This window comes from Phocoena sinus, chromosome 3 (assembly GCF_008692025.1).
Source record: "Phocoena sinus isolate mPhoSin1 chromosome 3, mPhoSin1.pri, whole genome shotgun sequence".
NCBI classification, from domain to species: domain Eukaryota; kingdom Metazoa; phylum Chordata; class Mammalia; order Artiodactyla; family Phocoenidae; genus Phocoena; species Phocoena sinus.
This window is the reverse complement of record NC_045765.1, coordinates 112490370-112562458: the sequence shown is the minus strand read 5'-3', so window position 1 is coordinate 112562458 and position 72089 is coordinate 112490370. Positions and strand designations below refer to the sequence as shown.

At 38.4% G+C, this 72089-nt stretch overlaps 1 protein-coding gene across 1 annotated transcript; it reads left to right on the top strand.

Annotated features, from left to right (window-relative positions):
- Positions 1-17442: 17442 nt before the first annotated feature.
- On the top strand, positions 17443-66595 carry AGGF1 (angiogenic factor with G-patch and FHA domains 1). Its single transcript, XM_032627989.1, has 14 exons — positions 17443-18031; positions 20554-20656; positions 21667-21869; positions 22713-22877; positions 25178-25366; positions 39407-39737; positions 40706-40817; positions 41645-41696; positions 54606-54707; positions 56166-56331; positions 57446-57528; positions 60563-60690; positions 62809-62908; positions 64158-66595. Exons 1-14 carry the CDS (start codon positions 17822-17824, stop codon positions 64356-64358), a joined length of 2145 nt encoding a protein of 714 aa, XP_032483880.1. The 5' UTR covers positions 17443-17821; the 3' UTR covers positions 64359-66595.
- The last annotated feature ends 5494 nt before the right edge of the window (positions 66596-72089 follow it).

Genomic DNA, 72089 nt, shown 5'->3' with positions numbered 1-72089 from the left:
GTTTTCTGCCTAGAGAAGTTCCTTTAGCATTTGTTGTAAACCTGGTTTGGTGGTGCTGAATTCTCTTAACTTTTTCTTGTCTGTAAAGGTTTTAATTTCTCCATCAAATCTGAATTAGATCCTTGCTGGGTAGAGTAATCTTGTTTGTAGATTTTCCCCTTTCATCAGTTTAAATATGTCCTGCCACTCCCATCTGCCTTGCAGAATTTCTTCTGAAAGGTCAGCTGTTAACCTTATTGGGATTACCTTGTATGTTATTTGTTGCTTTTCCCTTGCTGCTTTTAATATTTTTTCTTTGTATTTAATTTTTGATAGTTTGATTAATATGTGTTTTGCCATGTTTCTCTTTGGGTTTATCCTGTATGGGGCTCTCTGTGCTTCCTGGACTTATTTCCTTTCCCATGTTAGGGAAGTTTTGACTATAACCTCTTCAAATATTTTCTCACATCCTTTCTTTTTGTCTTCTTCTTTTGGGACCCCTATAGTTCGATTGTTCGTGTGCCTAATGTTGTCCCAGAGGTCTCTGAGACTGTCCTCAATTCTTTTCATTCTTTTTTCTTTATTATGCTCTGTGGTAGTTATTTCCACTATTTTATCTTCCAGGTCACTTATGCGTTCTACTGCCTCAGTTATTCTGCTATTAATTCCTTCTAGAGAATTTTTAATTTCATTTATTGTGTTGTTCATCATTGTTTGTTTCCTCTTTAGTTCTTCTAGGTCCTTGTTAAACATTTCTTGTACTTCCTCCATGCTATTTCCAAGATTCTGGATCATCTTTACTATCATTATCTGAATTCTTTTCCAGGTAGACTGACTGTTTCCTCTTCATTTGTTTGTTCTGGTGGGTTTTTACCTTGCTACTTCATCTGCTGCATATTTCTCTGTCTTCTCATTTTGTTTAGCTTACTGTGTTTGGGGTCTCCTTTTCACAGGCTGTAGGTTCGTAGTTCCCATTGTTTTTGGTGTCTGCCCCAGTGGGTGAGGTTGGTTCAGTGGCTTGTGTGGGTTTCCTGGTGGAGGGGACTGGTGCCTGTGTTCTGGTGGATGAGGCTGGATCTTTTCTTTCTGCTGGGCAGGACTGCATCCCGTGGTGTGTTTTGGGGTGTCTGTGAACTTAGTATGATATTAGGCAGCCTCTCTGCTAATGGGTGGGGTTGTGTTCCTGTCTTGCTAGTTGTTTGGTGTGGGGCATCCAGCACTGGAGCTCGCTGGCCTTTGGGTGGAGCTGGGTCTTAGCATTGAGACGGAGATCTCCAGGAGAGCTCTGGCCAATTGATATTACGTGGGGCTGGGAGGTCTCTGGTGGGCCATAGTCCTGAACTCGGCTCTCCCCTCTCAGAGGCTCAGGCCTGACACCAGGCCAGAGCACCAAGACCCTGTCAGCCACCCAGCAGACATCTGCCCTGGAGGATGCCACATAAGCTGCTCACAGGAGGTATCTCACCACAGGCACTGCCCCCCGCCAACAAAACTGCCTTTAAAAGGGTGGTGGGGGAGCTGCTGGGTGCTACTGACTACTGTTTACTGCAGGAGCCAGGCACTGGAAAGGCTGCATATGCTGCAGGAGGCTGCCTGTGTCTCCTGTACTAACTTTTTAGTGTGCTGCCATTTAACTCTCAAGCACTGCAGTGTAATTGGATTTATTTACATTTTTTCAGACCATATTGGGACCTAGAAAATTCTATGGATAAGAGGAATCACCATTTTTTCTAAAGATTATCTCTGTTGAAGGGAGGTTGATAGTGCATTGGCTGTGGGTCAGAATCACACACTCTCTTACTTACTAACTGAATGACCTTAGAAAGGTTAGTTAACCTCTCCAAGTCTCTGTTTCCTCATGTATAAAATGGACGTAATAGTAGTATTGGCCTCACAGGACTTGTAACATTTTAATTGAAATAATTGTAGGTTCACAAAAAGTTGCAAGAATAGTACTGTGAGGTCTCTTGTATATATCACCTAGCTTATCCCAGTGTTGACATCTTATTTAAATAGTGTATTATCATAACCAGGAAATTGATTGGCACAATACAATTAACTAGCCATTCTTACTCAAGTTTCACAAGTTTTCGCATGCATTCTTTTTGTTGTTGTTGCTAGGGCTTTGTGTATAAATCTATGGTATTTTATCACATGTAAAGATTTGTATAATTACCACTATAATCAATATACAAATGTGTGGATTAAATACAATTACACATTTAAAGTGCTTAGCACGAGACGTATCATATAGAAGGAACTAATTAAATGTTATTATGATTATTAGAGGAAATCAGATGATCTTGCTGATCAATGCTTTCTCATTTGATGAGGTAATTGGGTGGTTGACATAAATGGTATTTTAGAAGCTAGAAGCAAGGCACTTTCCATTAATCATGCTTTAAAGTTTTTTCTGTATTTTATAATGCTTTGACATCTTAGGGCCTTGAGGACCTAGGGATGTGGTGCTTTTCCCAGGATTAGCTAATTCCTAGAGATAGCAAACAACTTACCTGTGAGGTTGTCTTTGAATAAAAGCCATCCACCCATCTGCCCCTTTTCACCAGACTTCTGATGTAATTTTCCATCCATTCCCCCGCCCCCAACTCCAACACCTATTCCTTGGCTATAAATCCCTCCTTGTTCTTGTATTTGGAGTTGACTCCCATTTCTTGTCCGTACTGCAGTAGTCTTGGCAGCTACACCTATAGCAATAGTCCTGAGTAAAGTCTTTCTTACAAGTGTCAGAATAATTTTTTCTTTGACAGCCCCCAGGCTCAGACTATTCTAGACAACACTAATATGCACTTTCCAGAATTAAGGGACCCTTGTCAAGGTCTGCTTCATTGCCTGGGGTAAACAATGAGGGGACCAAATTAAAGGGTATCCAATTTCTCCTAGTTTATCTTTGCTGTTCCTTAGATGAAGAAGAGAAAAAAACACATTCTTAGAGGCAGTAATATTGGTACATGGAAAAACTTCATCAAAGAGTTAAAATAATGACCATAATACCCCAGTAATCATTTTCACTTATGCAGTAAAGTTAACTTAAATGCGGATTCTAAGATGGGGTCATACTTTTCAGATAGATGACCTGCCCCCAGAGCCCTGTGCTTTTCCAATGGTAGCACTTATGCACTATGTTCCCATCACCTCTTGTCTGAGCCTGGGATCCTCCAGGGCAGGGATGGGGTGGTGAGGAGTAGCCCATAGAATATGGATGATCAGAACCTAGAGAATATTTTGGCTCCTTGAATATACAACACCTACCAGAAGTTAGTTCTTGCTCCTGGAACCTTTTGAAAGTATCAATGCTTTATTGCCACCTTCTGGTCAAAATGTGTCTTATGTTATTTCTGCAAGTCATTAGGTTTCAGTAAAAAGGATTTGACAGAAGTTAAGTCCCTGTCAGATCAGCAATCCCACGGTGGCAACCAATATGGACAGAATATTATACAACTGTTGAGAAAATTTCCAAGGATGTGCATACATATATATGTTTATTTATATCACACACACAAATGAATACTATTCTGAATCTGTAAGGATATAAAGGCAAATAATTATAACTTAAATTTCTACAAGTGTTTTTTTGTTTGTTTAAGTTTACAAGGTGCTTTTGCATTTGGTCATTTTATTAACCTGAGAAGCAAGTAGGAAAGGAATGATTTTTAAAGCAATCCCATAAGCAGATAGGGAATTATTAATGCGTCCTTAAATTTCCTTGCAAATATTTGTCTTACTAATCTTTTTAACTTTTCTAGAATGATTCCATGTATACTTTTTAAATGTAATTTTAAAAAAATTAATTAATTTTTGTCTGTGTTGGGTCTTCGTTGCTGCGCATGAGCTTTCTCTAGTTGCGGCCAGCGGGGGGCTACTCTTTGTTGCGGTGTGCGCCGTCTTCTCACTGTGGTGGCTCCTCTTGTTGCGGAGCACTGACTCTAGGCTCGTGAGCTTCAGTAGCTGTGGCACACAGGCTCAGTAGTTGTGGCTTGTGGGCTCAGAGCGCAGGCTCTGTACTTGTGGCGCACGGGCTTAGTTGCTCCACGGCATGTGGGATCTTCCTGGACCAGGGCTTGAACCTGTGTCCCCTGCATTGTCCGGTGGATTCTTAACCACTGATCCACCAGGGAAGTCCCTCCATGTGTACTTTTTCATTACCAAGCTCACTTTTGCACTTAAAATATAATTCTGTTTTTTAAAGTGACATGAATTTTATGAAAACATCTGTTGGATAGAAAAGAACTTTAATAATCAGCTAACAAATGTATATATGTTAATGTCTTATGTGTCACCTTCAATTGACGATGATGCAAACATGTGGATAACAGATGGCATACGGTTAAGAGCACTGCCTCTAAAAGCAGATGGTCTGAATTTGAATCCTGGCTCTGACTGTTACTGGCTGTTATCTTTAAACAAGTTACTTAATCTCTGGCCTTTGATTTCCTTATCTGTAAAATGGAGGTGATGTCATCCATAATAGTACCTATCCCACAGGATTGTGATGACAATTAAACTACTTAGTATCTGCACAGTGCTTAAAATAGTGCCTAGTACATAAATGAATTATTTTTGTAAAGCAATTAGAACAGTGTCTGGTACATAGCAAGCACTATGTAAGTATTAACTAAATAAAACAATAATAGAAAATGATTAATATTCACTCCAGACTTACCACGTGCCAGGTTCTAAATTTAGCACTTGGCACACATGACTGTTTTTCATCCTCCTACCATCCTATGTGAAGGATTCTATTATTTAGTTTCCGTTCTACATGGAAACTGAAACACAGAGTGCTTAAGAAACTTGCCGAAAGTCACCCAGCAAGTATGTAGCAGAGCTGAGGTTTAGTTAACCTGTTTCCATCTAAACATTGTTATTTTACTACCCCACTTATGTCTCCATTGCATTTAAACCTTTTCACTAATTTATCAAGTTAATTCTATACTATTTGTCCTCTGGAACCCAAATGGGCTCCTTAAGCACCCAATTTTGTCTTTCTCTTCTAGGTTTTTGGCATATATTCAAATGAGCCTTAATTAGTTCATAACTGTTTTATATCTAGATATAATTAATGCCAAACAGAATACCATGGCTATGTTTAATAAAATCTGATGATAGTGACAAGATTGTTAGGCTCACAAACATTCTGTCCTTTCTCTTCAGGAGACTGTTTCAACAAATTAATACAATTACGTTGGTGATTAAATATTTATTCATTGTGGTCTCACATTAAATCCTCATGAACTAAAGCAAGGTGAGAAGTAGATATATTTCAATAAAAATGATAGGATCGTGGACAGGCCCTTCTCTGAAACAGCAAGAGGGCAAATATGTATTCCTGTCATTCTAATGTTTCCTTCCGTTAATTTTAATTTCCTTGTTTATACTCTTAAATAGTTTTAATTATTACAAGAGAATTGTCAATAACTATTACTCTATCTTGGGGAAAAAAAGGCAGGGAGAGAAGGTGAAGTCTCCTCCAGCATCAAGATGGATTCATTCAAACCCCCACCCAAGTATAAGTGTAAGATGTTCCCCATACTCACTCCACTGGGGGTCTAGTGCAGACCCCATCAGTCCTCTTCTTCTTTGTGTTCATGAGTTCAACGGTGTCTCGGAGGTGTGGTATGCATTGGGCAGCAAATAGGGCAGAAGGGGTTGTTTGCAAGTCTTCCTAGGCAATCAGTAGGGGAAGTTGCTGGAGGAATGAAGTCCTCATGGACCCCAAAGGAGGACAGTTGTCAGAGTCTCCTAGTGCAGGTAGTAGAGACATTCCCTTGAATGAAAGCAAGGCAAACCACAGGTGATGGCTCAGTTCCAAGCAGGTCCCGGGCTCTGAATCAACAGCCTTCATGGAGGACCTATCTCAGATGCATCTGCCCAGCTCTTCCAGGGTAATCCCCTCTCTTTCTCCTTGAGCAACTTCTCCTGGCTCCCAACCCAGCCCCTAGCCCCCCGGTTCCTCTTTCCTCCATCCTCTTGTTTCCTTCTGGTCTTAGGAAAAACCTGTCCTCTCGTTAGCTCCTTGCCTTCTCTAAGGACACTTCTTTCTTTCCTTCCCCCAGCTCCAGTCTTGTGTTCCTTTATGATGGACTGATGTGCATTAGACTCCGAACCCACTCCTTTCCCTTATCCTGGACTGATCTTCAGACTCTTCTAAGAATCTAGGGGGAAAATCATACTATATTATTATATCACTTATAATTGTGACAACATTTTAACATTAAAAATATTAAAACATAAATTAATAAAAATAAGCAAATATAAACTATTAATTTTATATATTGCTATATAATGATGAGGATATTAAAATGGTCTGAACATTCCTATCTTTTCACACTTTTTATTCAATTTAATTTTTTTTAATGAAGTATAGTTGATTTACAATGCTGTGCCAATCTCGAGCGAACTTGCCTGCTCCAGGGAGAATGCCTGAGCGTGGAAGAATTGGGAGAAAGCTTTTGAGTATGTTTTGGTTCCCTAACAAGGAAAGAGTGTTTATTCTGTCCCAGTTGTCTGTTTTGATTCTCTAGAAGAGAATTTCCTTTGCTATTTTCTTAAATCTAATTAGTGGAACCTTGTTGCAAGACTTCCCTTACTCTACTTTCTTTGACAATCTTTAGTGCTTCTTTTAAATATAACTTCCATTACATTTTAAGACTTGTAGTTCTACAAAGTAATTTGCATTCAGTGGATGATATGGTTCTATGCCGGCCATCTCATGTTATGAGAAACGTGTTAAACCATGCCTTCTGAAAGTTTTCAAGTCCATTCGCCTTAAGCACATTTAGTTAACCTAAACATCACATAGGAATTTAGAAATGCTAGAATTACAAGTGATTTCTTGACTAATGCCTGTCTCCCCTACTAGACTGTAAATGACAATGAACTGAATCTATTTTCACTCACCATCGTATGCCCAGAGCCCACCACCATGCCTGGCATGTAGCTGGTGTTCCATACATATTGGTCGAACAAATAGATGTTACCCTATTTTGCCTTTAAAGCCTCTCTTGAAGAGTTTATGCACATTTTAGAAATAAGGATGAAGAAGAATATTGGCAGAACCATATTAAAGACTGGAACAGTTGTGTTGAGGATTATGAAGGATAGGGAGGATAAGAAGAAAGTGAAGAGTTGGGGATTACGAGGTCAAGCTTGGGCTCAGTGGAAAGGGCCAAGTGCAGAGTGCTGCATCCTTGTATCCTGCATCAGCACACAGAGTGGCTGTATGCTGATCACATCTCATGCTGGGAGGCAGTGGCACCATGGAAAAAATCACATATCGCCCATGTTTCACATAACTTTCTTCAGTTCGTAAACTCTGTAAGTTCCACAGTTCTGCACCACTCCAGCCATTGGTATATAAATTACTTGCGTTTTCTCATGCACTTAATGCTCTTACTGTTCAATTCCGCAAGCATATACTGAACACTTGCTATCTTGGGGGTGTACTGGTGGCGCTCAGTACACAGGTATTCTGCTTACTACTCACTTTTAATAGATTTTATTATTTTAGAGAGTTTTACGTTCACAGAAAAATCTACTACTCATTTGTAAAAGCCTGAATCAAAGTTACCTACAAATGTAACAAATTCTAATTTCCAAATGAACCCAGGTAGCAAACAAATGCTACACACACACACACACACACACACACACACACGCACACACACAACCAGTCAGCCTCCTCTTTCCACCATGGATACAACTTCTATACACCACTTCTCAGTTAATATTTACCAAAGTGAAAGGAGAAAAGTCAGAAACTTCAAAACACACCAGGAACATTTTTCTGTCACACTGGTTGGAAAAGAATCCACAATTTCTTTGCCAAATTCCTAGTAAGTTTTAAGATATTAATTGCTGGATACTTGTCAATTAATTAATCCTTGACTTCTGGAGAAAAGGTTGGAGGGTATAAAACTTTCATCTCTGAGCCAATTGAAATGTTTTAACTGGAAAATTTCCCAGGCCAGTCACAGAGAGGAAAAACAAAAGATGGTCAAGAAAAAAACTACATATCCTCAAATCTTCCATTGCTAACCAAAACAGCACCAAGAATTAATTTCTTAGCTTTGGTGTCATTTTATTAGCAATCATTTCTTGAGTTGAAACTCTTACAAAGTATGTCTAGAAACTAGTGTAGTAAGTGTTTTACTCATTAAAAGTTAGGTTATTAAAACTTATTAAGACATCTAGCAAAGTAGACGAACTACATAAAAATAACTGTCATTTAGAAATTACATTTAGCTCAATGAACTAGAAATCCAACCATGGTGACTTAATCAAAAGGGGTTTATTTTTCTCCCCAAAGAGGAAGTCCAGAGATAGGCAATTCACAGTGTCAGTCGTTAACATCCCAGGATCCTCCTATCCTTCTGGTTTGTTTTCCTTCGAATGTGGTGTTCATTTTCATGATTGCCTCATGGTTACAATATGGCTGCTCCACGTCCAGCATAATACCAACTTTCCGAGTAGGGAGAATAAGAATAAAGAGAAAGGCAAAGGCAAAAGCCTGAATTTGTCCTTGTCTATTGGAAAGCAATGGCTTTCCCAGGAGACTTGCCTCTCCTCTAGACTTCTACTTACACTTCTTTGGCCGTAACTGTGTCACATGGTCACCCAGCTATAAGGAAGGGTAAGAAATACAGATTTTTAGTTAGGTGTATTGATACCCTGAACAAAATTTGGGTTCCCTTGTAAGGAAGAAGGGAGAATGGCTGTTGGACTGACAACCAGCAGTGTCTGCCACAAAAACATTTTTAAAAATTGAAGGCAGAAAGGGTTTGAGTCCCAGGAACTTTGGAGGCAGTGAGAAAATGAATGTATTTAACATTGTGAATAAAAGTTTCTTAAAAGCTCAAGCTCAGGACAAGGATATTACCTATGTTTCCACCAATGGGCAGTTAGACATAGTTCAGCATAAGCTGGCTTGAGTGATGTTTTTAAAGAACTATCTAGTCACCTTCCCACTTATGCTGTAGGATGCCTGAAAGGCACCAACTAGCAATGAACACCCTCAAAAGAATTTAGCAATGATGCATAATTGCAAATTTTTGTATTTGTATCCAATTTTGATGCCAACAACCTAATGATGGTCAGTTGCATTCAAAGTACAATTCAAATAGCCAAGTAATTTTTTACACGTCCAAACTTTAACTTGTATCTCTTAAGCTATTGAAGGGTAATCATTTCCTACTACCCAGAAACTTCTTGCATCCCTTAATCTCTCCTCTTCCTATTCACCCACACACTTTGTTATATTTTACAAAAGTATCAATCCACAATAGCTTGGAACTTTTTTTAATGGTCCATCACCACTGAGTTTGATAAAGTACTGCCCTAGTCTAAAGGGTTGATTTTTGCATATTAAAGGTCTAGAATGGGTCTAGTGGAGAGAGACTCTCCTTGGAGAGTCAGCATTCTCCACATTAGGCATGTGTGATGGGTGGGGGCAGCATGGGGAAATTTACAATATAGTAATCTTTTTACTCATTACACAATTATACAATGAAGGTGCAAAGTGTAAGTATTTCAGTTGGGGGTGGAGAAGATGGGCTGCCTAGTTTCCTTTGGCTTCCTTCATTTAATATCACTCCAGGGTTTTAGTGTTACACCCACCAATTCTTTCCTTGGGTCTCCAGGGGGAGGAAACAGTTAATGGGCAATTGACCAGAAGTAATACAGAGCAATAAATCAGAACTACTGAAATGCTATGGCTCCCTAGATATTCTTGTGTGATATCAAATAGCAGGATCAGACAGGAGAGTGTTAGCTACCAGATTCAGCATAAATTATGACAGGTGAGTGTTCATTAAATATAGAATTGATGATACGCTAAAAGAAATTGGATATAAATCAAGTTTTAGTTAATTGATAGTATTCTTCGGATGTGGAATACAGGTTTCCCTCACTATCCGAAAGTAGAGCAAGCCTACGTAAACTTTCGTAAGCCAAGACTTCGTAAAGCAAAGAAGCAATTACCGTTAATTTAAATGGAAAAATGTGTGAGTGTTCCCAGACCCCAAAATAACCTACCAAATAATATATAAAACCTAAAATAACACGAACATAGGGTAAAAGCAGGAGTGATATGATAAATGCATAGGCTGGATAAAGTAGAAATAATGTATGGTACAGTGTAGTTTCGCTTATCGGAACCAGGAAGACAGTAAGCACACTGGAAGGCAGAGATGTAGTGATGATGGTGTGTCAGGCTGAGGCATGGGAAGCTGGGGAGGTGGGAGGTAGAGGACAGGTAGGAGGGAGAGGGAGACAGTCACCTATTAAGATCTCATCACCATCTAAATCCATCAGGGCAGACAAGTCACTAACATCTACACCTTCTGTGTCTGCCTGCCTTGATGTCTGCTGTGGCTGATGTGGAAGACTTGAAATATGACAGTGTGCTTGACTGCTTAGCCTCATGCAATATGCTGTCACAGAATTCTTTGTAGGTACTCAAAACATCCTGCAAAACTGCCCTAAACCTACGTGCCCTTTCAAAATTAAAGTCATGCTTTTCTGCAATCACTGCAGCTCTGCCAGTCAGGGTGAAAGCTCACACAAGTGCTTCATGGTCGGTTCCTGGATGACCCTCTTCACCTGTCAGCTGTGGGTCATGGAATGCCAAAACCTCTTCAACATCATCTTTGCCAACTTCCACAAACACAGTCACTTTTGCTGTATTTATTGTTGTTGGTTCAAAGTCTTAAAATACTTCACTGCTTCGGGACACAGTGTCCTCCAAATGCCATTTCTCATCGAGATGGTTAGCCTATCAAGAGCATCTCCAAGGTTGATGATTACCAGTTTTATATTGTAGCCTTCCCAAATCTCTCATAAAGATGCTTCAGAGTTGCCCTTTCTGTCAATGGCACTTACAATAAAACACATCACATTTTTTTCTTTTTTATTTGCGGTACGCGGGCCTCTCACTGTTGTGGCCTCTCCCATTGTGGAGCACAGGCTCCGGACGCACAGGCTCCGGACGCACAGGCTCAGCGGTCATGGCTCATGGGCCCAGCCGCTCCGCGGCACGTGGGATCTTCCCAGACTGGGGCACGAACCCGTGTCCCCTGCATCGGCAGGCGGACTCTCAACCACTGCACCACCAGGGAAGCCCAACATTTTGTATAGAGTAAGCCTTAATTGTGGCTACCAGGCCTGGGTCACACGGTTGCAGCAGTGACATTGTATTCAGTGGTAAGAACACAACACAAATGTTACTGCCATACTCGGTAATGCCAGGTGGATAAGCAGCACAATTATTGACAATCAAAAGACACCTATTATCGTGGTTATTTTCTCTACAGTATTTTTCAACAAAAGGACTAACATATTCACTCATGTACTCAGAAAAAATCACTTGGGTATTCCAAACACTTGGATGTGAATGAAACACAACAGGAAGTGTATTCTTATCAATGCCTTTGAGTGCCCTCGGGTTTTCTGAATGGTACCCTAGTAGAGGCCTAAGGACAGCATCACCAGTGGTGTTAATAATAGGTATTAGCATTAACCTGTCCTTCAATGCTTTGTGTCCCTTAGCCTGCTTTTCTTGTATTGAAATTAATGATTTGCTTGGCAACTTTTTCCAATAAATTGCTGTTTCCTTGCAGTTAAACACTTGCTTATACAAATAACCACCTTCTGTAATGATTTCCTTCAGTTCTTCTGGGACCTTTTTTGGCAGCTTCAGTATCAGCTGAAGCACTCTCTCCAGTAAACTTTAAGCTATGAAACTCCCCTCACCTCAAAAACTGATCAAATCACCCATGACTACCTTTAAATTCCACTTTTGCAACATTTTCACCACCATCAACCAGTGCTTTCTGTTTCAGCTTATTGAAAAGACTGACTGATTACTCCTTAGGTGTAGGATAACTTAACTGAACGCTGCACTTTGTATACTTTGTACACTTTGCTCCTAGCAGAACCTATAGTGATTTCAGCAGCTTTGAAGAATCTCTCTTTCTGGGTGCAATTAGTACAAGTGGTGGACGCAGTCAAGTTCGATGCATGCACAGTATCTATTTTATTCACCACGATCGAAACAATTACATCCAGTTTTATGCTAAGCACAACATCCTACGAGCTCTCTTAGGCTTTTCTGATACCTTAGGACACATCTTTCTAATGGGTGCACAAAATAAATGGAGATAAAGAACAGATGTTCACAGACACGGTTCAAATCTGTGGAGGCTGATGCTGAGATGCTGAGGGCAGTTCTCAGGAAGGAGCTTGGTGGTGCCAAGCTCGCTGCTCTGAGTGCTGCAAAACAAATGCTGAACACTATTTTCAGCTTTTGCCTTTTTAAATCAAAGTGGAAATCCTCTCCAGATTTCTTTTGTTAGCAAAAACAGGTATCCGTAGAAGCAAAGTGGTAAAACTCAAACTGTAGAAAGACGGGGGATACCTGTATCCTAGTAACTCAGTGCTTGGGCTCCAGCCTGCTGAAACTCACAGGCTCCTGGAATGGCTTTAGATCAGGTTAATATCTGTTATTGCTGCACACAAAATGTCCCCAGCTCAGTGGCTTCAAACAACCACCATTTATTATTCCTCACAAATCTGGGGTGGTGTGGGGCTGGCTGATCTCTGCTGGGATTGCAAAGGGTCTGCAGTTTTCCTGGGGCCTCTGTCAGGCTTAGCTAGAGTATCTTAGCTGGAACAGATCTGTTCTATGTGTTATTTATCCTCCTTCTGAGACCAGCATATATGCCTAGGTGTGTCCTTCTCATGGCAAGGCCAGGAATCCAAGAAAGCAAGCAGAAGTACTAAGGCCTTCTGAGACATGGGCTGGGAACTGGTCCACTGTTCTGGCACATCCCCTCATTCAACCTGCCAAAGCAAATTACACAGCCAAACCCAGATTCAAAAATGGAAGGGAGGGCCTCTATAGTGAAGGAAACCACAAAGTCACATGGCAAAGGATGTGACTCCAGGATAGATAAAGAAGTGGGGCCATTAATGTGATTTCCACAGCATCTACTACAAGTGATAATCAAAGGGCTGAAGATTAAATTAGACGTAGGGTTTACTTGAATCACTGCCTAGATAAGAACAGCTCTATTACTGACTAGTGATACATATATATAGAGAGAGTTAAACTTTTTCAAACAGAATCATAAAATCAAGGGGAAAGAGAAAGGAGAAGAAAGACAAATTAGAAAACAATGAAAGGGGAAGGAGAGGAGCAAAGATGGCAGTGGCAGTGATGGTAAAAATAGGACTCCAGAGCAGCACCTGAAGCACACATGTACAGTGAAGAGGATGTAATCATGAAACCATAGAAATGATTTTTCTAATATGAACCATTGTTTTTAAACAGATGTCCCATAAGAATCCAAATTTCTGGCTTTCCTTGAAAAGTCAGAAGCTCTGTAACACTGGGTTCACATTCCCACGTGGGTTCACAGTTCTCCAGAACTGAGTAGTTGCTGCCCTATGCCCTGTGCATTTATTTGATTTATCTCCTTAGCCCTTGGAGCCATTTGTGTTTGCTTTACACACTACTTCTACAGCCAGATCTGTTTCTTAAGCTTCAGACGGGCTTCTAGAATGCTCATTACTTACTGAGCATCTGTACTGGATGTCCTGAAGGAACCTCAAACTCCATATGGTCAACAAAATCAAAACTAAAGCAACCCTCCCCTGTGTAACATACTCTTCTCCAATGGTCCCTACCTTCTTTCTCCAAGCTAGAAAATTATCCATCACTTTGACTTTTCTTTCTCTAAAATACTAGAAAAAAATTTTTCATTCTCAATAAAACACCAGAGTGCCTAGGAAATACCTTAGAAAGAACGCCCAAGACCTTTTACAGAAAAAGTATTAAAACTCTATTAAAGGACAAAAGAGAATGAATAATTTGAGCAACAACAACAAAAAGAATGTATGTGGATGGGATATCTTAACAATGTAAAGTTTTATGCTATTCCTTCCCGAATAAATCTATATATTCAATGCAATCTTAATAAAAATTCCTTTGTATATTTTGAGGATCTCAACAAACTCATTCTAAAATTTACATGGAAAAATAGAGGTTCATGAGTAGGTCAATTTTGAAAAATAAAAGCAGAGTGGGAACTTGCCCTAGCAGATATTAAGATATACTACAAAATCAAAGTGTTGAATGTAGAATAGCTCTGGCTAACAGACAAACAGAAGAGAATAGAGAGCTCAGAAATGGACTCAGATATATATGGGAACTTGATAGATGATAAATGTGTGTGGAAAGAATACACCTGAATCCCTCCAGTTAAAGTAGAGAACTATAAGTGAAGGTTAAAATTATAACCTTACAGAAGAAAATATGACTCAGGGAGTGGAGAAAGACTTCATGAATAAGATTCAAAAGCCCAAATCATAAAACATATGAAATAAAATGAAGTTGAATAAAGACTGATTTGACTTATAAAAATTAAGGATTTCTGTTCAATAAAAGACACCATAGATGAATTTAACAGATATATGACAGACTGGGAAAAGATCTCTGCAATATCTAAAACTGTAAAGGATTAATATCTAGATTGTAGAAAGAACTGCAAAATAACAGGAAAGAAATAGGCAAAAAAATTATGAATAGGCAGTTCACAGAGGGGAAAGTCCAAATAGCCATTTCAATAAATATACAAAATTCTCTGATAATCAGAGAATTGCAAATTAAAACAACAGTGAAATACCTCATTAAACTCATAAAAATGGCAAAAAAATGTACAAGAGGGACTAATATTATGTATCGGAGAGAATGTGGAGGACAAAGAACTCCTTGTGCACTGTTGGTGCCATTCTGAGAAGCAATATAGCGGAACGTAGTGAAATTAAATGTTTGCCCTATGAGCCAGAGATCACACGCCTTGCTATATATCCCAAAGAAATGAATGCACAGGTCAATAAAGTGGCATGAACAAGGATTTTCATTGTGGCATCAATTGTATTAATAGAGAATTGGAAATAACTTAGATGTTGACAACTAGGGTAATAGGTAAATAAAATGTGGTATATGTAAACCTTGGAATACTATGCAGCACTTAGATGTACGACAGCAATATATATGAATTTTAAAAACATCTTTAGTGTGGAAAAAATAAGAAACAGCATAAGATTTAAAACCAAATACTACTTATGTAAAAGAAATGCACAGGAAATATAAGGATAGGATAGATTTATATTTAAGCTCATATATCAAACATGTGAGACTGGGTGCCCATATTGGCAGAAAGGAGGTAATGGGACTGGGGACTGGGGATACAGAGCAATTTTAAAACAAAAACAAAAACGAAAATAACAACAACAAAAAACCCCCCAAAAACAGAAAAAGAGAAGATCCATCCATGGGCTAATGTTGATAATGTGTTGTAAACTAAGGAGTATCATTACAGTCTGAGGTACCAAATATCAATAATAACTTAGGAAAAACACTATAAAAACAAAGATTTATTCGAGAAGAAATATTTTAGACTATGAAGGGTGCCGAGTAGTATGTTTCTCTAGGGCACTGGCCCTGTCCACTCTACTAAGTACCTTTTGATTTGAAAACTAGGTGTGGCAGACTGCTATTTACCTACTCAACAAGTATTTTCTCTTTCTTCCATATTTATAGAACCCTTTATTGTTAGAGGGAATAATGTGTCCAGCTCAGAAAGACACATACACACACACACACACACACACACATACACACACAATTCCCAGCCCCACTTGCAGCAAGGTGTGAGATATAAACAGAAGTCACTGGGTGGGGCCTTGGGAAAGTCCTTTTGTCCCTTGCCATATTGTAAAATGAATTGACCTGGAGGCTGGGAATATGCTCTATGAATAGAAGAGCAGAAAGACAGACGGAGCCTGAGTCTCTAAAGAGCTGGTCGAGCCACCTTACCAGCTCTGGACAGCCCATCTCCAGACTTCTTTAATGTAATAGAGTAACCTCCTAATTTGTTTAATAAGCCACTATAAACTAAGTTCTTTTACTAGAACCTTAATGCAATTCCCACCTCATACACAAAGCTTTTATTTTTGCTCAAAAATATATTGTGACTCTTTTCTTCCAGACTGATGGTCAGAGGTAAGTTATAAACTAGTGGCATGATAGGTCAGAATTTAGGATTAAATGGATTACCTTTAAGACAAATCATTGCTTCAAGTAGCAGCTAATAAGCTTATTTATTCCTTCTACAATGAATAGTTAAAACTTGAAATTTCTCATCTATAAAATGAGAAACTGGAAGTCCCTTTACCTTAAAGTTACCTTACAGGTGGTGTTTATGGAATTCCTTACCCTCCCCCCCCAAAGGTGAAGAAAGTGGGAAATATAGCTTTTATTTTAAAAGATTTGGGTAAATTCTTGATTAGAGTCATAATGCATTAAGGTAAGTCAGATTTCAGGGGGCAGTACATCTCTATTTTACATCGGGGAGTACATATTCTGCCTTCTCACTAAATATCCTTTGATGGCTAGAAGATCACTGTGGTGCCATTTTGGACTCTTAAAGCCTAAGGAATAATGTGTGCAGGACCTAGAGAGGGTAGGTCCCCGCTGGAGAACTCACCGCCTGTGACTTAACTAGTGGGCAGTGCACGGGACAAAAAGCACACAGAGCAGCCACTGAACTAGGACATCAAACAGGATTCTTATGTTCAGCAAATATTTAAGGATACCCGCTCTGTGACAGGCACTGAGCTGGGCCCTGGGAGACGACAGGCAAGACGTAGTCGCTGACCTCCATAGGTCTCAGGCCCGGCATTCCGAACTCAAGCTCTAATTCTAAATGACGTTGGTTAAGAAGGAAAAGTGTGTTCCAAGAAGCCCTCATCGGTTTAAAGGCTGCTGAACAAACGCCTGTTTCACATAGACGAAACACGAAATAGATGCACTGAAACAGAAAAAATTTCTCTCCTACTTCCGTAGAATCTTGCTGCTTACTTTCCCACTAGGGATGCTTCTCTCTTCAAGCCAGACCTATAGGAATTTGCTTTCTTTTCCTAGGGGGCCTAACCTCACGGAATCCGCAGAAGCACTAAGTAAGCAGAGCGTCAGAACACTACGTTCACAGTCCTGGTTTAGCATCAATTCTATGAACCCTGGCAAAACATTTCTTGGAGATTCACTGTTCTCATCTGTAAAACGAGGAGCTAGGAAGTGCACTCTGTGCAAAAAGTCTGAAAACGTTTTGAAAGTGTGCAAGGGTAAAATCCCGCGACCAGAGGATGGGCGATGTTCTGTTTATCCCTCCCGGGCTACTGTAGCACCTTTTCCGCCAGCTCTCCACGCCCTCCCGTCCCGTCCCGTCCCGTCCCGTCCCGCCCCGCCCCGCCCCGCCCCGCCCCGTCCCACCCAGTCCCGTCCCGCCCCGTCCCGTCCCGTGCACCCCGCAGCCGGCGGAAAGTGCGCCTGTGCGCTGTAAGGCCCTTCTCGCCTTCCGTCGCTTCCTTTTCCGTCTCGGCCCCGCCCACCGCCGGCGCCGTCGTTTCCGGTTCAGCCCAGAAACGGCCCAATCGCTTCTGGTTCCTGCTTCGCTGGCCAGCCCATTTGTCCAACGTTTCGGTGGCTTACTCGGTCTCCGGGGCAGGTGGCTACCAATAAAGTTTTACTGTTTCAAAGCCGGGAGGACTGGGCCCATTCTCGGTCCCCTTGCTGGCTGGCCGCAGTTCGCCTCGGCTACAGGTAACCAGCTTTAGGGCCTCATGGCCGCGGGCCGCCGCAGCCGGGCGGGGATGAGGCCGCCTTTCGCTGCCCGCGCGCTCCCGTGGCTTCTGGGTCCGTCGGCGTCCGTCTCAGCTTGAGCGCAGTCCCTCCGCTCCCGCGGGCCGCTTCGCGCCGGACCCCATGGCCTCTGAGGCGCCGCCGCCTTCGTTGTCGCCGTCGCCACCTCCCTCCCCCGAGCCTGAGCTGGCGCAGCTGAGGCGGAAGGTGGAAAAGTTGGAACGCGAGCTGCGGAGCTGCAAGCGGCAAGTGCGGGAGATCGAGAAGCTGCTGCATCACACAGAGCGGCTGTACCAGAGCGCCGAGAGCAACAACCAGGAGCTCCGCACCCAGGTGCGCGGTCCGCCTCCAGCCCCACGCCCCATCCAGCCCGAGATGAGGCCTTCGAAGTCTAAGATAGCCTCAGAAGGTCTCCCTGGTAGGGCCCAGGACTGCTTTATAGAGTACCTGAAAGAGTCAAAAGTTCAGTGCGATGATAATTCCAGGTACATTTGAAACAAACCTAAGCGTTGGGCTACTCGATTTAGATAAGTGCGTGAGCTGCAGTTGTGGCCGGCGTGGAGTGCACTTAAGTACTTCAGTCTTAATTCTCACTTGTGAAGTCCCATTGGCAGTAGGCACATTTCTAATATTTTGTTCTAGATCACTTTTGAGTTTGTTAAAGCGCCGGATTTCAATCAGAATCCCATTTATCATACCCTAGATGTGTGAACTGATATTGAGCCTCAGTGGCCCATAAAATGAGAATGCTAGGACCACACTGGTGGAGGTTAAATCAAAGTAAATGTCAACAGACTGTTTTACAGTTTTGTAAATTGCTGAACGCTAGGTATGTGTGAGGTTGTTCTGGGCATTCATCTTGAGTAGTCTAGTGGAAGTAGGGAAGATAGAACTGTCTTCGTTAGAGACACTAAGCAGCTAACTTTGTTCTTATAACATGCAGTAAGGACAAATATTTAAACTCGCATTTAAAAAAAACTTTTAAACAGCATAATCTTTTCAGCTTGATTGTTTTGGGCAGTCGCGCTCTTTCCCAACAAGTTATTTCCGCGTAATTATTAATTTCAGTTAAACTGTTGTCTAGTCTTTTGGCATATATTGATACATTTCCTAAAACCACAAATGTAGGCTGAACGTTAAAGTATCATCAAACTGTGTTACGCTTTGCTATCAATCTATGAAAATAACCGCTGAGTTGCAATGACTTTCTGTGCCCTTTGTATAGAGTTGTTAACATTATGACATAACCGAAAATTTGTGTTTTGTTACTCAACAACTATTTATTGGACAACTACAGTGCACAGCGACTGTGCTAGGAGACTACAGATATTGTTAAAATATTGTGGGGAAAGGGGAGTAAAATATGATGAGCTGTGAAAAAAACCCTTTTATAATTCTAAATTGTAAAAGTACTGCTTGCTATAGAGAACCTAAGAGAAAACGTTTTTGCTAATCTTTGAAGAGCCAGCGTTTTGGTTATTAGTGTTAATTTGCTGGCAGTCTAATATGAAAAATTGAAAAGCATAGAAAGCGGTAACTTTACTAGTGATAGTAATTATTCTTCTTTATTATCTTTCTAGTCAGCCTCCCCTGGTGGTGGGTGGAGTTTGTTAACTGTCATTCCTAATTACTAGATAGTGTTTTATCTGGAGCAGTAAAAATTTGGCTTGAGAATTGAGGGTGAACTAGCAGGAAAGTACAATATGTACAGGCTTTGGAGTCAAAGAAACCTTGTGCAAATTACTTTCTTTAGATTTCTCACATGTAAAATGGGGATTAGGACAACTAATTTGTAAGGTGGTTGTAAGAATGAATGAGATGTTACCCACAGTACCAAGTGCAGTGCCTAGCATGTAGCAGATTCTGTATAAATGGTCTTGTTCATAGTAAAAGTGGTAGTAGCCAGAGCCAGGATTAGAGCAAGGCAATCAGTAGCCTAGGGCGAAAAATTCAAGGGGGCACTCATTCTCAGGTATGACTCTATACTTGCATGAAGCTGAGAGTGAATGTCTCCTTAAATTTTGTGCCTTAGGTGCCTTGCTCGCTTCACTCTAGTTCCTGCCCTGGTGGTAGCAGCGGATCTGATAATCTGTGAAGTGCACAGATAATCCGAATATAATCAGTCTTATCACCTTTCTCTTTTTAAGCTTTATGTATCATTAAAGAAGCTTGTTTTTTGGTTTTGTGCCTATAATGGGTGTAATCTCACACTGAGTTCCTGTCTGACTGAGCTGTATTGATGAGGCTGCTCTTCATCTGCTTATGGGTATTTTTCACGCTCAGTTGTGATGGCCTTGGAATTCAGTGAGACACAGGGAGGCGAGATGCATCTCTGAGGCAGTCACCTCTCTTTCCTTCTGCTCCAGTTACTTAATTATAAGATTACTATTTCAAGGAAAAAGTATGTTAAAGTATATGAGTGGCATTATTTAAGTGAATGGTTAATTCCAGGTGGAGAACACTGAATGATACTAGATAATTTAATTCAATGATTTAATTCTCCTTAGGGAGAACTGCTGACTGATTAAAATAGTAGTATAAAAACTTTCTTATTTGTTAGAAATAAAGGATCCTGTTCAGTAAGTCTTATTAATTTAGTCAGTCTGATTTTTGGAGGTAATAATTTGAGGTTAGCTAGAGAGTATAAGAATAAAAACATCTCCTTCTGCAGATGTAAAACGTGAAAGCCAATTATATTGTAGTATTTTCAGTTTTTCTGAAAAGGAAACTAGCTGATATTGGTACTTCTCCAAACTTTTACCAGGAAAAATAATTACTGTAATTTCAGGAGAACAGTGTGTATATTATTAGATTGCTGTATGGTTTATTTTTCCTAAAGCCTTGCTTTCTTTCAGGTAGAAGAGCTCAGTAAAATACTCCGTTGTGGGAGAAACGAAGATAATAAAAAGTCTGATGTAGAAGTACAAACAGAGAACCACCCTCCTTGGTCAATCTCAGGTATTCTGCTTATAGTGAAGATATCCTAATACTACTACATTCAAATCATGCTAACATGGAGTTTTCTTTAAATTCTTTAAATTTAGAATCTGTGTACATCTAGATAAATAGGAGAGCTGTTACAAAGTTGACTTTTCTCCATATGATTTGGTATTTTCAGATAATCGATTTGCGCTTTTGGTGGGAAAGTAATGTATTGTTATTCCTGTAAATACGTAATATTGCTAATATGCTTTCAGTGGCACATTCACTGAGTAATTTTTGCTATGCTGTAAGCCATCTACTCTCATTTGACCTTACTTGTGACCAGGGGCATGTGTTTTCTTGTTGATGTGTTCCACTTAGCATCAATTCAGTGTCAGTCTCTAGGCCCTCCTGGGAATGGGGTGAGCCTACAACCCAGGCCTTGTTGTGACATTATGTTGTGAGGCAAAATAACTGAGAAACCAAGTTTTAATAAATAGGGATAACAAGAAATGATCTTTCCCATTAAATTTTGCCTTGTTTTATTCAGATGCAACTTAGCAAATTGCTAAACACAGCAATGGTATAAACATTACGTATCTGTATAATATTATGTTTTTTAAAAAGTCAGCACCATGAGCAAAATTTGACAGAAAAGGTCAGCCCTTGACATGTTGTCATTTGATATTGAAGTATACTGTGGTATGTAGTTAGACGTTAAGAGTTGCTAATTTTTTTATTTTTTTTTGACAGAACACAACCTGTTTTCTCTTTTAACTCTTGCTATGGAAAATCCAAATCTGCTTACCTTTTTTTCCTTTTTAGCTTGACAGCTAGGGAACTGAAGGTGACATTAGAATCAAAGATATATATCTCTGCAGATTTATTTGGACCATTAATTTTAATCTGTTAAAATGTGTATAATTATAAAAATATGGTTTGTTTGCAACGTGTGATCTTTTGTGTTCAGTGCCAGTGTTTTGGAATTAAGCCCTTTTTGTATACACTATTCTAATATGATATCACTTAATTTGTTTTTGCAATAGATTATTATTATCAGACATACTATAATGATGTTAATCTTCCAAATAAAGCATCTGAACTCCCAGTTCAGGAAGATCAGGATATCAAAGCTTCTACTTTGAATTCTAAAGACCAGTCACACATAGAAAATGATGCTTATGCTGGTACTGATATAACAGAAAATGTTAATTGTGGACAAGAGGACCATTTTGCCTCAAATTCACAGGTAATAAAATGCTTCACTTGAAACTGTTGATACTCAAGAACTTGTTCTTTGTTGTTATTACGTAGAAAAATAGACTTCTTTGGTTTATTACAACATATACAAGGGTTGTAGATGTTCTGCGTGTAATTATGCAGTGAATAATACAGTTTTTGAGAAGTAAAAATTAGAACTTGTTCGTATGTGTAACTTTTCCTACTCTGTTGTGTTGCAAAAATGTATGCTGTACATAAACTAAACAAAATTTGTCAGTACATTTGACTCAACCAAAAAATTTTGAGCAACCACAATACCATGTTCACACCAAATTTTTTTTTAATACTTCCTTTATGTCAAATATCTTGCCACTGTTCAAATTTCCCAGAATGTTTTATAAATTTCTTTTTACCATTTGTTTGAATCAGGATCCCAGTAAGGTTCATACAGGGCAACTGCTTGATGTGTGATGTATAATTTATACCTTTCTTCTCTATCTCTTTTCTAAAATTTTTTTTCCCCTTGAGCCTGTAATTACTGAAGAAGCCAGATCATTTGTCTTAAAGAATATTTCAGTCTGTATTTTGTGGATTGCTTCCTTATGGTATTAGGCATTTATTTTTGAGTAATGGTCACTCACTTACTTCTAGTGTCTTCAAAACTGGGTCAGAAATGAATTAACTGATACACTAATTCATATTTTTTAAAGTGGGTCAAATTGTAATTGATAGCCATCCCTTTCCATTGCAGAAATTGAGGTCTTATTATTCAGAATAGTTTTTAGGCCTGTTTATTGTTTCAAGTTCTGCTAACTTTTATATTGATATGAGGATGTTTTTGTCCTGTTTGACATGATTGTATCGTACCTAGGAGCCAGCATCTGTGTTAGCAACAGAAGATACATCCTTAGAAGGTTCATCACTAGCTGAAAGTTTGAGAGCTGCAGCAGAAGCTGCTGTATCACAGACTGGATTTAGTTATGATGAGAATACTGGATTGTATTTTGATCACAGCACTGGATTCTATTACGATTCTGTAAGTATCTCAGACCTTTTAATACTGTATGGTTGTGTTCTTAGCTGCTTGAATACCAAATATTAAACCCTAGGTTGAATTAAGATAAGCAGGGAGCTGCATGTAAAAATTTATTTAAAGCTATTTGGCAAGAGTAAAGATTTATAAAGTAGCTTATGATACTATATTTCTATGTTTATTTAATTAAATAAGTTAATTGTGTTATTATAGATTAATATTTTAGAGAGCTCTAACAACCTTTTATATGTAAAGTAACATACAAAAATGTTAGCATATTTATTAATAAAAGGAGACAACTACATTTTGTAAAATGTTTAAGAACCTAAACTAAAAGGAAGTAATGTTGTTAATTCTAGGCTTGGGGTAAGATTTTTAAAAAATTGTTTCAAATACTTATATCTTTATGAATCCATTTTAGACCACAGAGGATTCTTTTTCTTAAATTCTTTATAGCATGTTTATTATTAGTCATTGTTTTATATTTTGTGACTTCTAAGCATTTCACTTTTAAAAAATCAATTTGTTAACAGTGAGAACTAGGGAATTAGTATGGAATCACAAATATAATGGACTACGGACTAGGACAAAACCAGAAAAGAAAGTTCTTGATTTTTACTATAGTGTTATGACTGTTGAAGGTCTGGTATTTAATTGGATTTTTTCAGGTTTGGTGACAATGATCCTGGAAGTTATATACCCACATACCTCAACCTCAGTGGTCTACACATATGATCTGGTCCTCAGGAATTACAGAATGTAGTGCCCCAAAGTGGAGCAGATATTCACCATTCCAGTTATTGGAACTATTATTAACTACTCTAGGGAACGTAATGATAATAGTAAATATTTTAGTTAGATAAGGGATTTCATTAGCTTGTCAGTTTGTACTTGGTATAGTACTTTGTAAATACTTTGTAAAAGAGGGTTTTATTTTACAGGAGTATGCTAATTGACAGTGCTTATTAATACCTAGAAAATTAATGTTTAAACTCTTATTACCAAAGAAAATAGCTATTAATTACCTGGTTTCTAGAAAAATATGGAATTTCCAAGTATATGACGTTAGTCTTTGTCATTCTTCTACCTTCTTTTCTGTAACTTTCTTCCTGACATCTGTTCTGTAAATGCTTAATTACATTCTGCAGGTTGTGTCTCAGTGGAGTAGGGACTTCAGTGCTTTGCCATTTTTAATGTGCTAGTTTTCATTTTAATTAATTTTCTTACATATTTGAAAATGTCTGTAGTTTGGACCGAAAGACATAGCAGATTAAAAAGATTTGAGTTGTAGAAGTTCTGTTATCACTGGAAATAAAGATCAGAAAGCTTCCATTCAGTTTTTAGCTGAAGGAAAGATAGTGAGAATTCTAAATATTTTTGTAAGAGATCTACAAAATGAATTAAAGACAATAAATTGCAATAGTATCAACAGTTAGAAAAATAAATTATTCTTTTTCAGGAAGCTTTACTTGCTTAATCTCAGTATATATCTTTGCAAGATGTTTCCAAGTCTGATCTGCATGGATTTATGATGTAAATAAGATACAGATGGTTCAATTAAATCTTGGTTATAGAGTACTGGCCAGTATCTAATAAATGCAGATGATTACATAATTTTATCTTTCTCGTTTTTATCCATAATTTATCAAAACTCTATATTGCATGGCTGCTTTACTCTAAATCTTATGTAGTTACTTAGTGTAGAATTAATTGATTAGTGAAGACAATTGTTTATTGATTTCTTTGTACAGAATGTTATGTTGTAGTGTTCATGAGCTTAATTTTATTTTCAGATTTTTCTCCAGGATTTTGAATCATGAACATTGAAAGGCAACTCTTTGTTTTATGTCATTGAGGGGAGGGTTTAGGGGTTTATACTACCAAACCATTATCGTGTAATTATATGGAGAATGAGTCTGCAATTGCTTTTATATGGTCGGCTTTTTCTGATGCATACCTTAGTTTTCATGACTTCTAAAAGGTTTCTGTTGAACCATATGAAGTTGCTGTTTCTATAAGTAAAAAAATGGTCAAATATTGGCAATTTCATGAGCTTTAATGTAATACGTAAATGTATTCATTTTCCACACCAGGAAAATTAGAGCAGATATTGAATGGTAAAGTACTTTGGAAAACTACAAGCATTTTTCATTCTGTTACCTTTATTCATTTTTTCCAAAAAATACTATAGTTCTTAAAAGAAAATTTACTGTATTTGAATATATTTGTCATTTCTGTTGTTTATTTTTCTATTTTATTTCATCTTACTTGAATAGAACTTATTGTTTTCTTAACTTTGAAAGGAAAATCAACTATATTATGATCCTTCCACTGGAATTTATTACTACTGTGATGTGGAAAGTGGTCGATATCAATTTCATTCTCGAGTAGACTTGCAGCCTTATCAGACTTCTGGCACAAAACAAAGTAAAGATAAAAAATTGAAGAAGAAAAGAAAGGATCTTGATTCTTCTACAACAAATGAGGAAAAGGTAATGTCATAATTTTAAAAATTTACATAATGGTGATATCATAGTTAAGCCAAAATTTTTGATGCAACTGAAAATCATTTAGTAACTGTATTTTAAACATATTCATTACAATAACAAGATATCAGAATCTATCAACCAAGAAGCTTTCACATGGAGCAAACATGGACTTTTCACAAATTCTCAATCACTGGAAGTAGAAAACATTTCTTAAAGTTTGAAGCAGGTAGATTTAGGGCAGATAAAATACTCTTGTGTTACATAATTTGGAAGAAGAACATTCATACCAGCTATTGATAAGTTGATGTCAGTGCACAATTCCCAATAAAAGAAAAACACAGTTTGTAAATAGGTATAGGTAAAAGTTCAACATTCTTAGTTTTGTTGAGCAATTTCTTCTTATGTTAGCAAACATTAAAAAAATCCATTGCTAGCAAATTTAGGATATGTATATATTCATTAGTTTTAATTGGTATCTTTTGGGAAAATGGATTATTTGTATCAATAACCATAAAAATGTTCATATGCTTTAACTGGAAAAGTCTCATTTCTAGTTTGTAATTTAAAAAAACATTCCAAAGAAAGAAACATTCCTTTGTGTAGTTATACAGCAATATTTATAAGAACAAAAAAATAGATTTAAATGGCTGACAGTTATTGGTTAAGAAGATGATGGTACATTTAAACTTCCAGTTACAAAGTAAATGAGTCACAGGGATGAAATGTACAGTGTGGGGAATATAGTCAATAATAATGTAATATCTTTGTGTGGAAACGTGGTAACTAGACTTGACATTGTGATCATTTTGTAATGTATAGAAATATTGAATTGCTATATTGTGCACCAAGAACTGAGGTAGTGTTATAAGTCAGTTACATTTGAAAAACAAATAAATAATCTCATAGAAGATGATACCAGATTTGTGGTTACCAGAGGCAGGGGGTGGGGAGAGGGGGATAGTTAGATGAAGGTAGTCAGAAGGTACAAACTTCCAGTTATAGGGTTAATAAGTACTAGGACTGTAATGTACAACATGATAAATACAATTAACACTGCTGTAAGATATATGGAAGTTGTTAAGAGAGTAAATTCTGAGAGTTCTTATCACAAGGAAAAAAATTTTTTTGTTTTGTATGAAAATGAGATGATGGATGTTCATTAAACTTAACCATGGTAGTAGTTTATGATGTATGTAAGTCAGATCATTATGCTGTAAACCTTAAACTTCTGCAGTGCTATATGTCAATTATAGCTTAATAAAAATGGAAGAAAAAAGGAAGAAAATGATAGTACATTTAATTGAAAAAACATTATTTAGTCATTCAGATGGTAGTTTATACAGGCTGAGGGGAATTTTTAAAATACTTATGATACAATGTTAAATTGAAGGAAGGGAAGTAAAAAAATGTTATCAGTGCTCTTATTTCTACTCCCTAAATGGAATTAGGTTGGTGGTTTACAGGCAGGAAAGGAGGCTTATTTGTTATATTGGCGTTTTGTAAATTGTGGCAACTATTCAATACTTTACTCTTGATTTCTTTTTTTTTTTTTGAAATACAGTTGAAGTACGATATTATGTTAGGTTCAGGTGTACTAAATAGTGATTTGACATTTGCATACGTTATGAAGTGATCACCACCTTAAGTCTAGTAACCATCATCTTCCACATAAAAAGTTATTATATTATTATTGACCATATTCCTTATGCTGTAAATTGTATTCCCGTGGCTTATTTATTTTATAACTGGAAAGTTATACCTCTTAATCCCCTTCACTTCGTTTGCCCCCACTCCCAACTCCCTCCCCTCTGGCAACCATCCAATTGTTCTCTGTATCTATGAATCTGTTTTCCTTTTGTTTGTTTGTTTTGTTTTTTAGATTCCACATGTAAGTGAGATCATAAGGTACTTGCCTTTCTCTGTCTGACTTATTTCACTTAGCATAATACCCTCTAGAGTCACTAATGTCTTTGCAAATGACAAGATTTCGTTTTTTAGATAGCTGAGTAATATTCCTGTGTGTGTGTGCGTGCACACGTGCACGCCACATCTTTATCTATTTATCTACCAATGGACACTTCGGTTGCTTTCATGTTGGCTGTTGTAAATAATGCTGTGATGAACATTGGGGTGCATATATATTTTTGAGTTCATGTTTTTGTTTTCTTCTGGTAAATACGGAGAAGTGAAATTTCTGGATCATATGGCAGTTCTCTTTTGAATTTTTTGAGGAACCTTCATACTATTTTCCATAGCGACTGCACCAATTTACAATACCACAAACAGTGCAAAAGGGTTCTCTTTTCTCCACATCCTTGGCAACACTTGTTATTTGTTGTCTTTTTGATAATAGCCTCTAGAACAGGTGTGAGGTGATAATCTCATTGTGGTTTTGATTTGCATGTCCCTCATGATTAGCAGTGTTGAGCATCTTTTCATGTGCCTGTTGGCCATCTGCATTTCCTCTTTGCAAAAATGTCTATTCTTCTGCGCATTTTTTAACCTGGTTGTTTTTTTTTTTTTTTTTAAACATTTATTTATTTATTTATTTTTGGCTGTGTTGGGTCTTCGTTTCTATGCGAGGGCTCTCGCTAGTTGCAGCGAGCAGGGCCCACTCTTCATCGCGGTGCGCGGGCCTCTCACTGTCGCGGCCTCTCGTTGTGGAGCGCAGGCTCCAGACGCGCAGGCTCAGTAGTTGTGGCTCACGGGCCCAGTTGCCCCGCGGCATGTGGGATCTTCCCGGACCAGGGCTCGAACCCGTGTCCCCTGCATTGGCAGGCGGATTCTTAACCACTGCGCCACCAGGGAAGCCCCTACCTGGTTGTTTTTTTGATGCAAAGTTGTGTAAGCTGTTTATATATTTTGGATATTAATCCGTTATTGGTCATATCATTTGCGAATACCTTCTCCCTTTCACTAGGCTGCCTTTTTGTTTTGTTTATAGTTTCCTTTGCTGTGCAAAAGCTTTTTAGTTTGATGTAGTCCCATTTGTTTATCTTTGCTTTTGTTTTCCTTGACTGAGGAGACATATCCAAAAAAAATATTCCTAAGACTGATGTCAAAGAGCATACTGCCTATGTTTTCTTCTAGGAGGTTTGTGGTTTCAGGTCATACATGTCTTTTTTTTTTTTGCGGTACACGGGCCTCTCACTGTTGTGGCCTCTCCCGTTGCGGAGCACAGGCTCCGGACGCGCAGGCTCAGCGGCCGTGGCTCACGGGCCGAGCCGCTCCGCGGCATGTGGGATCTTCCCGGACTGGAGCACGAACCCGTGTCCCCTGCATCGGCAGGCGGACTCTCAATCACTGCGCCACCAGGGAAGCCCCTTACATGTCTTTTTATACGTATATATTCATATTTTTTTATTGAAGTATAGTTGATTTATAATGCATTAGTTTCTGGTGTACAGCAAAGTGATTCAGTAATATGTTTATATATATTCTTTTTCATATTTTCCATTATGTTTATTACAAGATACTGAATATAGTTCCCTGTGCTATACAGTAGGACCTTGTTGATCATCTGTTTTATATATAGTAGTTTGTATCTGCTAATCCCAAGCTCCTAATTTATTCCCTCACCCCCACCTCTTTGGTAACCATAAGTTTGTTTTCTGTGTCTGTGAGTCTGTTTCTGTTTTGTAAATAAGTTTGGGTCATGTTTTAGATTCCACATGTAAGTGACATATGATGTTTGGCTTTCTCTTTCTGACTTACTTAGGATGACAGTCTCTAGGTGCATCCATGTGCTGCAAATGGCATGATTTCATTCTTTTTTTTATAGCTGAGTAGTGTTCCACTGTGTATATATACCACATCGTCTTTATCCATTCATCTGTCGATGGACATTTAGGTTGCTTCCATGTCTTGGCTGTTGTAAATATTGCTGCAGAGAACATTGGGGTGCATGTATCTTTTCGAATTACAGTTTTCTCCAGGTATGTGCCCAGGTGTGGGATTGATGGATCATATGGTAACTCTATTTTTAGCTTTTTAAGGATCTTCCATACTGTTTTCCATAGTGGCTGCACCAACTTATATTTCCATCAACAGTGTAGGAGGGTTCCCTTTTCTCCACACCCTCTCCAGCATTTATTATTTGTAGACTTTTTATTTAATGATGTCCATTCTGACCAGTGTGAGGGGTTACCTCATTGTAGTTTTGATTTGCATTTCTCTAATAATTAATGAAGTTGAGTATCCTTTCATGTGCTTCTTGGCCATCTGTATGTCTTCTTTGGAGAAATGTCTCTTTAGGTCTTCTGCCCATTTTTTGTTTTGGGTTGGTTGTTTTCTTGTTATTGAGTTGTATGACCTGTTTGTATATTTTGGAAATTAAGCCCTTGTCAGTTACATTGTATGCAAAGGTTTTCTCCCAGTCTATGGGTTGTCTTTTTGTTTGTTTATAGTTTCCTTTGCTGTGCAAAAGCTTTTAAGTTTGATTAGATCTTGTTTATTAATATTTCTGTTGCCCTGGGAGACTGACCTAAGAAAACATTGCTACAATTTGTGTCAGAGAATGTTTCTCCCATGTTCTTCTCTAGGAGTTTTATGGTGTCATGTCTTGTATTTAAGTCTTTAAACCGTTTTGAGTTTATTTTTGTGTAGGATGAGAGAGAGTGTTCTGACTCCATTGATTTTATATGTGGCTGTCAGCTTCCCCAACACCACTTGCTGAAAAGACTGTTGTTTCTCCATTGTATATTCTTTCCTCCTTTGTTACATTTAAGTCTTTAATCCATTTTGAGTTTATTTTTTGTGTATGGTGTGAGAAAATGGCCCAGTTTCATTCTTTTGCACATAACCGTCCAATTTTCCCATCACCATTTAGAGGTGATGGGAAAAGGCAATCTTTTCCCATTGTGTATCCTTGCCTCCTTTGTCATAGATTAACTTCCCATATAAGTGTGGGTTTATTTCTGGGCTCTCTATTCTGTTCCATTGATCTATGTGTCTTTTTTTGTGCTGGTGCCATACTGTTTTGATTACTGTAGCTTTGTAGTATATTTTGAAATCAAGGAGCATGGTACCTCAAGCTTTGTTCTTCTTTCTTAAGATTGTTTTGGCTATTTGGGGTCTTTTGTGTTTCCTTACAAATTATAGAATTATTTTAGTTCTGCGAAAAGCACCATTTGTATTTTAATAGGGATTGCATTGAGTCTTTAGATTGTCTTGGATATAGTATGGCCATTTTAACAATATTCTCCCAATCCATGAGCACAGTATATCTTTCCATTTGTTCCTCTTCTTTCCTCAATATTTTATAGTTTTTAGAGTATGAGTCGTTTTCCTCTTTGGTTAGATTTTTCTTTTAATTCATCAATCCCTGAGCCTTACTTATTTATTTATTTTATTTATTTATTTTTGGCTGTGTTGGGTCTTTGTTGCTGAGCGCGGGCAGTTGTGGCAAGCACGGGCTACTCTTCGTTGCGGTGCACGGGCTTCTCATTGTGGTGGCTTCTCTTGTTGCAGAGCACGTGCTCTAGGCACGCAGGCTCAGTAGTTGTAGCACGTGGGCTCAGTAGTTGTGGCGTGTGGGCTCTAGAGCACAGGCTCAGTAGTTGTGGCGCCCAGGCATAGTTGCTCTGCAGCATGTGGGATATTCCTGGACCAGGGCTCAAACCTGTGTCCCCTGCATTGGCCACTGAGCCACAAGGGGAGTCCCTCTTTGGTTAGATTTATTCCTAGGTATTTTATTCTTTTTGATGCAGTTGTAAATGGGATTGTTTTCTTTTTTTAAAAAAATATTTCTTTATTTGGTTGCACTGGGTCTTAGTTGTGACAGGCAGGGTCCTTAGTTGCGGCTGGCGAGCTCCTTAGTTATGGCTTGCAGGCTTCTTCGTTATGGCTCATGGGCTCCTTCGTTGTGCCACATGGGCTTCTTAGTTGGGGCAGGCGGGCTCCTTAGTTGCGGCTCAAGGGCTCCTTAGTTGTGGCATGCAGACTCTTAGCTGCGGCATGCATGTGGGATCTAGTTCCCTGACCAGGAATCGAACCTGGGCCCCCTGCATTGGGAGTGTGGAGTCATAACGACTGTGCCACCAGGGAAGTCCCTGGGATTGTTCTCTTAATTTCTCTTGTAGTTTGTTGTTAAATATATAAAAATACAACAGGTTTCTGTATATTAATTTTGTATCCTGCAGCTTTACTGAATTCATTTGTTAGTTCTCACAGGTTTTTTGGTGGTGTCTTTAGGATTTTCTATATGTTGTATAATGTCACCAGCAAACAGTGACAGTTTTACTTCTTCCTTTCTAGTTTGGATTCTTTTCTTTTTCTTGTCTGATTGCTGTGGCGAGGACTTCAATACTGAGTTGAATAAATGTGGCAAGAGTGAGCATCCTTGTCTTGTTCCTGATCTGAGAGGAAATGCTTTCAGCTTTTCACCATTGAGTATGATGTTGGCTGTGGGTTTGTCATATATGGCCTTTATTATGTTGAAGTACATTTCCTTTGTACCCACTTTGTTTAGAGCTTATCATAAATGGATGTTGAATTTTGTCAAAAGCTTTTTCTGCATCTATTGAGATGATCATGGTTTTTACTCTTGAGTTTGTTAGTGTGGTGTATTGTATTGATTGATTTGTGGGTATTGAACCATCCTTGCATTCCTGGGATAAATCCCACTTGATCATGGTATATGGTCCTTTTAATGTATTATTGAATTTGGTTTGCTAATACTTTCTTGAGGATTTTTGCATCTGTGTTCATCGGTGATATTGGCCTGAAATTTTCTTTTTTGTCACGTCTTTGTCTGGTTTTGGTATCAGGCTGATGCTGACCTTGTAGAGAGTTTGGAAGTGTTCCTTCTTCTCCAACTTTTTGGAATAGTTTGAGAAAGAGATTTGTTAACTGTTCTCTAAATGTTTGGTGGAAATCACCTGTGAGGCCATCTGATCCTGGACTTCTGTTTCTTGTGAGTTTTTTTGATTACTGAATCAATTTCATTTGCAGTAAATGGTTTGTTCATATTTTCTATTTTTTCCTGATGCAGTCTTGGGAGACTGTGTTTCTCAGGGTTTATCTAGTTTTTCTAGGTTGTCTGTTTTATTGGCATATAATTGTTCATAGTAATCTCTTACTTTTTGTATTTCTGCAATATCAATTGTAACTTCTCTTTCTGATTTTATTTATTTGGGCCCTCTCTTGGTGATAAGTCTTGCTAAAGGTTTAGCAGTTTTGTTTATTTTTTCAAAGAACCAGCTCTTAGTTTCACTGATCTTTTTTCTTTTTTGAGTCTCTACCATTTCTTTCTTTCTTTCTTTTTTGCCACGCTGTGCAGCTTGCAGAATCTTAGTTTCCCGACCAGCGATCGAACCCATGCCCTCTGCAGTGGAAGTGCAGAGTCCTAACCACTGGACCACCAGGGAATTCCCTGTATCATTTATTTCTGTTCTGACCTTTATTATTTCTTCTCTTAACTTTGGTTTTTTTCCTTCTTTTTCTAGTTCCTTCAGCTGTAAGGTTAGGTTGTTTATTTAAGATTTTTCTTGTTTCCTGAGGTAAGCTTGTATTTCTATAAACTTCTTAGAACTGCTTTTGCTGCATCCTATGGATTTGGGATCATTGTTTTTCCATTTTCATTTGTCTGCAGGTATTTTTCAGATTTCCTTTTTGAGTTCATTAGTGACCCATTGCTTGTGTAGTAGCATATTGTTTAGACTCCATGTGTCTGTGGTTTTTGCAGTTTTTTTCTTGTAGTGGATTTCTAGTTTCATACTGTTGTGGTTGAAAATGCTGCTTAATATTTCAGTCTTAAATTTTTTTTTAATTTTAACTGAAGTATAGTTGATTTACAGTGTTGTACTAATTTCTGCTTAGTTATACACATCTATACATTCTTTTTTTTTTCTTTTCCATTATGGTTTATCCCAGGAGACTGGATGTAATTCCCTGTGCTATACAGTAGGACCTTGTTATTTATCCATTCTAATTGTAATAGGTTGCATCTACTAACCCCAAACTCCCAGTCCATCCCTCTCCCTCCCTTCCTCCCCCTTGGCAACCACAGGTTTTTCTCTATGTCTGTGAGTCTGTTTCTGTTTTGTAGATAGGTTCATTTGTGTCATTATTTAGATTACACATGTAAGTGATATTATATGGTGTTTGTTTTTGTCTTTCTGACTTACTTCATGTTGTATGATAATCTCTAGTTGCATCACAGTCTTAAATTTCTTGAGACTTGTTTTGTGGCCTAGCATGTCATCATCATACAAAATGTTCCATGTTCACGTGAAACAAATGTGTATCCTGCTGCTTTTGGATGAAATGTTCTCTATGTATCTGTTAGGTTCATTTAGTCACGTGTCATTTAAGACCAGTGTTTCCTTACTGTTTTTCTGTCTAGATGATGTCCATTGATGTAAGTGGAGTGTTAAAGTCCCCTACTATTATTGTGTTACTGTCAATTTCTCACTTTATGTTTGTTAGTATTTTCTTTATGTATTTGGGTGCTCCTGTGTTGGGTACATAGATATTTACAATTGTTATATCTTCTTATTGGCTTGATCGCTTTAGCATATAACGTTCTTGTTTATCTCTTTTGACAGTCTTTGTTTTACAGTCTGTTTTGTCTGATATAAGTATTGCTACCCCAGTTTTCTTTTTATTTCATTTGCGTGGAATACCTTTTTCTATCCATCACTTTCAGTCTGTGTGTGTCTTTAGATCTGAAGTGAGTCTCTTGTAGGCAGCATATATATTTTTTTCAATCCATTCAGCCACTTTGTGTCTTTTAATTGGAGCTTTTAATCAATTTACATTTGAAGTAATTACTTATAGGTATGTACTTACTGCCATTTTGTTCATTGCTTTTTGGGGGGGTTCTGTAGTACTTTTTTGTTCCTTTTTTCTTTTGCTCTCTTCCCTTGTGATTCGATGACTACCTTTAAGTGTTATGTTTGGATTCCTTTCTCTTTTCTGTGTATGTGTTGTTGGCTTTTGGTAACCATGAGGTTCATATTTGACAACCTATATATATGTGATTATTTTAAGACAGTTTCTTAAGTTCGAATGCATTCTAACTGCTTTACATTTTTACTTTTGTTTCCCCCCACATCTGATGTTTTTGAGGTCATATTTTACGTTTTCGTTTTGTTTATCCCTTAACTGCTTATGTAAATATACATGATTTTACTACTTTCATCTTTTAGCCTTTCTACTAGCTTTATCAGTGGTTGATCTGCTACCTTTACTGTATATTTACCTTTACCAATGAGATTTTTCCTTTCATAAGTTCTGTATTTCTAGTTGTGGCCTTTTCTTTTCTACTTAAAGATGTCCCTTTAATGTTTCTTGTAAAGCTGTTTTAATAGTGCTGAACTCTTTTAGCTTTTGCTTGTCTGTAAATCTCTTTATCTCTCCTTCCAATCTGAAGGATAACCTTTCTGGGTAGAGTGTTCTTGGTTGTAGGTTTTTTCCTTTCATCACCTTGAATATATGGTGCCACTCCCTTCTGTCCTGCAAAGTTCTGCTGAAAAGTCAGTGATAGCCTTATGGTAGCTCCCTTGTGGATAACTAGTTGCCTGTCCCTTGTTGCTTTTAGAATTCTCTGTTTTTCTTTAATTTTTGCCATTTTAATTGTAATTACCTCTTTAGATTCATCTTGTTTGGGACTCTGTGCTTCCTGGACCTGGATATCTGTTTCCTTGCCCAGGTTAGGGAAGTTTTCAGCTATGATTTCTTCAGATAAGCCTTCTGCCCCTTTCTCTTCTCCTCCTGGGACTTCTGTATTGTGACTGTTAATATGCTTGTTAGTGTCCCAGAGGTCTCTTAAATTACACTCATTTTTTTAAATTCTGTTTTTTCTTCAGCTTGAGTGATTTCTGCTATTGTTTTACAGATTGCTGATGTATTCCGTATCATCTAATTTGTTGTCCCTTCTATTTATATTTTTAATTTCAGTTATTGTATTCTTCAGCTCTGTTTGGTTCTTCTTCATATTTTCTAACTACTGAAATTTTATGTTCATTGATTCTTCTCCTGAGTTTGGTGAGCATCTTTATGATCATTACCTTGAACTCTTTATCTGGTAGATTGCTTATCTCCACTTTGTTTGTTCTTTTTCTGAGGTTATGTCTTGTACCTTCATTTGGAACATATTCCTCTGTCTCCTCACTTTACCCAATTCTTTGTGTTTATTTCCATGTGTTAGTTGTTTTATGTTTCCCATCTTGGAGAAGTGGCCTTATTTAGGAGACCTCCCCTGGGGCCCCAGCAGCACACTCCTTTTTGGTCTCCAGAACCAGATGCTTTAGGGGTGTCCCCTATGTGGGCTGCATATACATCCTTCTGTTGTGGTGGGGCTGATTACTGTGGGAGCACTGGTAGGCAGGGCTGGCCCCTGGCCTGGTTGACTGTGAGGCCATGCCTTGTATGGTGGCTGTGGGCCTACTAGAGGGTAGGGTAGTCTTCCTGTGAAGTTGGCTGCATGGTCTGTGGGCTCAATGGTTCACTGGAGGGTGAAGCTGGGTCCCCACATGGCTGTCTTTCTGGCAGGCCAGGGGTGGGGTTTGGGGCTTGTGCCAGCCTGCTGGTGGGCAGGGCTGGGGCGCCAGCACTAACAGACTAGAGGAAAATTCCAAAGTGGTGTGTTCCAGTACCAGTGCTATTGGGGTAGAACAGACTCCCAAAAATAGCTGACCCAGGCTCCTTTCAAACTACTGCCTCAGTGTTGGGACTTAGAGCATGTGACATTTTGCATGTGCCCTTGGGAGCAGAATCTTATTCCTGTATCCCTCTAGTTCTCCTGAACATAAACTCTGTGGTTTTTCAAAGCCAGACATTCTGGGGGCTCATCTTTCGAGTGCAGGACCCCTGTGCTGGTGACCCCATTTGGGGCTCAGGCTCCTCGCTCCTTGTAGAGGACCTCTGTGCTAGTGATATTCCTTCCATTTGTGGGTTGCCAGCATGGGGTGTGGGTCACCACCTGTCCTACCCATCTCATGTGGTTATTTTTGTTTCTTTCTTTTAATTTTTAAAAAAATTTTTATTGGTGTATAGTTCCTTTACAATTTTGTGTTAGTTTCCACTGTACAGCGAAGTGAATCAGTAGTACGTATACATATATCCCCTCTTTTTTGGATTTCCTTCCCATTTAGGTCACCACAGAGCACTGAATAGAGTTCCGTGTGTTATACAATAGGTTCTCATTAGTTATCTATTTTATACATAGTTTCAATAGTGTATGTATGTCAATCCCAATCTCCCAATTCATCCCACGCCCCCCTGCTTTCTGCCTTGGTATCCATACGTTTGTTTTCTACATCTGTGTCTCTATTTCTCATTTGTAAATAAGATCGCCTATACCAGTTTTTTCAGATTCCACATATATGCGATAATAAACGATATTTGTTTTTCTCTTTCTGACCTACTTCACTTTCTATGACAGTCTCTAGGTCCATCCACGTCTCTACAAATGACCCAATTTTCTTCCTTTTTATGGCTGAGTAATATTCCATTGTATATATGTATCGTGTGCTTACTTCTTTATGCCTTTATTTGTGGAAAATCTTTTCTGCTAGTGTTCATGTTATTCTCATAGATAGTTGCTCTGTAACTAGTTGTAATTTTGCTGTGTCTGTGGGAGGAGGTGAGTTCAGTGTCTTCCTACTTCACCACCTTGGCCACCTCCCCTACTCTTGAAATTTTATCTCAATTCTCTATTTGATTTGTCTTTATTTCTCTTTTATTTTCACTGGCAATACCGAGGAATTGAAGATTATGTAACTAAAATAGCAAAAATGATTTTTCTTTCTTTTTTTAAGATCTATTTTTTAGTGACGTCTACCTATTACCAGTGGTTGAACTGTTTGAAAGGATGCATTATGAATACTTTTCCCTAGCAAAGCAAAGAACATGTAGGGGTCCTCAAATGACCTTTCCTGACAAACTAGAGAATGAAATTTGAAAGCATTCTGTGAGATTTTGGTCCAGTTTAGCTCCTATATCTGTTCATCTTTACCATCCTTCAAAAATATGTTAACTTCAGGACAGTGACTTAAGAAAAATCCTGATGAAATTCTGAGAATTCCCCAGGGATTCTAAAAGGTAATTGTGAAGCATGGGAGGAAAGCAGTTAGGACATCCTCATCTTTTTCTTGAGTTTTAAGATGTTCTTGAGCCTTACTTTTTGGAAGTGTAGAGTATACAGAAGGAAGGAAGTAGGGTGAAGAGATTGGAGTAATAACTTGAAATATGCATATATGCTTAATGCCCACATGTAGGCCCCGGGCCTTTCTTATATTTTAATGAATATTTATCTAACATTCTAGACTGACAAATAGTTTTTAAAAAGCAGTACCTCTTGCAATTTCACTCATTTTTCCTTTGCATGTATTGTCCTATAAGCAGTAGTAATAATAAAATATGTAAGATTGGAAACTTTTTTTTTAAAGCATATATAGATAGGGAAATATTTTGGCCATAATTCACAGTGGCCTTTAAAATTCCTCATAGTTTTTCAGCTCCTTGCTCTTGTTCTTGTTCTTGGTGAGTTTATGTTGCTGGAAATATGTATAGTTTACCTATCACACTGTGAGTGTTTAGCCAGTGTTCAAACTGAATTTATGCTGCTATTAAAAATGCGTGTTTAGGGACTTCCCTGGTGGTGCAGTGGTTAAGAATCTGCCTGCCAGTGCAGGGGACACAGGTTCCATCTCGGGTCTGGGAAGATCCCAGATGCCACAGAGCAGCTAAGCTTGTGCATGACAACTACTGAGCCTGCGATCTAGAGCCCGTGAGCCACAAATACTGAGCCTACATGCCACAGCTACTGAAGCCCGCGCGCCTAGAGCCCATGCTCCGCAACAAGAGAAGCCACTGCAATGAGAAGCCCGCGCACCACAATGGAGAGTAGCCCCCACCCACTGCAACTAGAGAAAGCCCGCGCACAGCAACAAAGACCAACACAGCCAAAAATAATTAATTAATTAATTTAAAAGGCAAACAAAAGTGTGTTTAAGATGGTCTCACATTTTATAAAGTAACAGCGGAACATATGAATTCACTTCATCATGTTGCTCTAAGATAGAAAGAAAATTCAGACTGTTACAAACCAAAGGAAAATAACTCTCTGTTTCTTCTAAAGTTAAAATAATAGATTTGTTCATTTGTCCTAGGGTATGCCCAGTATGCATGTATAATAAATAATAAAAGGCTTATGCCAGGTAAGTTGGAATTTTGGAACAAAAGAGATGTAACTGATTCATCTGTACTTTTTTTGTATTATCAAACCAACTCTCTAATATATTAAATTTTAGCAAAACTTCAGTTCTGCTACATTAGGTATATTTGGACCTTTAAATCCCTGCTGTAATTAAAGCTAATTCTTTATGTTATGTATGTTGACTTGATAATTGGCTCAACTTTCAGAAAGAAAATTTAGGTTTAGTTATATTCTCTAGGCCTGCACAGTTCAGCCAGCTCCATCTGGCTACTGAATACTTGAAATGTAGCTAATCCTAATTAAGATGCTTTCTAAGTGTAAACTACACTCAATTTTGAAGACTTAGTACAGAAAGTCCATGTAAAATATTTTGGTAATTTTTATGGTGATTAAATGTTAATTTTATATATAATTAATATTTTGTAAGTACTGAGTTAGATAAAATGAATTTCACTGGTTTCTTTTTACCTTTTTAATGGCCCTACTAGATAATTTTAAAGTATAAAATATAACTTGCATTTTATTTTTGACAGCATTGTTCTAGGCTGTCACATGTCCAAGCAATATGTGATGAGGGCCTGGACTGGGACTGTTAAGACACTGAAAATAGATAAGGAGGGAAAATGGGGATAAATTTCAAACATAGTCTATAGCACTTGGTAATTGATTTCAGGTGGTGGTTAAGGAGATGTCAAAGACTTATGATTTGGATAAGTGGATGGTCATATCATTAACCAGGAAAGGGAACATGAGAGGAAGAGGCAGTAGAGATAATAGCTATTTCACTGTACATATATCTTCACTAATTCATTGAAACATTTAGCATTAAATATAAGATGGTCATGTTTAAGAGTCTTCTCTCCTGTTTCCACCTCTTCCAGAATTTGAATTCAGAAGATCAAAAAACATCAAGTATTGAACATATAAGCTGCAGTGAGGGAGAAGATTTTGCAAGTGTGAAAAAGAAGGCCAAAATAGACATTCATTACAAAAAGAGTCCCCCCAAATATACTGTTCCAGTTAGCGCAAAGACTGTAGAATCTCCTCTTAATGAAAACGTTTATAATTCGGCTTCATTTAAAGATGAGAAAATCATAGAGACTGATAGTGAGCCTGAAGAAGGTGAAATTACAGACTCTCAGACCGAGGACAGTTATGATGAAGACATTACCAGTGAAGACAATGTAACTGCAGAGGATTCTGAAGATGAAGGTGAGTAAATGGCCATTACTTAATTTTATATAAATAACCAAGTGTGGCCATTGTAAAAGTGCAAAACGGTTAAAAGTGTTATTAACCCATATAATATATCTGCCGAAAAGTGAGCTGATTGTTTTACAGAGATTAATGACATTATTAAAAATTATAACTGCTTGGTTATTTTTCAACAGTAGGATGTGAATAAATGACTAGTACTTGGATCCTGAAGTTTCATTGCATTGAATGGCTTAGTCAGTAAGAACACAAAACCAAGTTACCTACTTTCTAATCCTAAAGTAGGTACAAAGTCTATTTTAGTGGATTAGATATTTGTCCACTTTTGTAATTGAGGGAGGGAAAGCAGTTGCCTTTAAAAAGAGTAGTCCATGAATTCAGCTTACATAGGTATTATGGTAAATCTAATATTTATTTTACTTGAGGATATAAAGATATACTTTTAAAACTCAGGAATTCATATTGGTGTATATGAGCTTATTTTGTTCTTAATGGAGTTTCCTTTCATTTTTTCTTAAAAAGGGCAGACTCAGTTTTTCTAACTTAATTTAAAAATGCTTTTTTGGGATACTTTCAAATTCCAAGACCTTAAAAAAGAGAGAGTTGATTATTTTATAATTGTGATTGGTGCTGAATATCTTTAGGTTGATCTTTTTATAAATTTATTTATTTTTGGCTGCATTGCACAGCATGTGGGATCTTAGTTCCCTGACTGGGGATCAAGCCTGTGCCCCCTGCAGTGGAAGTGTGGAGTCCCATAGGTTGATCATTTTAAATTGGTAACATTGTTAAACCTTACTTACTGTGTATGTGATATAGCAGAATTTAAGAATGTTGTTTTAAACAGAATGAAGATTTTTATCAATATATTTTTACTTTATGTATGCCTCCTACTCATCCCTATGCATTTCTGATTTTTTCCCATAGCATTTGAATTAATATTTACACATTTCTTTCTTTGGCAGATGAAGAAAAAATTTGGCCCCCATGTATTAGAGTAATTGTAATTAGATCACCTGTGTTGCAGACAGGATCACTTTTTATCATTACAGCTGTAAATCCTGCTACAATTGGAAGGTAAAAATGTTTAGTGTTATTATATTTGTGTATTTGTCTTATTCCAGTGGACTGTACTTTTCCTGAGCAGTTAATCATTAAATATGCATGGTACTTGTTGAATAGGAAAAAAGTGACATCCATGTCCCTCCCTTTTCCACTCAAAAAATATTCTGACACCTACCTTTTGTCACCTGCTTTTGGAAGACAATTGGAGATATAACCTCCTTATATCCCCTAAAGGGGACTGCCTATGTAAAGAGATAAAATCTTGGTGATATGATACCTTCCACAGAGGTTTTGTCATTTTCTTACCTTTTGTATTGCTTTTTTTAGGTTTAAATTACTTAAACCCACTGTTGACCTCCTCTGATTATTTTCCTTTACCCCTTTATAATTCAGCCAGCTTGGTAGAGAGGTAGGTTTTAATCATGAGTAGGATAATTTCCTTTCTTCCCAACTGGAAAGGTAATGTATGGAACAGGTTCCATACGATATCTTAATTTTAAATTCTTAGAAATAGTGTACTTTTTTTACATGTAGTAATAGAAGTGGAAACAGTCAACAGGTCTGGAAAAAGTGATTGACATGAGTACAAAGGACATTTTGTCTCACTGGATGTTTACTAGCCTGTGACAGATGTACCAAAGAGTAAAAGTAATTCTGGAACCATCATTCAAAAAGGAAATTAGAGTAGCATTATAGAAACCAGATTTAGTGTGATAGAGAGACTTGCATTTTAACATTATCTTTTAAAACAAAAAAAAAGTATCTTTAAAAAAATTCTTTAAGTGCTACATTTATGTATGCTTCAAAAATAATTAAAGGCACTTTACTTAACTCTGCAGAGAAAAAGATATGGAGCATACTCTCCGAATCCCTGAAGTTGGTGTCAGTAAGGTAAGCTCTTTGATTTTTCGGTTACAACCCCCTAGATGTGATTTTGTAAATCATCTTTTTTTTTTTATTTTTTTTTTAACATCTTTATTGGGGTATAATTGCTTTACAATGGTGTGTTAGTTTCTGCTTTATAACAAAGTGAATCAGTAATACATATACATATGTTCCCATATCTCTTCCCTCTTGCGTCTCCCTCCCTCCCACCCTCCCTATCCCACCCCTCCAGGCGGTCACAAAGCACCGAGCTGATCTTCCTGTGCTATGCGGCTGCTTCCCACTAGCTATCTACCTTACGTTTGGTAGTGTATATATGTCCATGCCTCTCTCTCGCTTTGTCACAGCTTACCCTTCCCCCTCCCCATATCCTCAAGTCCATTCTCTAGTAGGTCTGTGTCTTTATTCCTGTCTTACCCCTAGGTTCTTCATGACATTTTTTATTTCTTAAATTCCATATATATGTGTTAGCATATGGTATTTGTCTTTCTCTTTCTGATGTAATTCACTCTGTATGACAGACTCTAGGTCTATCCACCTCATTACAAATAGCTCAATTTCGTTTCTTTTTATGGCTGAGTAATATTCCATTGTATATATGTGCCACATCTTCTTTATCCATTCATCTGATGATGGACATTTACGTTGTTTCCATCTCTGGGCTATTGTAAATAGAGCTGCAATGAACATTTTGGTACATGACACTTTTTGAGTTACGGTTTTCTTAGGGTATATGCCCAGCAGTGGGATTGCTGGGTCATACGGTAGCTCTATTTTTAGTTTTTTAAGGAACCTCCATACTGTTCTCCACAATGGCTGTATCAGTTTACATTCCCACCAACAGTGCAAAAGGGTTCCCTTTTCTCCACACCCTCTCCAGCATTTATTGTTTGTAGATTTTTTGATGATGGCCATTCTGACTGATGTGAGATGATATCTCATTGTAGTTTTGATTTGCATTTCTCTAATGATTAATGACGTTGAGCATTCTTTCATGTGTTTGTTGGCAATCTGTAATCTTCTTTGGAGAAATGTCTGTTTAGGTCTTCTGCCCATTTTTGGATGGGGTTTTTTTTTTGTTACTGAGCTGCATGAGCTGCTTATAAATTTTGGAGATTAATCCTTTGTCAGTTGCTTCATTTGCAAATATTTTCTCCCATCCTGAGGGTTGTCTTTTGGTCTTGTTTATGGTTTCCTTTGCTGTGCAAAAGCTTTGAAGTTTCATTAGGTCCCATTTGTTTATTTTTATTTCCATTTCTCTAGGAGGTAGGTCAAAAAGGATCTTGCTGTGATTTATGTCATAGAGTGTTCTGCCTATGTTTTCCTCTAAGAGTTTGATAGTTTCTGGCCTTACATTTAGGTCTTTAATCCATTTTGAGCTTATTTTTGTGTATGGTGTTAGGGAGTGATCTAATCTCATACTTTTACATGTACCTGTCCAGTTTTCCCAGCACCACTTATTGAAGAGGCTGTCCTTTCTCCACTGTACATTCCTGCCACCTTTATCAAAGATAAGGGGTCCATATGTGCATGGGTTTATCTCTGGGCTTTCTATCCTGTTCCATTGATCTATCTTTCTGTTTTTGTGCCAGTACCATACTGTCTTGATTACTGTAGCTTTGTAGTATAGTCTGAAGTCAGGGAGCCTGATTCCTCCAGCTCCTTTTTCCGTTCTCAAGATTGCTTTGGCTATTCGGGGTCTTTTGTGTTTCCATACAAATTGTGAAATTTTTTGTTCTAGTTCTGTGAAAAATGCCAGTGGTAGTTTGATAGGGATTGCATTGAATCTATAGATTGCTTTGGGTAGTAGAGTCATTTTCACAATGTTGATTCTTCCAGTCCACGAACACGGTATATCTCTCCATCTGTTTGTATCATCTTTAATTTCTTTCATCAGTGTCTTATAATTTTCTGCATACAAAAAAGATCTCATGATCTTTTTTTCCTTAGGTAGGTTTATTCCTAGATATTTTATTCTTTTTATTGCAATGGTAAATGAGAGTGTTCTCTTGATTTCACTTTCAGATTTTTCATCATTAGTGTATAGGAATGCCAGAGATTTCTGTGCATTAATTTTGTATCCTGCTGCTTTACCAAATTCATTGATTAGCTCTAGTAGTTTTCTGGTAGCATCTTTAGGATTCTCTATGTATAGTGTCATGTCATCTGCAAACAGTGACAGCTTTACTTTTTCTTTTCTGATTTGGATTCCTTTTATTTCCTTTTCTTCTCTGATTGCTGTGGCTAAAACTTCCAAAACTATGTTGAATAAGAGTGGTGAGAGTGGGCAACCTTGTCTTGTTCCTGATCTTTGTGGAAATGGTTTCAGTTTTTCACCATTGAGGATGATGTTGGTTGTGGGTTTGTTATATACGACCTTTATTATGTTGAGGAAAGTTCCCTCTATGCCTACTTTCTGCAGGGTTTTTATCATAAATGGGTGTCAGAAGCTTTCTCTGCATCTATTGAGATGATCATATGGTTTTTCTCCTTCAATTTGTTAATATGGTGTGTCACGTTCATTGATTTGCGTATATTGAAGAATCCTTGCATTCCTGGAATAAACCCCACTTGATCATGCTGTATGATCTGTTTAATGTGCTGTTAGATTCTTTTGCTAGTTTTTGTTGAGGACTTTTGCATCTATGTTCATCAGTGATATTGGCCCGTAGTTTTCTTTCTTTGTGACATCCTTGTCTGGTTTTTGTATCAGGGTGATGGTGGCCTCGTCGAATGAGTTTGGGAGTGTTCCTCCCTCTGCTATATTTTGGAGGACTTTGAGAAGGATAGGTGTTAGCTCTTCTCTAAATGTTTGATAGAATTCGCCTGTGAAGCCATCTGGTCCTGGGCTTTTGTTTGTTGGAAGATTTTTAATCAGTTTCAATTTCAGTGCTTGTGATTGGTCTGTTCATATTTTCTATTTTTCCCTGATTCAGTCTTGGCAGGTTGTGCATTTCTAAGAATTTGTCCATTTCTTCCAGGTTGTCCATTTGATTGGCATAGAGTGCTTGTAGTAATCTCTCATGATCTTTTGTATTTCTGCAGTGTCAGTTGTTACTTCTCCTTTTTCATTTCTAATTCTATTGATTTGAGTCCTCTCCCTTTTTTTCTTGATGAGTCTGGCTAGTAGTTTATCTATTTTGTTTATCTTCTCAAAGAACCAGCTTTTAGTTTTATTGATCTTTGCTATCGTTTCCTTCATTTCTTTTTGATTTATTTCTGATCTGATTTTCATGATTTCTTTCCTTCTGCTAACGTTGGGGCTTTTTGTTCTTCTTTCTCTCATTGCTTTAGGTTCAAGGTTAGGTTGTTTATTCGAGATGTTTCCCGTTTCTTAAGGTAGGATTGTATTGTTATAAACTTCCCTCTTAGAACTGCTTTTGCTGCATCCCATAGGTTTTGGGTCATCGTGTCTCCATTGTCATTTGTTTCTAGGTATTTTTTAATTTCCTCTTTGATTTCTTCAGTGATCACTTCGTTATTAAGTAGTGTATTGTTTAGCCTCCATGTGTATTTATTTTTTACAGATCTTTTCCTGTAATTGATATCGAGTCTCATGGCATTGTGGTCGGAAAAGATACTTGATACAATATCAGTGTTCTTCAATTTATCAAGGCTTGATTTGTGACCCAAGATATGATCTATCCTGGGGAATGTTCCGTGAGCACTTGAGAAAAATGTGTATTCTGTTTTTGGATGGAATGTCCTATAAATATCAATTAAGTCCATCTTGTTTAATGTATCATTTAAAGCTTGTGTTTCCTTATTTATTTTCATTTTGGATGATCTGTCCATTGGTGAAAGTGGGGTGTTAAAGTCCCCTACTATAAATGTGTTACTGTTGACTTCCTCTTTTATGGCTGTTAGTATTGGCCTTATGTATTGAGGTGCTTCTATGTTGGGTGCATAATTATTTGCAATTGTTATATCTTCTTCTTGGATCGATCCCTTGATCATTATGTAGCGTCCTTCTTTGTCTCTTCTAATAGTCTTTATTTTAAAGTCTATTTTGTCTGATATGAGAATTGCTACTACAGCTTTCTTTTGGTTTCCATTTGTATGGAATATCTTTTTCCATCCCCTTACTTTCAGTCTGTATGTCTCTAGGTCTGAAGTGGGTCTCTTGTAGACAGCATATATATGGGTCTTGTTTTTGTATCCATTCAGCCAATCTGTGTCTTTTGGTGGGAGCATTTAATCCATTTACATTTAAGGTAATTATCGATATGTATGTTCCTGTTCCCATTTTCTTAATTGTTTTGGGTTCGTTATTTTAGGTCTTTTCCTTCTCTTGTGTTTCTTTCCTAGAGAAGTTCCTTTAGCATTTGTTGTAAAGCTGGTTTGCTGGTGCTGAACTCTCAGCTTTTGCTTGTCTGTAAAGGTTTTAATTTCTTTATCAAATCTGAATGAGATCCTTGCTGGGTAGAGTAATCTTGGTTGCAGGTTTTTCTCCTTCATCACTTTAAATATGTCCTGCCACTCCCTTCAGGCTTGCAGAGTTTCTGCTGAAAGATCAGCTGTTAACCTTATGGGGATTCCCTTGTGTGTTATTTGTTGTTTTTTCCTTGCTGCTTTTAATATGTTTTCTTTGTATTTAATTTTTGACAATTTGATTAATATGTGTCTTGGTGTGTTTCTCCTTGGATTTATCCTGTATGGGACTCTCTGTGCTTCCTGGACTTGATTAACTATTTCCTTTCCTATATTAGGGAAGTTTTCAACTATCGTCTCTTCAAATATTTTCTCAGTCCCTTTCTTTTTCTCTTCTCCTTTGGGAACCCCTATAATTCGAATGTTGGTGCATTTAATGTTGTCCCAGAGGTCTCTGAGACTGTCCTCAGTTCTTTTCATTTTTTTTCTTTATTCTGCTCTGCAGTAGTTATTTCCACTATTTTATCTTCCAGGTCACTTATCTGTTCTTCTGCCTCAGTTATTCTGCTATTGATCCCATCTAGAGTATTTTTCATTTCATTTATTGTGTTGATCGTTGCTTATTTCATCTTTAGTTCTTCTAGGTCCTTGTTAAATGTTTTTTGCAGTTTGTCTATTTCCAAGATTTTGGATCATCTTTACTGTCATTATTCTGAATTCTTTTTCAGGTAGACTGCCTATTTCCTCTTCATTTGTTAGGTCTGGTGGGTTTTTATCTTGCTCCTTCATCTGCTGTGTGTTGTTCTGTCTTCTCATTTTGCTTATCTTATTACTGTGTTCGGGGTCTCCTTTTTGCAGGCTGTAGGTTTGTAGTTCTCGTTGTTTTTGATGTCTGTCCCCAGTGGCTAAGGTTGGTTCAGTGGGTTGTGTAGGCTTCCTGGTGGAGGGGACTAGTGCCTGTGTTCTGGTGGATGAGGCTGGATCTTGTCTTTCTGGTGGGCAGGTCCATGTCTGGTGGTGTGTTTTGGGGTGTCTGTGGACTTACGATTTTAGGCAGCCTCTCTGCTAATGGGTGGGGTTGTGTTCCTGTCTTGCTAGTTGTTTGGTATAGGATGTCCAGCACTGTAGCTTGCTGATCATTGAGTGAAGCTGGGTGCTGGTGTTGAGATTGAGATCTCTGGGAGATTTTTACCATTTGATATTATGTGGAGCTGGGATGTTTCTTGTTGACCAGTGTCCTGAAGTTGGCTCTCCCACCTCAGCGGCACAGTACTGACTCCTGGCTGCAGCACCAAGAGCCTTTCATCCACATGGCTCAGAATAAAAGGGAGAAAAAGTAGAAAGAAAGAATTAGTAGAAGAAGGAAAGAAAGAAACAAAGAAAGAGAGAGAGAAAGAAAGAAAAACAAAGAAAGAAAGAACGATAGGTGAGAGGGAGGGAGGGAGGAAAAACAGAAAGAAGTTAAAGTAAAGTAAGATAAAATATAATAAAGTTATTAAAATAAAAAATAATTTTTAAGCAAAAAAAAAAATTTAAAAACAGAAAGCGGACGGATAGAACCTTAGGACAAATGGTGGAAGCAAAGCTATACAGACAAAATCTCACACAGAAGCATACACATACACACTCACAAAAAGAGGAAAAGGGGAAAAAAATCATAAATCTTGCTCTCACAGTCCACCTCCTTAATTTGGGATGATTCTTTGTCTATTCATGTATTCCACAGATGCAGGGTGCATCCAGTTGATTGTGGAGTTTTAATCCGCTGCTTCTGAGGCTGCTGGGAGAGATTTCTGTTTTTCTTCTTTTTCTCACAGCTCCTAGGGGCTCAGCTTTGGATTTGGCCCCGCCTCTGTGTGTAGGTTGCTGGAGGGCGTCTGTTCTTTGCTCAGACAGGACGGGGTTAGAGGAGCCGCTGATTAGCGGGCTCTGGCTCACTCAGGCCAGGGGAGGGAGGGGAACAGAGTGCGGGGCGAGCCTGCGGCGGCAGAGGCCGGCAGGACGTTCCACCAACCTGAGGCGCTCCACGCGTTCTTCCTGGGGGAGTTGTCCCTGGATCCCGGGAACCTGGCAGTGGCGGGCTGCGCAGGCTCCCCAGAAGGGGGGTGTGGATAGTGACCTGTGCTCGCACACAGGCTTCTTAGTGGCGGCAGTAGCAGCCTTAGTGTCTCATGCCTGTCTCTGTGGTCTGCGCTTGTAGCCACGGCTGGCGCCCGTTTCTGGAGCTCCTTTAAGCAGTGCTCTTAATTCCCTCTCCTCGCGCACCAGGAAACAGAGGGAAGAAAAAGTTTCTTGCCTCTTCGGCAGGTCCAGACTTTCCCCGGACTCCCTCCTGGCTAGCCGTGGCGCACTAATCTCCTGCAGGCTGTGTTCACGCCACCAACCCCAGCCCTCTCCTGGCGCTCCAACCGAAGCCCGAGCCTCAGTTCCCAGCCCCACCCGCCCCGGCGGGTGTGCAGACAAGCCTCTTGGGCTGGTGAGTGCCAGTCAGCCCTGATCCTCTGTGTAGGAATCTCCCCACTTTGCCCTCCGCACCCCTGTTGCTGCGCTCTCCTCCGCGGCTCCGAAGCTCCCCCCTCCGCCACCCACAGTCCCCGCCCGCGTAGGGGCTTCCTAGTGTGTGGAAACCTTTCCTCCTTCACAGCTCCCTCCCACTGGTGCAGGTTCCGTCCCTATCCTTTTGTCTCTGTTTATTCTTTTTTCTTTTGCCCTACCCAGGTACGTGGGGTGTTTCTTGCCTTTTGGGAGGTCTGAGGTCTTCTCCCAGTGTTCAGTAGGTGTTCTGTAGGAGGTGTTCCACGTGTAGATGTATTTCTGGTGTATCTGTGGGGAGGAAGGTGATCTCCGTGTCTTACTCTTCCGCCATCTTCCCCCAATCTGTCGTACGGTTTTTATCATTCAGTTTAATACAGTGTATCACACTGATTGATTTGCCTAAACTGAGGAATCCTTGCATTCCTGGGATAAACCCCACTTGATTATGGTGTATGATCCTTTTAATGTGCTGTTGGATTCTGTTTGCTAGTATTTTGTTGAGGAATCTTTGCACCTATGTTCTTCAGTGATATTGGCCTGTAGTTTTCTTTTTCTGTGACATCTTTGTTTGGTTTTGATATCAGGGTGATGGTGGCCTTGTAGTATGAGTTTGGGAGTGTTCCTCCCTCTGCTATATTTTGGAAGAGTTTGAGACGGATAGGTGTTAGCTCTTCTCTAAATGTTTGATAGAATTCGCCTGAGAAGCCGTCTAGTCCTGTGCTTTTGTTTGTTAACCACAGTTTCAATATCAGTGCTTGTGATTGGTCTGTTTATATTTTATGTTTCTTCCCGGTTCAGTCTCGGGAGGTTGTGCTTTTCTAAGAATTTGTCCATTTCTTCCTGGTTGTCCACTTAATTGGCATATAGTTGTTTGTAGTAATCTTTCATGATCCTTTGTATTTCTGCAGTGTCAGTTGTTACTTCTCCTTTTTCATTTCTAATTCTGTTGATTTGAGTCTTCTCCCTTTTTTTCTTGATGAGTGTGGCTAATGGTTTATCAATTTTGCTTATCTTCTGAAAGAACCAACTTTTAGTTTTTTTGATCTCTGCTGTCATTTCCTTCATTTCTTTTTCATTTATTTCTGATCTGATCTTTATGATTTCTTTTGTTCTGCTAACTTTGGGGATATTTTGTTCTTCTTTCTTTAATTGCTTTAGGTGTAAGGTTAGGTTGTTTATTTGAGATGTTTCTTGTTTCTTGAGGTAGGGTTGTATTGCTATAAACTTCCCTCTTAGAACTGTTTTTGCTGCATCCTATAGGTTTTGAATCATCGTGTTTTCATTGTCATTTGTTTCTAGGTATTTTTCTATTTCCTCTTTGATCTCTTCAGTGATCTCTTGGTTATTTAGTAGTGTATTGTTTCGCCTCCATATGTTTGTATTTTTTACAGTATTTTTCCTGTAATTGGTATCTAGTCTCATAGTGTTGTGGTCGGAACAGATACTTGATACGATTTCAATTTTCTTAAATTTACCAAGGGTTCATTTGTGACCCAAGATGTGCTATCCTGGAGAATGTTCCATGAGCCCTTGAGAAGAAAGTGTATTCTGTTGTTTTTGGATGGAATGTCCTATAAATATCAGTTAAGTCCATCTTGTCTAATGTGTCATTTAAAGTTTGTGTTTCATTATTTATTTTCATTTTGGATTATCTGTCCATTGGTGAAGGTGGGGTGTTAAAATCCCTTATTACTGTGTTACTCTCAATTTCCCTTTTATGGCTGTTAGCATTTGCTTTATGTATTGAGGTGCTCCTGTGTTGGGGCATAAATATTTACAGTTGTTATATCTTCTTGGATTGATACTTTGATCATTATGTAGTATCCTTTTTTGTCTCTTGTAATAGTATTTACTTTAGAGTCTATTTTGTCTGATATGAGAATTGCTACTCCACCTTTCTTTTGATTTCCATTTGCATGGAATATCTTCTTCCATCCCTTTGCTTTCAGTCTGTATGTGTCCCTAGGTCTGAAGTGGGTCTCTTGTAGACTGCATATGTCCGGGTCTTGTTTTTGTATCCATTCAGCCAGTCTGTGTCTTTTGTTTGAAGCATGTAATCCATTTACATTTAAGGTAATTATCGATATGTATGTTCCTACTACCATTTTCTTAATTGTTTTGAGTTTGTTTTTGTAGGTGTTTTCCTTCTCTTGTGTTTCCTTCCTAGAGAAGTTCCTTTAGCATTTGTTGTAAAGCTGGTTTGGTGGTGATGAATGCCGTTAACTTTTGCTTGTCTGTAAACATTTCAATTTCTGCATCAAATCTGAATGAGGTCCTTGCTGGGTAATCTTGTTTGTAGATTTTTTCTTTTCAGCACTTTAAATATGTTCCTGCCACTCCCTTCTGGCTTGCAGAGTTTCTGCTGAAAGATCACCTGTTAACCTTATGGTGATTCTCTTTTATGTTATTTGTTGCTCCTCCCTTGCTGCTTTTAATACTTTTTCTTCGTATTTATTTTTTGATAGTTTGATTAATATGTGTCTCTATGTGTTTCTCTTTGGGTTTATCCTGTATAGGGCTCTCTGTGCTTTCTGGACTTGATTTACTATTTCCTTTCCCATGTTAGGGAAGTTTTCAACTATAATCTCTAACTATTTTTTCAGACCCTTTCTTTTTCTCTTCTTCTTCTGGGACCCCTGTAATTTGGATGTTGGTGTGTTTAATGTTGTACCAGATGTCTCTGAGACTGTCCTCAGTTCTTTTTATTCTTTTTCCTGCTCCCTGGCAGTTTTTTCCACCATTTTATCTTCCAGCTCACTTATCTGTTATTTTGTTGATTCCTTCTGGTGTATTTTTAATTTCAGTAATTGTGTTCATCATTGTTTGTTTGCTCTTTAGTTTTTCTAGATCCTTGTTAAATGTTTCTTGTCTTTTCTCCATTCTGTTTTTGAGATTTTGGATCATCTTTATTGTCATTACTCTGAATTCTTTTTCAGGTAGGTTAGCTATTTCATCTTCATTTATTTGGTCTTGTAGATTTTTACCTGCTTCTTCATCTGTAACATATTTTTTTGTTGTTTCTTTCTTTTTTTTTGATGGGTGGTGCTGTATTCCTGTCTTACTGGTTGTTTGCCCTGAGATGTCCAGTACTGGAGTTTGCAGGCAGTTGGATAAAGCTGGGTCTTGGTGCTGAGATGAGGACCTCTGGGAGGCCTCACTCCAATTGATATTCCCTGGGGTCTGAGCTTCTCTGTTAGTGCAGCGGTTTGGACTCAGAGCTCCTACTGCAGGAGCTCGGACCTGATCTCCAGGCTAGGAATCAAGATCCTGCAAGCTTCGTGGCATGGTAAAAAAAAGAAAGAAAGAAAGAAGAAAAGGAGCAGTACAGTATCAAAGAATAAAAAACAAAATTGAATTAGAAAGATAAAAATTATATTAGGAAAAATGAAACTATAATTGAAACAACTGCAACAAGGTAAAATAACACCACAACAGAAAAAAGAAAAAAAGTGGGGGGAGGGCAGGGAACAAGCCAAAAAGAGAGAACAATAACAAAGTATAAAGAATAAAATAAAATTAGAAAAATAAGAGGTTTATCAGGAAAAATAAAAATATAAAAGAACAACAATGAATCAACAAGGTAAAACAGAACCCCAATCCAAAAGAAGAAAAAAGAAAAAAACGCACCTTGGCTATGGGGGCAGAGTGTAAGCTGGGGTGGAACAGGTAGGGGTGCGATTTAGGGTGGGGTGGGACCTAGGCAGGTGGGGGGTGACATTTGAGCATGGGGTGGGGCCTAGGTGGCCATGTTCAGGCATTGGGCGGGGTCTCTGCTTAGGACCTGCGTGGAAGGGGAGAGGTAGCATGTCGAAAGAAGGGCCTCTCGAGTGTGGAGTTCTGGAGTTTGGAGGTAGGGCCCTGAGTGAGGGTGTGTGGGTGGGGTTTAGGCCAAGTGTTGGAGGGTGTCTCTGAGTGCAGAGCTGGGGCCCCGGGTGGCAGGGGTGGTGACGGGGCTTGGTTTCTGCGAGGCAGGAGGGAGGCTCTGAGGGCAGAGGATTAAGCCTGGGAGCCCAACAAGCTCCCCAGTGCCTAAGTGGACAGGGAAAACACTGGCCCCGTTCTCTTCCATTCTTTTGTGCCCCTCCCCCACTGTCTCCCCCAGGGTCTCCCCCGCCTCTGGACCCCTAACCATGGGTGGGTCCCACTGGGTGTAGGAACTCCTCCCCTCCCTAGCCGCCCCTCAGGGGTGCTGTCCCTTAGGTCCAGCCTTTACTTTTGCTCCCCCTTCCCTCTCTCCCACTTCCTCAGGACCCGTGTGGCTGGAGGGGGCCTCGGTGGGTAGAGGATCAGGCCTGGGATCTGAACAGGTTCCTGGGGGCCCAAGTGGGCGGGGGAAACCTGGCCACGCTCCCTTTTGATCCTCTGCCCTCCCAGTGGTTCCCCAATTTCCCCCTTTGGGCATGGGATTCCTTCCCCTCCCCCACCCGCCCCTTAGGGGTGCCAGTTCCGTCCCACCTCCACTTCTCCTCCCCCCTTCACTCCCCCCACATCCCACATCCTACCCAGTTGCTGGGGGTTCCTCCCATCCCCTTAGGTGTCCGTGTCCCCCACCAGTGCCTGCTAGGTGCCCTAGTTGTGTGGAGACGCGAATTCCCTGTCCTCCTAGTACGCTATCTTGACCCCACCCCTGTAACTAGCTTTTTTACTTCTTTAGCATGTCTTCACGATTCATCCATGTTGTAGCATATATCAGCACTTCATTTCTTTTTATTGCTAAATAATACTTCATTGTTCAGATACAGTGTTTTTTATCTGTTCATCAGCTGATGGACATTTGAATTGTTTCCACTTTTTGGTTATTAAGAATAATGCTGCTGTGAACATTTCACGTACAGGTTTTTGTTTGGAGGTATGTTTTCATTTCTCTTGATGCCTACCTCAGAGTAGAATTGTTGAATCGTATGGTAACTCCCTGTTTAACAGTTTGAGGAACTGTCAGACCCCCCCACAAAGCAGCTGCACCATTTTACATTCCCACCAGCAATGTATTGTTTATGAAATTTAAAGTTAAATATTTCTGCAGCTCTATATCCAGTTAAATAGGCATGTATTGAGTACATGCCCAGTATATGTGAGGTACTGTATTATGTACTAAGTGGTAAGAAAATTGTAAACTAAATGTAAGCAATAGGGACTTCTTGGTGGTCCAGTGGTAGAGAATTCACCTTCCAATGCAGGGGATGTGGATTCGATCCCTGGTCGGTGAACTGAGATCCCACATGCTGTGGGGCAACTAAGCCCGAGCACCTCAACGAGAGAGCCTGCGTGCTGCAAACTACGGAGCCCACAGTGCTCTGGAGCCCATGCACCACAACTAGAGAGAAAACCCACACGCCACAACTAGAGAGAAGCCCAAGCCCACACACCACAACGAAAGATCTGCGTGCCTCAAGGAAGATCCTGCATGCTGCAGCTAAGACCTGACACAGCCAAATAAATAAACAAATAAATAAATAAATAAGTAAATTAAATTAGTTAAATAAAAATAAATGTAAGCGATAATTGTAAGCAGTACAGTGACATTCACATATACGGAAACTTTGTATAATTTAATTGTTATATAAACAAAGTGCTGTGGAACAGAAGGGAGTGATGAGTTCTGAGTATTGAAAATTTGGAAAAAACTGAGAAGTCGGCCTTGAATGTTTCAAATCACCTTTTGTATTAAGAATTTTTAATAACATGAACAAATATATTAGGTGAAAAAATTATTTCAAATTATATATATAGTATAATCTCAACTATATTATAAAAGTAGAAAAGGTAGGACACATACTAAATTATTAATGGTAATTATAGGTGGAATTATAGGTGAGTTTTTCTTCTGTAGCCTTCTCATTTCTACCAGAAGCATTATTATACTTTTGTATTCTGAAAAAAATGTATTAAAAATAATAAAAGCTAAATTATTAAGAGACTAAAGTTCATTGCATCTTATCATAGAGAAATTATCTATGGTTTAAAAAAAGGTGTAATACTTTATAATTACCTGGTTTCTTTTTTTTTAAGTTTCATGCAGAAATTTATTTTGATCACGACTTACAAAGTTATGTCCTTGTGGATCAAGGCAGTCAAAATGGTACAATTGTAAATGGAAAACAGATTCTTCAAGTGAGTATATACTTATTAATTAAATACTTGCACATTATTTTAAAAAAACTGAAATGAAACTCTTTATCCCTCAGGGCCATAGTTATTATACATATCATTTAGTTCAGATTGGTATTCACCCAAATGTGTTAACATGGAAGGAAATTCTTAGAAAGGGCTAAAAAACGTATACAGTAAGTGGATACTTAACTGTTGAGTTTTGACTTCTAATTATGTACCTGTGCCTTATTTTTAGAAATAAATGCATTTTAAAGCTATTCAGAGTAAATGTTCTTATAGCAACTTTAGGGGCCATCCTTTGTGTGTGTGTGTGTGTGTGTGTGTGTGTGTTTAAACTATTAAAGGAAATGTTGTTAAACTGTAAACTCCTTGAAGGCAGGGGCTATGTCTATTTAGTTAACTCTTCTATCCCAACATGTAACAAAGTGCTTTAGCACATAATAAGATAATATATGGAAGGGAGGGAGGGAGGTCTTAGTCTATAAGAATCAAAAATGAGATAAAACCGGGCTTCCCTGGTGGCGCGGTGGTTGGGAGTCCGCCTGCCGATGCAGGGGACAGGGTTTGTGCCCCGCTCCGGGAGGATCCCGCATGCCGCGGAGCGGCTGGGCCCGTGAGCCATGGCCGCTGAGCCTGCGCGTCCGGAGCCTGTGCTCCACAATGGGAGAGGCCACAACAGTGAGAGGCCCGCGTACCGCCAAAAAAAAAAAAAAAAAAAAAATGAGATAAAACCGAATTATCAAGAGAGGACGGAAAAAGGGAAATATGATGCAACTATCTCCTTAACACTTCATCTTTTTGATTGTGATTTTTCATTTTGGTAATAGACTGTTTGAAGTTTGAGTTGGGTATTTCTGTGATAGGATTGGGCACGGAGATGGGGAGATCAGTGGATTTTGATAATATAAAAATTAGAGGGCTTCCCTGGTGGCGCAGTGGTTAAGAATCTGCCTGCCAATGCACGGCACATGGCTTCGAGCCCTGGTCCCGGAAGATCCCACATGCCGCGGAGCAACTAAACCTGCGAGCCACAACTACTGAGCCCATGTGCCACAACTAGTGAAGCCCATGTGCTTAGAGCCTGTGCTCTGCAATAAGAGAAGCCACTGCAATGAGAAGCCCGCACACCACAACGAAGAGTAGCCCCCGCTTGCTGCAACTAGAGAAAGCCCATGCCTGGCAACGAAGACCCAATGCAGCCAAAAATAAATAATAATAAATAAAATAAATATTTAAAAAAAATTAGAAGTTGCTCGGTTCAGCTGTCATCTTCTCAACTAGTAGAATATTATGCATCACCTTCAAGTTTTGTGGAAATGTGTGTGCATATGTCTATCTCATTGAGAACAATCTCAATTTTTTTTTATAATCAGACATTACTTACAGTAGACATAAAATAAATAAAATAACCATATGTAACTCTCTTGGGTTTGGCTTTGTAATTTTTTTCTCCTTTAGCCCAAAACTAAATGTGACCCTTACGTACTTGAGCATGGAGATGAAGTGAAAATTGGAGAGACCGTGTTGTCCTTTCACATTCACCCTGGCAGTGATACCTGTGATGGCTGTGAACCAGGGCAGGTTAGAGCTCACCTTCGTCTTGATAAGAAAGATGAACCTTTTGGTATGTGAAGCATACTGTTTATGGGCATGGTAGCTTTTTAATTCACTGCGTGTTCTAAAAAAGTATCAGTACCAGCTTCATATCTAATTGATATAATACTCTATTGAGATATATTTATATTTAAGTGAATATTATCAAATGAGACTAAGAATGACATGTATTTCAAATTTGAGACCTAGACTAGTAGATTATGATTGTAGTTGGTCTTTCTGTGTAGTAATTTGTACTGGTACAGCATTAGGTTACTTTATGACCAGGAATGATAATCATTAGCTCTGTTTTTGCTAATCCAGTCTATAGGCTTTTGAAGCAGCGCTGCAGTGGTAGCTAAATGTACTTCAAAGGAGTAATTGTGACATAAATAGAGATTGGTTTCCCTTTTAACATCTGTTTACTGATATAAAAAGTCATCCACAGTTAAACTCTGATGTAAAATAGTAACATAGAAAAGAATAGGCCAAGGTATTAAGATTTATTGGTTGATATATTTGCTTTCCTAGTTTGTTTGATATATTATCTGTGTATATACCATTACTTTCTATAATAAATAATATTGTAAAATGTTACTATCTTGTTTAAAACCCACTCATCTAAGGCTTTAAAAATTGAAAGATCCTTTTAACTAGTAAGTAATTTTTTTCACATCATTTGTTTCCTTTAAATACTAACTATACACGTTCATTATGTATTTTTTGTTTTCTCATACTACATTATGAAAATGAGTATGGCATGTTACGTAGTAACGTGAATCTTGGGTTCTGTTATTTTTCTTTTGCACAAGCTTATGTTCCTTTGGAAAACTCACAATATTTCTGCATTTGGATTTCTATTACAGTAACCATATTGAAAAATTAAGATGTTCAGTGTTTCTTTCAGTATCTAAAACATTCCTATAATCTTTGAGTTTTGGTTTACTTTCCAAGTAGATTTAATTACCAAAATGCTGAAAGGACAGCATCACAACCTAAGATCCTTTTATATTAATTTATTTGAACTTTTTATTAATCTGCAGATGGGATACTAGTACTATTAGTTTTTCATTATTAAATAAACAGTATTATATCAGATTTAGTGTTTTTTTTTTCTTTAAACCAAACTCAATTTTTCCTTTTAGTTGGTCCAACTCTAAGTAAGGAGGAAAAAGAGCTGGAAAGGAGAAAAGAATTAAAGAAAATACGAGTAAAATATGGTTTGCAGGTAAGGGAGTTAAATATTGTTACATGTGTTAAACTGCATCTGGTTTTGTATAAAACTGCCTGTAGATAAGCATAGTCCATTTTTATATATAAAAAGAGAGCTATTTAGAATGATTCTGAGATTTATGTAGTTCCTGTTAGTTTTTTTACTGTTTACCTCAACAACTGTTGAGGTTGGAGTAGGAAAGTGATGATAATACCCTATATTGGAATAGCCATTTCTGGTTTTTAAAAAACTTGCATTAAAATGATACCCTCGAAAAACACAGTTGGAGGACTAATACTGCCTGATTTCAAGACTTATTGTAAACTACAGCAATAAAGACAGTATAGTACTGGCAAAAAGATAAATATGTTGATGGAACAGAATAATGAGTCCAGAAATAGACCCATATAGATAGATAGATACATAGATAAATGTGTGTGCGTGTGTATGATTTTCAACAAAGGCATGAAGGCAATTTGGTGGAAAGAGAATGGTCTTTTTTCAACAATCAGTGCTGGAACAATTATATAGCCACATACAACAACAACAACCTTGATCCCCACCTCATAACATATAAAAATGAACTCAAAATGGACTATACATATAAATTTAAACTTCTAGAAGCAACCCTTAAAAAAAAAGTCAAAGATTTTTTAAGGTATCTAACACTAAAAGCACTATCCATAAAAGCACAAATTGTACTTCCTCCAAAACTTCTGTTCTTCCAAAGACACGATTAAGAGAATGAAAAGATAAGCCACAGACTGGGAAAAATATTCGCAAATCATATATCTGATAAAAGTCATGTATCTTATACCTAGAGTATATAAAGAACTCTGAAAACTCAATAAAGGAAAACAACTTAGATGTTCAGTATTATTAGTCATTGGGGAATTACAATTTAAAACCAATTAAAAAGACTGACCATACTAAGTGTTGGTGGGCATGTGGAGGAACAGGAACTCTCATACACTGCTGGTGAAAATATAAATGGTGTGATTGCTTTGGAGAAGAGTTTAGTACTTTGTCAAAAAGTTAAATGTACACCTACTGTATTATTCACCATTCTACTTCAGAGTATTTCATTTCTATCCAAGAGAAATGAAAGCATATGTTCATACAAAAACAAGTGAGCAAATGGTCACAGCAGCTTTTTTTCTAAAAGCCAAAAACTGGAAAAAGCTCATCTGTCCATCATTAATGGATAAACAAACTATGTTAAATCTATATGGTCAAACACTTTAGCAATAAAAAAGCATAAGCTATTGATACAGATTACAACATGGATGAATCTCAAAATGATTGTGCTGAGTGAAAGAGCCAGCCAAAAAGAGTACAGTTGACCGTTGAAAAACCCGGGGATTAAGTGTGCTGACTCTCACCTTGGTTGAAAAATCTGCATATAGCTGGTACTCAGCCCTCTATGTCCACAGTTCCTGTATACCTGGGGCTCTGCATCCACAGATTCAACCAATTGCAGATCGTGTAGTACTGTAGTATTTAGCACTGAAAAAAAATCTATGTATAAGTGGATCCACGAAGTTCAAACCCATGTTGTTCAAAGATCAACTCAACATGCTATATCCTTCGATTCTATAAAATTCTAGGAAAGCAAACCTAATGTATCATGGCAGAAAGATCAGTGGTTGCCTGGCTACAGGAGAAGATGCACAGGGAGAGGGGCTGGAGGGATAGATTACAAAGAAGGGCGAGGATACTTTTGTGGGAGATGAATATGTTTATTATCTTAATTGTGATGGTTTCATAAGTGTATATGAACCTCAAAAGTAACTGTACACTTTATGTGTAATTTATCGTATGTTAATTATACCTCAGTAAGGCAGTTTAAAAAAAATTACCATTTAATCCTATAAGTAGACCAGAAAACTAATTAATATTGCCATTTTACATTAGAGAGACTAGAGCTGGTCACCTACCTACTAAGCGACAGAGCTAGATATAGGATCTAGGTCTTAAGTGTATTTGTCCAGTGTTTTTTACACTTTATGAACAAGTCAGATAACAAATAACATATTTTTATGCAGAATTGTATTTTTTGTTACTGTTGTACTAAGGGAGAGAAATCATAATAGAAAAAAATGTTAAGAGGTTAATTTGGTAGGAAAATAGAAGATATATAAGGAGAGAATAAAATGTTTTTTCAAAAATTTTAGCTTAATTTCTACATCATTTTCTGGGGGGAATACCCATTAGGGTTGGTGGTCTGTATTTTTCTGTTTTGAAAGCAAAATTGAGTAAAAACTTCTGTGGTACTTTACTTGCATTGCTCTAGCAGTCTGTAGCATCTTTTTGGATGAATGTTGTACTTTTTATGTAAAGATTAGCAAATAGTAGCAAAGGGGAAGAGGAGCCTTTGAAACCCCAAGCTGAATTGCCTGTCTCTTCTGTGCCACTGCCATATCTTGTGTATACCTTAATTGTCGAACCAGTCATACTGTAACATGCTGAAGACTGTGTGTGTCTGCACTTTAGGATTATAAATTTCTTTGCATTCTGTCACCTAGCATAGGGCATAACTTACTCTTTACTTAGAAAATATTTGTGGAGTGACTGATTAATCATATAATGAAGCTGTATTGAAGCAAAAAGCTATTATTATTGCCAGGGTAAAAGAGCATTTATTTCCTTTTATCTATTTTTTAAAGACTTTCTACATTTTTCCCTTCTAAGGAACGGTATCAAAATATTTTAGGTCCTTTGGAACTTTCAGTTCCTTAGAGAAAAGGAGAAGTAGATTTTTTTCCCCAGCCCCAGGGGTTCTCCATATTTTTTTGAATACTGGTAGTTCATATGAGAATGTGAGTACACAGCATTGATTCAAAATATACTGTATTTTCACTATATTAAAGGGGATAGAATAAAAATATTCAATAATGTAATTGTCTTAATTAGTATATCTTAATTTATATCATGGCTTATTTAATGGAGACCACATTGAACCATATTTGCTAAGCAAGGCAAATATACAGACATTATATTTTTATTTATCAGTTTTGTTTTCCTCAATGAATATTTCATGTTTATGAAGAATACAGACTACGAAGATGAAAAGGCTTTAAAGAATCCAAAATATAAAGATAGAGCTGGAAAACGTAGGGAGCAGATTGGAAGTGAAGGAACTTTCCAAAGAGATGATGCTCCTGCATCTGTTCATTCGTAAGTATTAAATTTTAATTGCTTGAAACAGTCTTTGTACCATAATCAGATTCATAGGGCGATGTGATTTATAGGGCTATATAATCTGATAGGTAGCCTTTTAAAGGAATAATACAGATCAAGATGGAAACTCTACATCTGTTTACATTTTCCTCTAATATTGGTATTGCGTTATTCCCTAGAAAATTACTGATCATATATGTAAGTATACATACAGATTTATCACATACAAACTTAAACACACGTATATATGCATAGCTAACATTGTAGCCACACAAATGAGTGACCATACTTTTATATATTAGATATTTAGGAGGCTGGGCTAGTAAGAAATTGGTATGGCCTGATACTTTTAATAGTTATTTCAGAACTCAACTGCTTCTGTTCTTGACCCTGAAATACTATTTTTCTTACTGTTTTTTTTTTTTTGCGGGGGGAGGGGGCTGCGTCACGTCTTAGCTGTGGCACGTGGGATCTTAGTTGTGACACGTGGGATCTTTCTTGTGGGGCGTGGGCTTCTTTCTAGTTGTGGCGCCTGGGCTTAATTGCCCCGTAGCATGTGGGATCTTAGTTCCCCGACCAGGGATGGAACCCGCATCCCCTGCATTGGAAGGCGGATTCTTAACCACTGGACCACCAGGGGAGTCCCTTACTTTTTTTTTTTTTTTTTTGCGGTACGCGGGCCTCTCATTGTTGTGGCCTCTCCCGTTGCGGAGCACAGGCTCCGGACACGCAGGCTCAGCGGCCATGGCTCATGGGCCCAGCCGCTCCGCAGCATGTGGGATCTTCCTGGACCGGGGCACAAACCCATGTCTCCTGCGTCGGCAGGCGGACTCTCAACCACTGCGCCACCAGGGAAGCACCCTTACTTATTTTTGATTCAGTTCGTTTCTCTTGGTAAACTAGCATTGATAAACATGAAAAATGTAATTTTGAAGACTACAAAATGATTATATTTCTGCATTTAATCATATATTAGCTACATTTTGTTTCTCAGAATATAAATTCTAAGTTTAGTTAACATTTAAATCTTTCATGTAGAACTAACAATTAGTTACTAAATTTTGACTTATTATCATTTTATTGATTCTAAGATATACTACTTGGATAGAATTTTACAGTTACATGTGACAGCAGTTTTTTCTTAATGGTACATAGACTAACAGTGCATCTTAGAATTTATGGAGTCACATTTTATGAGGTATAGCATTTTATATTAGACATGCTAAGCAACATGACAAATATATTTTAAGGTTTAATATTTTTGAAATAATTGCTGGAGAATATGAAGATTGCATTACAGTTAAATTAGAAGACAGAAATGAAAAATGAAATCCATTGGTCTGACATTGCTTAGGTTATTGTTATTGAAGAGCTAATTTACATATTTTGTAGAACTGAAAAGACAATGTAATAGAACAGAAAATTAAAATACCCTTAAATTAGCAGACCATAAAATCATAAAACAAAATGCAAATAGTTAATGAGAGGTTTAGTTTCATTTTAACTTTTTTCGTTGATGTTAAATTCACAAATGTAAGTATCAATATCAGTGATACATCATAAGATTAACACATTGCAGAATACATGTCCTGGTCAAGAAATAGAAAATTATCAGTAACTGCAGAAACCTACCCTCCTAGTGTCCCCTCTTAATCACTATTCCTCTCTCCTCCCCAAAGGTAAACTATTCTACTGACTTCACCAGCATCAGATTAATTTCACTTATTTTTTAACTTTAAATAAATGGAATAATTTAGTACTTATTTTGTGTCTATATTCTTTTTGTTCAGCATTACTTTGTTATGTTCGGTACGTTTTATTTTCATTGCCATATAATATTCTCTTGTATGAATATGCCACAGTTTATCCACTTTACCACTGATGGACATCTGGATTGTTTCTGATTTGTGGTTATTGTTAGATTTGACTGCAAAACATTCCCTTTTCTGTTAAGTAGTATATGTAGGAGTAGAATTTGTATATCTTCAACTTTATTAGGTAATGCCCAATAGTTTCTAAAGTAGTCGTACCAGTTATTTTTAATTCATGAATTTATTATAAATGTGACTTAAATGGTCTTTTAGAAGTCAACTCTCATCTTACTTTTCTCTAAAGTGAAATTACTGATAGCAATAAAGGTCGGAAGATGTTGGAAAAGATGGGTTGGAAAAAAGGAGAGGGCCTAGGGAAGGACGGTGGAGGAATGAAAACTCCGGTAAGACTTGAGATTTCTTTCATTCTTTATTCTTGTAATGGGTATATTTACTGTACTTACTATATGCCAGGTGTTGCCTTAAGTGCTAGGAGTATTGTAGCAAGCAAAAAGAGACATAATTACTACCTTTGTGGCAATCACAGTTACCAAATATATGTGTTTATGATGTGTTTTGTTTTGTTTTTAAAGTTCTTAGGAAGGCTCTTAGAGTTTTTTCCTTCATCAGACTAGGATAGTGAATGTTATTTCCTGAGCCAGAAGTTCTTCTGTGCCTTTTAGTTATTTTTAATGACTTCTTTACTGTGCCTTGTCCTAACATGCAAGAGCAATCACAGTGTTACTTTACGAACAGGCAGACTCTGTACTAGCTGGAGAATCTGTTGTAGGTTCAAGATTCAGAGCATGTAACAAGCAATAGAGAGAATCATGTCTAGAAAACAATACAGTGGTTTAATTCTATAGTCCCATGGTTCATCAGAGGTTCAGATTCTCTTTCACAAAAACCTTACAAAGTAGTAATATGATCAAAGAACTTCCTTGATAATTAGTTGGTACCTGAAGAAATAATGGGTGCATCAGTGTGAGTTTAATGTAAATTTTCTCATTTCATTGAGGTACAGTGGGATGAACATGGGTTTAGTAGTCAGGTTAGAATATGTGTTCTATTACTAGCTGTGCGACTTAGGGCAAGTTTGGATTTCAGTTTTCATATGTAAAAATGGGGATAATGAGAACTCTTTCAGGGATGTCTGAACATAAAGCCCCTAGGATGGTGCCTGAAATATATTAGGCACTCAGTAACTGGTGGCTTGTAATGGTTCTCAAAATAATGCGAAGTCCTCCCCTCCTTTTATGAAAATAAACAAGTTCTCTTTTTATGACTCTTAATGTTTAACTTACCTGTTCACTTACTTAGGTGAGGCTTGGACTGTAGGTTTAAATACATCCATTGCTTTTACTTCTCGTTAGAGTAGATGACAGATTGATTCTGCAGCATCTCAGTGAAATTTGGTGATTGCTATTTAAGGAGCATTCTGTTTTCTATAGAGTCAACTGTACTTATTGACAGGCAAGACAATATAGAATCATGTATAATCATGTATTTATTCCTGTATGTATTTGACAGTTTTTTCTTATGCATCTATCTTTTCTAATTCAAAGAATTATAGTTAAAGTACCAAATTGGATACAGCAGATTTCAGTGTGTTTAGATACTACAGTAAGTTCTCTTCTTAACTTTTGGTAACAGATCCAGCTTCAACTTCGGCGAACACATGCAGGCTTGGGAACAGGCAAGCCATCTTCAATTGAAGATGTTCACCTTCTCCAAAACAAGAGCAAAAAGAACTGGGAGAAAGCACGAGAGAGGTTTGCTGAAAACTTCCCCGAAACTAAATCTCAGAAAGATGCACCAGGGACTGTGCCTTGGGTCAAAGGGACTGTAGAGTGAAGGTCAGTCATAGAACACAAAAGCTTTTTTATAGAATTTGGAAACTCTTGTTTAATTGCAGAAATTTTCTCTCCAAAAGAGTCAGTGGCATGAGGGAACCGTGTCACAATTTACCCCCTCTTGATTCAGAAAAGTGTAATAAAGTGCGGTTTGCAGTTTTGGTTTTTTTTTTTCTTCGGTATGCGGGCCTCTCACTGTTGTGGCCTCTCCCGTTGCGGAGCACAGGCTCTGGATGTGCAGGCTCAGCGGCCATGGCTCACGGGCCCAGCCGCTCCGCCGCATGTGGGACCCTCCCAGACCGGGGCACGAACCCGCATCCCCTGCATCGGCAGGCGGACTCTCAACCACTGCGCCACCAGGGAAGCCCTGGTTTGCAGTTTTTAAAAAACATTTTTAAAAACTAATAAATAGTGACTGAATCAAGTTATGCTATGAGTGGACTAAAGTTCACAGGGCACAGATGAGCTTATCAAGCTTTGTTACTTTATTTTGTCATTTGCAAGACCCATATAAGCAACTAGCCATATAAGCAAAATTCATGTAACCACTAACTTAAATGTACCTTTGTCCTTGTCTCCTTATATTCTCCATTATTGTATGATGCATAACAAAAGAAACATCGAAAGTTTATAAAAACAATTCTGACTATATACATCCTTGTTTATGCCCTTTAGGACCTAGGTAGAAAAAGTTGAGAAAACATGGGTAGTGGTGTATAAATGTTATTATATTTGAAATAACCTAAGTAATATTATTGGAGAACTAATGAACAGCTGACATGTTGTAGAAAATCAGTCTCATTGTTTTCTTCTGTGAAGAATCTGTTGATTTGTACTATATATTAAGCATTTACCTTTGGTTTGTTTCATAGCTGAAATATTTAGATATGAACAGTTAAGTACAGTATTGAAATATTCAGTGTGCTGGCATTTGTAGTTTTGATAAATCCCATTGCTGGCAATGGAGTTGTGCCAGAAAAATCTGATTTCTACTGCAGAATGGTTACCTAGCCAAGGCCTCAAACTCAAGATACTTATTGAAAACGTCTTCAAATGCAATAAAAAACATCAAAAAGAATGATTCATTGAACCAATAATTTAAACATACTGGTCTGCTTTGAACTCATGACCAGCCAGAATTTTCCTCTGTAAATTGGCAGCACAGTAATGAAAGGATACCCTCAGATTTTCGGAGACTGCAGTGCAGCTTTCTGAGTGCAGGTGTCACCGCTCTGCCCGTTAACACTGTTCTTTTCCTTTCTGTTCAACTTTTCTCTCAGCTTTTTGCTGGGAAATCAATGCTGGAACTGATCTTTTCTCATAATGAATATAAGCTATATAGCTCCTTCATCTACTATAAAGAAATGTCTTCAAGGTATAGAAATAGGAAAGGAAAATTCTGGAAAAAAGTATGCAGTAGGGAAGATAATTCAGAAAGAAAGCTACCTGTTGGAGTTTCTAGTCTTAATGTACAGGGTACTTAGGAAGAAAGGGGGGTGTGGAAAGAAAAATAAATATATTACTAAAGATGAGACATATGACCAAACAATTGTCAAGTTATTAAAGGCCTAAGATGGGAAAAACAGAGGTCCTATAATTCTAAATATCTAGATTAAGTATTTTTCTGTATCCTTTTTGGCCACCTACATACCCTAACACATACACATATATGTACATTAGACTTGGAGGCACTAGGAGTGTCCTGCATTATTTTCTCTAAAGTGAAAAATTACTCATCTAAATGTGGTTCTGGTGCCGGTGCCCTACATATAGGTAACAATATAGGACCCTCAGAGTAAACTTGCTTCTGGTAGATCTCAACTCATTGGGTTAGTATACAACTGTCTATGTAATATTTCCCATTTTTATTATTAGATTGTGGAAAACTTTTTCATTGCTTTCTTTTGTTAAGAAAATGGAAACTTGAAAATGGTGATAAAAATTGAAATATATGTGATATTTGCTTTATTAAAACCCTTTGCAAATCTAAAGTCTCAGGGCTATACTATATACTGGTTAAAGCACTGAATAATGTCTGGTTCTATTTCTACCTGTGAAATGAGAATATTTAACTCACATGTTTGTCTTGAATAGAAAATGGGAAAATGTATGTAAAAGCACTTTGTAAATTGTAAAAGTAGTACAAATGTGAGCTTCTGTTTGTTTAGAAGCATAAATATGGATTATGTACAATTTGAATTACACATAAAGTTGTTTTGCGTCTAATATTTAAAACTATAGTTTATTCATGCAGTATAAATTTATTAACTTAATAGCCTTTAAGTGTTTAAGTGGAGCTACAAGTTGAGGAATTTTGAGAAATCTAACATATTTTGCCAGAACAGGAGAAGGTGGCAAAATTGAGAACAGAAGAAACCATCACCATTATAGTAAAATAACAGAAATTGTTTTCTGGAATTAAATAGCCAGGAAGCACTTTTTCTCATAAAGGGGGGGATTTTTTTCTGTCTTTTTTTAAAAAGTTTTTACTTCTGATGTTTCACTTACTCTAGTTGTGAACTTACGAAAAGTTATGGTTCACCCAATTCAAACACCTTCCAACTTTTCATGTAAAAGATTATTTCTTAATTTGACACATTTTCAAAGGGCAGGCAAAAGAAATAGAAATTTCCAACAAGGAAAGATTGTATACAAAGGCCTTCCTTAATGAGTTGCAGGAAAGAGGGGTGTGCTTGGCAGGGAGCCAGAAAGGCGTTTCTAGACCTAGCGTCTAAAGGTGTTCTCAGGAACAGCTGAAAGTATTTCCCCATTGTGTTGTTCTAAGTGTGCTTCTTATTTTTGTAGGGCATCACTTATATCTCTGCCTTGAATCTTTGGTCTAAAACATTTCCTTTTACTTCTTCAGGCTTTAAAGTGGAAATACATTTGGATTCTTTAAAATGAGTCACTGTTTATGTGTGTGTCTGTGTATCAGGGCCCAGGCTTTCTCTTTGCCTTTCTGCTTTACTCTTCTTAGTGCTGGCTTATGGCATTGTAGTTGCAAAATGACTTTTGGAACCTCAGTCATCATAGTCATGTCCAAAACAGAAGAAAGGGGAAAGAGCAGTCAGTATTCCTGTTAGTTCTCTTTTATCAGGAAAGCAAAAGCTTACTCAGAAACTCTCACAACAGACTTCTACTTAGGGTTATTAGCCAGAGCCTGATAACATTACTGCCCATAGCTGCGAGGGAAGTTGAAAAAGTAGGCCAACAGGATGGTCTCACTTGCCTTAAGCCAATCATGAATTATCACCTAGGGCAGAACATGTTGCTTGTTGGAACAAAATCAGGTTCAGTGAGCAAGGCAGAGGGGAACAATGGCTACTGAATGGGCAGGTAACTGTCTGCCAGATAACCCAGCTATCCATTAGTGGTGACTTGGGGTGTTGGTTAAATTGTGATGCAGGCCTACTATGTAATACTTTGTAGCCATTCAGATGAGTAAGATAGAACTGTCTATACCATGATAGAGAAGAATATTCTTATTACATTGCTGATTTAAAAAAGCAGATTGGGGCTTCCCTGGTGGTGCAGTGGTTAAGAATCTGCCTGCCAATGCAGGGGTCATGGGTTCAAGCCCTGGTCTGGGAAGATCCCACATGCCGTGGAGCAACTAAGCCCGTGTGCCACAACTACTGAGCCTGCGTGCCACATCTACTGAAGCCTGCGTGCCTAGAGCCCATGCTCCGCAACAAGAGAAGCCACCGCAGTGAGAAGCCCAAGGAGTGAGCAGATTTTTGCTTTTTATCATTTCTATATTTGAACTTTAAAGCAGTAAAAGTGTATAGTTAACTATGTGTATTCATAGACATTTATAATAAGTAGAAATACAACACCAGGAAGAGTGGAGAGGCATTCAGGGCTCAAGCCCAGGTATCTTCCTCACACTCATATGCCCAATTTCATTTACCAGCGATACTCCCATGGCTTCCAGGTTGTCTTAGCAGGACACATATCCAACTCAAAGTCACCTTAAATGTAGCTTATCTAAGACTGAACCCAGAGTCTTCTCCAAACCCTGTCTCTTCCAGTTTACTCTCAGCTAGCAGCACCATCTGCCCAGTTATGCAAGCCAAAACCTAGGAGTCGGTCTCTATTTCACTACCACACCCTTTCTCCTCTTTCCTCTGACTTCCAATATAGTGAATCAATTCACTGTCACTACTCGCCTGGATTATTCTACTGGCTTCCTAACTGGTCTTCCTGCAGCCACTCCTTCCCTCTAGTCCGTCCTCCACACTGCAGACACAGTGTCTTCAAAACTCCTATTTCATCATCTCCTGTTTAAATCGTCCTCATGGCTTTCCATTACTCTGAGGACAGAAAACAAAATCCTAGCCCATAAGTCCCCACCTGGTCTAACCACTGCCAGCCTTTCCTGTCCTGTCTCGTATTACCCTCCCACTCGTTCTCTGGGCTCCAGCACTCTGGCCTTTTTTTCAGTTCGTCAGACATGCCATATCCTCTCTCATCCCAGGGCTGCCTATATTTTGTTATGTCTGGAATGCTCTTCCTCTACCCTTTTACCTAGTTAACTGACATATTCTTTAGATCTCTGCTAATTGATTCTTCTTCAGGGATGGCTCCCTTGTCTCTCTAATTGTCTTTGGTACATGTTCTTGAAAATCCATATTTGTTTCATTTAGACTACTTATTTGGGTTCACAGCTAAATAGTGTGATTTGTATATTTGTCCGTGTAAGCAAGATTTTGTTTCTTCTTGCAACTGCGTTCCTGGCGCCTAGCACCATACACTTACACGCATAGAAGAGGAAGGGCAAGATGGGTTTGGGGAACCACAAGTGGCTTGATATGGATGGAGTTTTATGTGACTGAGGAAATGGAAGGAACTGAAGCTACAAGAGGATGTAAAGCAATGGCTTTCGAGCCATTTTGATCATGATCCACATTAAGAAATACAATTTATATCACAGCTCAGAATGTGAGAGTGTGTGTGTGCGTATATAACAGGTTTTATATACCAATACTTAGCCATTAGTTCATGTAATGCACTTTTATTTTTGTTTTCCAAATCAGATTCCAGCCACTAAAGTGATTTCATAATTCACTAATGGGCTGTGCCCTACAGTTAGAAAAAGACTCATCTAAACTTGGTTTTCAAATTGTTTGACAGAACCTGTGGCATTGCCTTAGGAGCTACAGGGGTACGTGTGTGAGTGTGTGTGCGTGTGTGTGTGTGTGATAGGGGTGGGAAGGGGTTGGGATGCCAAACTGGTGACTCCAGTTCTCATGCCATTAACAGAATAGGTCTACACTGATCTGGTTTACAATTCAAGATTCCAAATAGATTTCAAATGAAGAAAGAGTTTCACTGATTAAAGAAGAGGAGGTTGGGGTAGGGAGGAGAACTGAGCCACTTATGTACAGTTGCTCTCACATAATGTGTTAAGAAATTTGGTTCTTATCTCTTTGCAAATGAGGAATTTCTGAAGGATTTTAAGCCCGGAAGGGCCCTCATTAGATTGCTTTATAGCAAAATAACTGGCTGATTGAAGAGAGGCAGAATGGAGGCTAGCAGACCTCCTTGAGGGCTTGTTCTATCAAATATTTATTATTGAGCATGCAGCAGGGGCTGGGTAGACCTGTGAAGGCAGAGAACTTGTTTGTCTTAGTCACTGCTGGGTCTTCAGTACCTGCCACAGGATTGGATGCTTAGGAGGTGTTCATTAAGCATTTGTTAATAGGATGGATGCAACACACATTTGTGGTATGTTAGGTATTGTTCTAAGTAAGCACTTAACATATATTATCTTCTTTGTTTCTGCCAGTATTTTATGAATTAGAAAGCTGAGACTTAGGTGTTTATTTTGCTCAAGGCCAAAAAGTCTGTGTGACAGAGTGGTAGAGCTGGGGTTTAAGTTTTGATTCTTTTCATCCCAGTGGGATGGTTAAGAGCACTGGCTGAAGAGTCTGACTGACCTGGGTTCAAATCACAGCTCCACCACTCCTCAGCTGAGTGACATTTAAAAATTTATTTAAACCTCTAGTTTAATGTCTTCATGGGGTTGTTGGGAAGTTTAAATGAGAGAAGGCCTGTGTGGCACTGAGCACAGTGTCCAGTGCATAATGAGCCCTCAAATATTAGTGACTGTTAGTGTTATTATGCTGTGCTATCAATACCAAGGGCGCGGGACTTCCCTGGTGGCGCAGTGGTTAAGAATCCGCCTGCCAATGTAGAGGACACAGGTTCGAGCCCTGGTCTGGGGAGATTCCACATGCCACGGTACAGCTAAGCCTGTGTGCCACAACTACTGAGCCTGAGCTCTAGAGCCCATGAGCCACAACTACTGAGCCCACGCGCCACCGCTACTGAAGCCTGTGTGCCTAGAGCCTGTGCTCCGCAACAAGAGAAGCCACCACAATGAAGAGTAGCCCTTACTCACCGCAACTAGAGAAAGCCTGTGCACAGCAACGAAGACCCAACGCAGCCAAAGATAAATAAATTTATTAAAAAGAAAAAAAAAATACCAAGGGCACGGTTGGGAGTAGACTTCTGGAGCAGAGATGGTGGTTATTAGTAGAAGTCAGGGAGGATGACAGATGAGGCGAGTAAGTGGATGGGTCGACTTCATTCCCTGAGGTGATGATACGTGGACAAGACTGCATCAGGAGCTGGGTTTCTTAATGAATATTGGAGAATGAACAGGAGACCGGTAGGTGATAGACGGTGAGAAAGGGTAGAAGGTATCATGGGTGACCCTTTGAGGTCATCCTCAAATAAGGGGTGGATTTTGCATGACTTTGGAAATGAAGCCATTGGAGAAAATGATAGGGAGGTCTCGCAGGTCACCCTGGCTCTCAGTACCCTGTGGGAGCAGGGAAGCTACAGGGAGAACTCGAGCAACTAGATTTCAGATACTTTTATGTAAGAATAAAAGTTCAGCAGCAATGCATTCCTTCAGCAGGTGGCCTTAATATAGGCCAGGCACTATTCTCGGCACTTGGGATACAGCAGTAAACAAATTGGGCAAGACTTGCTGCAGTCTTGGAGCTTACATTTATTTTTAGATACTATTTGGTAGAATTCAAAGGCCAAGTAGTCACATGAAGGTCTTGATAGTTTCAAAAAAAGTATTAATCCAAAATGGTTTCTGTTCACTTCAAAGTTTTTTCAAAAGCCAAAGTTCTTGGGATGGAGGGGAAGGGGCAATTTGTTGTTGTTTTTAATGCCTTCAGATCTGTCTCTAAATCAGACCTTTTTAGGGAAATCTTATAAACTCTGCCTTCAAAATATTTTAGTCATGTTTTTAAGGGTTTTGGATATGTAGACAGCAATAGAACCTTACTGAGGCTGCAGCCCCTCATTTGATTATGTATCTCCTCTAATTACCTGAAATAATAGTGACTCTGCCTGCTCAGACCCTGGGGTTTTGTGGTTCTAAGTCTGAACAATAGAGCACTGAAGTACCAAGAAAAAAAAGCAACATTTATCAGGTTGTTAGAAATTGGAGTTGATGGAAAACATTTAAATCAAAAAGTCCCTGGAGGATGAAGAGCAGACACACTTGGGGAAGCTAATGTGATGGAGGCAAACAATGTTCTGTGTCTGCTGAGTAAGAATGACTTTCAGAAATTTTTCCAACTGAAAGCTAGCTTTGCTCATCTCTGTTAAAATGCCCAGAAATTTCCTCATCTACGTTTCATTGCCCAGAAAGCAAGACAGGGAAAAGTTGGTGGAATATTATTAAATATATTTAAACACGTGACAGTGT

Coding starts and splice junctions, on each gene's coding strand:
- AGGF1 (XM_032627989.1), top strand. CDS start 17,822: ATGGCCTCTGAGGCGCCGCCGCCTTCGTTGTCGCCGTCGCCACCTCCC. Junction 22,878..25,177: donor CTGGATTCTATTACGATTCT/GTAAGTATCTCA, acceptor TAACTTTGAAAG/GAAAATCAACTATATTATGA. Junction 40,818..41,644: donor AATCCTGCTACAATTGGAAG/GTAAAAATGTTT, acceptor TTAACTCTGCAG/AGAAAAAGATATGGAGCATA.